At 45.1% G+C, this 72,089-nt stretch overlaps 3 protein-coding genes across 4 annotated transcripts; 2 read left to right on the top strand and 1 right to left on the bottom strand.

Annotated features, from left to right (window-relative positions):
- Window positions 1-15,652: 15,652 nt before the first annotated feature.
- Window positions 15,653-17,059, top strand: kcnj12a (potassium inwardly rectifying channel subfamily J member 12a; the record flags this gene model as incomplete). The annotated part of the gene is made up of 1 exon (XM_083687052.1): window positions 15,653-17,059. The coding sequence occupies one exon, from the start codon at window positions 15,653-15,655 to the stop codon at window positions 17,057-17,059; it is 1,407 nt and encodes a 468-aa protein (XP_083543178.1).
- An 11,628-nt stretch (window positions 17,060-28,687) lies between these two features.
- Window positions 28,688-44,041, top strand: med24 (mediator complex subunit 24). 2 transcript variants are annotated; one of them, XM_083687761.1, is made up of 26 exons: window positions 28,688-28,774; window positions 29,419-29,550; window positions 29,853-29,935; window positions 30,261-30,299; window positions 30,446-30,519; window positions 30,859-31,082; window positions 31,253-31,364; window positions 31,856-32,006; window positions 32,355-32,468; window positions 32,791-32,850; window positions 32,994-33,076; window positions 33,526-33,612; window positions 33,931-34,030; window positions 34,238-34,380; window positions 34,666-34,703; window positions 35,165-35,247; window positions 35,683-35,861; window positions 35,961-36,060; window positions 36,474-36,649; window positions 37,213-37,477; window positions 37,641-37,822; window positions 38,804-38,897; window positions 39,106-39,205; window positions 42,655-42,735; window positions 43,005-43,153; window positions 43,566-44,041. In XM_083687761.1, the coding sequence occupies exons 2-26, from the start codon at window positions 29,421-29,423 to the stop codon at window positions 43,680-43,682; spliced, it is 2,964 nt and encodes a 987-aa protein (XP_083543887.1). In that variant the 5' UTR covers window positions 28,688-28,774; window positions 29,419-29,420; the 3' UTR covers window positions 43,683-44,041. The 2 variants fall into 2 exon arrangements, with proteins under 2 accessions (XP_083543887.1, XP_083543888.1); XM_083687762.1 differs by having other exon boundaries at window positions 28,695-28,774; window positions 29,416-29,550.
- Window positions 44,042-44,751: 710 nt separating this feature from the next.
- csf3a (colony stimulating factor 3 (granulocyte) a) lies at window positions 44,752-47,006 on the bottom strand. The gene is made up of 4 exons (XM_083687076.1): window positions 46,694-47,006; window positions 45,911-46,021; window positions 45,639-45,779; window positions 44,752-45,460 (listed from the first exon to the last, which is right to left on the bottom strand). The coding sequence occupies exons 1-4, from the start codon at window positions 46,856-46,858 to the stop codon at window positions 45,254-45,256; spliced, it is 624 nt and encodes a 207-aa protein (XP_083543202.1). The 5' UTR covers window positions 46,859-47,006; the 3' UTR covers window positions 44,752-45,253.
- Window positions 47,007-72,089: the final 25,083 nt, after the last annotated feature.

The raw sequence follows: 72,089 nt of genomic DNA, 5'->3' as shown, positions 1-72,089 counted from the left end.
CAGCAGTCGCGCTACTCGGTCACGGCTTTTCACTGTCCTGGAGCCCCGCTGGTGGAACAAGCTTCCCACTGCTGTCAGGACTGCAGAGTCACTACCTCTCTTCCGCCGTAGATTGAAGACCCACCCACCTCTTCAGGCTACATCTTAACTGTCCCTCCTAAAGACCTCTTCATCCCCACTACCCCCCTGTTCAGTTTCTCTACTGTAAATAAATTAATTAAAAAAAAGGGAAAAAAAGAAAAAAAGGTATAGATAGATTAAGCATAGATTACTTTATTTTATGATGACTGATGGATAGATGATTCACTTACTTAGACAAATGTATTTGTTGTAAGTCGCTTTGGATAAAGGCGTCTGCTAAATGCCAAAAATGTAATGTCAATGTAATTATATATAGTATATATAGATACTGATATCATTGTGACAAACTCATTTCCTTCATAAAATGAAGCTGGTGTGTGTTTAGCAACACTGTATTCTCTGTGTAAAGGCATTTCAAGAACACAACTAAAGTTGAGTATCCAGTTCTTGCTGGACACTCGTGTTTTTTGTTTCAAGTTTGAGCCTATGAAAGGGCCCGAGGTGAACCTCGCCCCCACGTGTCCCCGTGCCTCCCCTGTGTTCGAGCCGAGGCCTAGCGCTGGCCTGACATCACTGGACCGTGAAAGTGCTGCTTTATCCTGTTTAATAGAATAGTGTTCAGTCCAGTACTCCCTGTGCCTGTTTAAACCCCATTGATCACACTGCAGCAGCGATCCACTACTTACCACCAGCCAGCCCTAATGAGCCTCTAACAACTTCCCTAGTGCCGCTTACATAACCGTGGAGGCAATAGGTTGTGTGATTCTGCCCCAACGGACAATCATAAATTATTACAATTCCCTCACATCACACTAGGCTAGCATATAGACAGACTGGTACACAGGGATGCGCGGGTGATTGATCGCGAGTTCATCGTAGGAACACGCAAGGCTTTTTTCTCACATAACGACTTTCGTCTCATATCCGCGTTTCGCCTGGCTGCTCAGTAGCCACACACATTAACATTAACATTACCATTACCAACAATACCATCACCGCATTAGCCGTGATAAAGTTACTTTGAGAGAAGGAGTGATGCCCTTATGCAACACAGGAGCACAGAAGCACAGAAGCACGGACGAGGGTCGCGTCCCCGCAGGACTAACGTTTGATACTAAAAGTAAACAACTTTAAGAATTATAGTTAACTATTGCGCCTTTACCTATATTTAGAGGTTGTTTCCAAACTGAGGATTTCTTGTCACCCTCTTTGGTAACACTTTATAAAAACATTTATTTATAAACCATTCATAAATGATCAATTCATAAATGATTTACACGAACATTTCTAAACGTTATTAAATTCTTAGTAAATGATTATTATAAATGGCTTATCAATTAAGGTCATTATGAAGTGTTACCCAGTCCTTTGCTTGATGAGGCTACAGTACACAGCACCATAGGTAGTGTTGAATGTATAGAGGCAGTTTTAGCTAAAGTGCAAAATTCAGCCAGAAATACAGAACTAAATCCATAAATAGTCTAGCGGTCTCAGTCCATACTGTAGCCTGCTCTCCCTTGAGGCACAATTTAACCCTTAAACCAATGTATTTTCTAGCTTTTCTACAGTACATCAATTAAGACAGCTTTCCTGCCTCATATTGGATGTTACTAAAAACCCAATCAATTGACTGTTTCTTTTCATGCAGTAACACATTCAATACATTTTAGACCATCGAACAGCATTCATCAGTGAGTTGTAGCCTACTATTGCCCATTCTTTATGACTGAAGATCAGTGCTCATCTATAACTGATGCTAAGAGAACTACACACACACACACACACACACACACACACACACACACACACACACACACACACACACACACATCAACTCAACCACCAGCCATCATGATCTAACTCCTCCCTTTTCTCTATTGATTTCTAGACAAAAATAGCCTATTTTTAGCTGTTACATTCAGAAACCGTGTTACGCGAGGAGCTGTCATATAGATTCCCATGTCATAATGAAGAGGAAGAACTCTGGTGATGGGAGAGAGGGTCTGCTGTGTCTGTCCTGAGCAGGCCAGAGACCAGGGTTAATGGAGTTGACGAAGCGAGATAATATCTTTGAGACTTAATTCAGAGTTGGCTGGGGGATAAGTTATACGTAAGAGGGACAGTTGATATCAATCGCACGTATAAGCGAAGGGCGGTGTGTGTGTGTGTGTGTGGTGTGTGTGTGTGTGTGTGTGTGTGTGTGAAGGGGCTAGTTATATCAGATAAATGACCATCAGATCAAACCTTCATCATTATCCACTTTCTTGTGTGTGTGTGTGTGTGTGTGTGTGTGTGTGTGTGTGTGTGTGTGCGTGTGTGTGTGCGTGTGTGTGTGTGTGTGTGTGTGTGTGTGCGTGTATGAGCGTGTGTGTGTGTGTGTATGAACGAAAAGACTCAGATGAAAATTAAGTGAGTACTGTAGGAATGGCCCCCAAGCCTGAAATAGACTTGTCAGACAGAGGAGAGAGGGAGGCAGAGGCAGAGGAAAGGCACAGGGAGTAATGTAATTGGGGTGCTCAGTGACAGCCCAGGCCCGCAAAGGAGAAGGAGCAGGGGAGGGTGGAGGGTGGAGGGTGGAGGAAAGGAGGGAGGAGGAGAGGAGAGGAAAAGGAGGGGAGGGGAGGGTGGAGGAGAGGAGGGGAAGGTGGAGGAGAGGAGGGGAGGAGGAGGAGGAGGAGGGGGGAGGGGGAAAGTTCAGAGATCTCCTGGGTTTTCACACAATAGAGCTGCTCTATCTGTGGAGGAAGAGAGGAGACAATCTGTTCTTTTCTACCACCTCTCTTCGTCACTGCTTCACCACCACCACCGGCGGTACTGTAGCTAGGAGGGGAGGTGAGGGGGCACAGAGAGGTATGCTACAAGTTCAGCGGAAGTGCTGCCAAGAGAAAGAGAGAGAGAGAGAGAGGTGTGTGTGTGTGTGTGTGTGTGTGTGTGTGTGTGTGTGTGTGTGTGTGTGTGTGTGTGTGTGTGTGCGTGTGTGTGTGTGAGTATGGATTACCCTATTGGGTCAAAGAGTGGGGGATTTCTGATTGCTTCCGCTCTGCTATGCTCTCAGTAGACGCCAGAGACTTTGATCTGTTTAGGAGAGATTCCTCACCTTGGCTTGGATGGACACCCCTTGGGACTCAGTAGTGCTGATGCATACTGTTATGCTCTTAAGTTGTTATTGAATCATAAGAAATGTCAATCATAATGCACTCAATATGCTGCTGTCTCTATACCTGCCAATTTACACCACAAGACAAGCCAGCCTCCTGCACCACAGAATGGACAGACAAATTAAATCTCTCCAGTGGAGTCTTGACTCAATTATGCATCAAAGGACTGAAGCTGGCATATTTCCTATATAAATTCCACTGTCTGTGTCAAAGGGCCTGAATGAGATTCTGTGACTCTGATGAAGTGGGATTGAACCATCAGTCATAATACATCGATAAGCCTGTTGCTGACAGACAGTTTGGACAATATGAATATGAATCGGTCACTGGGAAGAATGGCATCATGTCACAATCACTACCATCATCGTTATGATCAGTTTATTCACAGGACACACAGCTGGCAGCTCTCTCTCTCTCTCTCTCTCTCTCTCTCTCTCTGTCCTCTATCCATCTCTCTCTCCCTCTCCTTCTCTCTCTCAGTGTCTGTCCCTCTCTTTCCCCACCCTTCCCCTCAACCTCCGGAGTCGCACCAGTTAGAGCCTGCTGATACGTGTGGTATTGGTAGCCATGGGAGCCATGTCTCACTTAGCCCCCCTTCACACTCCTACCCTCCCACCCACCCGCCCACCCCCCCCCCCCTCCCCCTCGAGAGACCAAACACCTTCTTGTTCTTGATGTAGCTGCATGTGGATCTACTGTACAACCTGTGACTGCAGTTAGGCTGCACAGCAGGCGTCACATGCAGAGTGTTTGTTCTTCTACCTCCTCACCCTTTACATGGTACTAAGGCACTGAAGCAGTAGCCTGCACTGCTTCAACTATCTATCTCTAATGCACACACACACACACACACACACACACACACACACACACACACACACACACACACACACACACACACACAGACACAGTCAAACACCTCAACCTTGTTGACAGCAGTAGCTGAATACAATGACTAATAAGAATCACATTGAATAATAAAGAGGCTGAGCTTGAGAAAGCAAAAAAAAAAAGAGAGATAAAATGGGTTCCTACAGCGCTGATGATTCATAAGTGATGGAGATGGTCCAGCGCCAGAGTCAGCCAAGCTGCTTTTAGAATCTTCTCACTCTCTCCTCCCCTGAGGAGTTGTCATCTCTCTTAGCGTTTGACTGATGACTTGCTCTCTGAAGAGAAAGAAAAAGGAGAGAAAAGGAGAGAGAGGGAGAGAGAGAGAGAGAGAGAGAAAAGGAAAGAAAGGGAGAGAAAAAGAGAGAGCGGGGGAAAAAAGGAAAGAAACTGAGTGAAAAAGAGAGTGAGAAAAGGTGAGAGAAGGAGAGAGGGAAAAGGTGAGAGAAGGAGAGAGGGAAAAGGTGAGAGAAGGAGAGAGAGAAAGAGAGAAAAAAAGGAAAGAAGTGCAACAGGGGCCTTGAAGATAATGTCAGCATTTGGAGTCGCCAAGGGGAAAGGTAAAATATTCCACATACGCACAACACAAGAGCCACAAGTTGAAATGATTCTTAAACCCTTTGAGATAAAACAATCAGCTTCTCTATATTCAGCTTCATAATAAGAATGGAGAGGATTGCTATTGAGACAGAGTGACGTAGTGGTGCTGCAACATGCTGTAACAGTTAAACAGAGTGATGTCACAGAGGAACTGAAACGCCACACACACACACACATACACACACACACACACGCACACACACATGTGCCCGCACACACACACGCACACACACATGTGCCCGCACACACACGGTCGCACAGACACGCCCGCACATATGCCCACACACACACGCCCGCACACACGCCTGCACACACACACACACACACACACACACACACACACACACACACACACACACACACACACACACACACACACACACACATACACACACACACACACACACCTGCACACACACACACACACACACACACACACACACACACACATACACACACACACACACACATACCCAGGGTCAATACTGATTACATGCTGGACAAGTGTGAAGGGCGTCTCTCCACACCCGGCAGCATGGTCTATCAATACACCGTACACTCCATCGTCACGGCGACGCACAAACACCCACAGACCACCCAATAATGCATGGGATGGATCTACGAAAGGCATGTCGCTACGGTAACACCCATCATTCTCACCATTGGATGATTAGGCCAGTGACCTAGCACTACAGGTGCTGTTTCATAACAGATGAGACCTACACACACACACACAGTACGCACACAGTACACACACACACACACACACACACACAGACACACACACACACACACACACACACACACACACACACAGCAATGATACACACATGCATGCAAGCACACACGCACACACATATACTGTACACACACAATTACACAACAGTGACAGAAAAAAAATAGAAGGTCGCAGAAAACTCTAATTACACGACGAACTGCTGGATTTGATAAGAATGAATGTTGTTTTTGTGGATTTGTGTTTATCTGGTAAATAAACTGTGACATTGGGCATGGAAAGGATAGACCGGAGAATACTACTAGTACTGTACGTATAGAGCAGCAGGGTGACAACAATGATACACACACACACACACACACACACACACACACACACACACACACACACACACACACACACAGAATGGATCATGGTTTAAAATGATACGTCTGTGCATCAATTTACTGTCCACTGACTGTGCCATGTCGTAGGAGGGACAGAGAGAGAGAGAGAGAGAGAGAGAAAGAGAGAGAGAGAGAGAGAGAGAGAGAGAGCGGGAGGGAGGGAGGGAGGGAGGGACTGAGAGAGGGAGGGGAAAGAGAGGGAGGGGAGAGAGGGAGGGAGGTTGAGAGCCCACAGTGGCTGCAAATGGCAGCGTCTGTGACACAATGAGAGAGAGAGGGAGTGGGAGAGAGGCAGGGAGGGAGGGAGAGAGTGAGTGAGCAAGAAAGATAGGGAGAGAGAGAAAGAGAGAGAGAGAGAGAGAGAGAGAGAGAGAGAGAGAGAAAACTGCAGCAGAAACTAGATCAGATTGCAAAGATTGATAGAGAGGGCTGTTGAGTTAATAAGCGGAGGTAATTCTCCAGTTTATGGAAAATGTGACCAATGAATGGACTTGTTCTTCATGTGACGAACAGATGAACAGAAGTGAGGATGGAGTTCAGAAGATGGACATACAACACATTGTTACACCTTGGGAAATTCTCTGATCTCTTTTTTACTTCCAACTGTTGAGGACGGACAGAGGAGGAGAGACTCAGTCAAAGAAAGAAAGAAAGAAATATATTTCTTTCATCCTTTTTTTTTTTGAGAAAGGGGGGACAAAGTGACAGCAAGTATATTTCATATATGTGCGATGTACCTGTACATGTATGTTGGAGGAGCTCTCTGACCCCTCAGAGAGGAGGAATAAAAAGGAGAGAATGATAAAGAGATAAAGACCAAGGATGAAGAGATTCAAGGGGTTTCTGTGTTTGTGGCTGAAGAGGATGGAGTGGTTTTATCCGTAGGTACGGTCGGCTTCTGTCTGTAGCACAGAGACACCAGCTGTGGGGGGCTCACACACACACACACACACACACACACACACACACACACACACACACACACACACACACACACACACACACGGACGATGCTCCTGTCTGTCTGCCTAGCTGGGGGAAACTGAGACAGGATTCTGCTGCTCTGCTCTAGAGTGGAAGACCAAGGTGGATATACACAGCACTGTCTAAGGTAAGAAATGAACTTTATACTTTTAACTTTCACCCACTCTCTTATCAAACGCTTTTCCTTCTTGTATTGGAGAGCATGGTTGGAGAGCAGGTTGGTTGGGATAGGACAGCAATTACAGTATGTAACGTGATACACTGTAAAACACAGTTCCTCCATATCGTGTGACAAATCTCAATTCCTCTGCTACAGCACAGGTGTATTGGTTGTTGTGTGAGAAAGCAGTCACATGTCCTGGTCCAGACACAGAAGGGACACCTTCACTAGTCATGTGCAGGACAGTGTAGGGGCTGATGGTGAGCAACACATCTAAATGCCTCCTGTTAAGGTATATTGTTATACTATGAATTGTGAATTGGCCTTGTCAGAGAGAGAGGGCTACAGTATACTAGTCATTATCAGGAGAGGCTGGTGGAGGCAGGAATCAGAGGACGGGGCTCATTGAAATGCATGGAATGGAATGAGGAATAGCATGAAACATGCATGTTTTATGCCATTCCTCATTCCATTCCATGCATTACAATGAGCCTGTCTTCCGATTTACATTTACATTTAAGGCATTTAGCAGACGCCTTTATCCAAAGCGACTTAGTAAGTGAATCATCTATCCATCAGTCATCATAAGAAAAAGTAATCTATGCTAGGACCAGGGGCTATTAGCAATCACAATGCTAGAAGAAGGAAGAATTACTTTTTTTAAATTATTATTATTATTATTATTTTTTACTAATTTATTTACAGTAGAGAAACTTGTACAGGAGGGTAGTGGGGATGAAGAGGTCTTTAGGAGGGACATTTCTACCTCCGATTTCTACCTCCGCCAGCCTCCCCTGTTGACAGTACATATAGGTTGTGTGTAGCCTGACACTTGGTAATCAGCTGACACCTCCTGTCAAAGACATGGCTGTGACGCTCACATTGAACCTGCTCTCACAGACAGTGTTGGATGATGACATAGAGCAGTGTCTCATATAATCCAACCACAGAATTATAAAACGCAATCTTAATTGTCAATATAAAGAAATAAGAATAACCTGTCATCTGTTGACTCAATCAATACACATTTCTCTCAGGTTTAATCCATCAAATTTGCTCTAGATAACACTCAACTGAACAGATCATACATTCATTATGGACCACTAGTTGCGTTTGAAAGGTATTTAGTTGGGAACACTGTGCACCTTTCTTCTGCCTGAGACAACTGAAAAAAAGTCAGATACAATAGAACTGTAGGTGGCTCAAAACATAGACATTCTGTAATGTGTATAATTGAGTGTAAAATTACCATCTTTTAAACCGAGAATTCACAGTAGAGACGGATAATTCACGGTGCCCTGGATTCTGTGTGGATCTTAGTCAAGCTGTTATGTTAGCCTTGACAGGTTGGCGTTTTCTGAGTACATACTGTACTTATTGTAAAGTAAGACCAAAGAGTCTAGATTACAGCTAAATACTAAGAGGGTTCAAGATGATCTCGTTCTGTGTGTCTCTTAGCTGAATCAATGACCACATCCTGTGTGTCTGCCATCTCAACAGCACACCAATGCACCACACACCTCAGGGTTAGGTGACATAGATACGGATGGAGGTGCTATTAGATCATCTTGAATTAACTGTCCTGTGCCACAATGCATGGGAAAATAGATTTGAAATATGTCTATTGTATGTGTTTGAACATAAAGCCTTTACTTTTGTCCAAATCCCCAAAAAGGGCTATTCAAGACCTTTCAATACAACAGGAAATGTCTGTTACTAAGAAAGTAGTTTTAGTGCCAAAAAATAGGATCTGACCATGATGCTTAACAACCATAACCCTAAAAAAAATTGGTTCAGTTCTCCCAGATCATTGATGGTCCGATACAAAGTAAGCAATGTTCACTTGGTTAGCGTGCTGGCGTCACAGGAAAAGAAGTGATCAGTCAGGTGAATTAACCATGTGAGTAGCATGTGGTACATCCTACCCCCTTGGGATGCCCCCTAGTGGCAGGGGCCTGTCATCACGTCATTGATCAAAGAAACACAAGTAGGCCTGTTGGAGAGGTAGGATAAGGGGCTGTACCCACTACAGGGCCAACCCTAACCCTAACCCTAACCATAACCATGCTGTGCTGGCTCAGGTATTTACTTTTCACTGTTACAGCAACTATGGTGGATGCGTGACCAGGCCAGCTCAGCTCTTCTCAGCTCAGCTCAGCGCGGCTCAGTGTGGCTCAGCGCGGCTCAGTGTGGCTCTGTAGTGTGATTAGGGAATACTGTAACTGACTTCAGTGATATGTTCAACAATTCCTGAAAGAATTCGTTACCAGAGAAGTCAGCTAGATGATGATAAAAAAGTAGTGGTTTTCCTAAGGTGTCTCAGTTGTGAATAGGTACACAATTCGAATCACAGGGGGGGTTCAGGGGGGCTGAGCCCCCTCATGTATAATTCATGGCCCCCCATAATAATTAATATTTCAATGTGGGCCGTCCCCAAAAATGTCAAAATGATCTATGTTGCCCCCCCAAGAGGTTAAGCCCCCCCCAAGAGTTCATGAGTAATTCGAACCCTGAATAGGTAGGCTACTTCTTCCAGCTGAAAGAGAACCTTAGATAACATCCTAAACTGAAAGAGAACCTTAGATAACATCCTAAACTGTAGAGGAAACCAACACGTTTTGGCCAGTAGCCTCCATCAGGGTTTCAGGCTACTGGCCGAAACGTGTTGGTTTTTAACATTAAATAGACATTTTTATCGAGTTCAATTGTCCTCATTTGGCTCCTCAACTCATGCACCTTGGCTGGAGAGCGACGTTTCGGCAGTTCTTTCCCCATAACTAAACTAGAAGTAGGCTCCCTGCCCCTGAGGTGGTGGAGACACTCACAAGTCTCTCTGTTATCACAAGTGACAGGAGAGTTTTTATATTTTTCCTGTGAAATAAATTGTTCATCTTACATAAATGCCACCACTACTATTGTACTGCTTGGGTGAAAACACATACAAATAGGTTAGAAGGAGCTCTTTGGATGGGTTTCAGTGATTCTCATCTTATATAATACAGTAATTGTCCATGGTAGGTTTAAGAAGGTGCGTTCCCAGGCAGCCTGTGTCTCCCTATGGTTAAGTGGTGATGAGGTCTCCTATAGGAACATACCTGTGGAGTCACCTGAGCCTGGCTGAGTTACTAAGGGGTGAGCTATAGGAAAATACACACAGACACCTGATCCCCAGCTCTCCCTCCACAATAGACAGGGAGGGTTGGCTTCGCTGGGCTCCATGTCCTGTTTTCCTTGAGATGAAGTGCCCCTCCCCCCCCCACAATGACCCCCTCCCCCCCCCCCACACACACACACACACACACACACACACAGCCTGTGGCACACAACCCCCCCCTGTTCCCTCCCTATTGCTCCCCTGTGACATTATAGCACGTCACCTACCCCCAGTACTGCTCTGTGCCAGCATCTAAAAAGAGCATTTCACCTCCCCTGCAACCTTGTTTCACTCCTACCTGTCGGAGGACCATTCTTTATTCCATTCCATGCATTACAATGAGCCCGTCCTCCGATTTCTACCTCAACCAGCATCCCCTGGTGTGTGTGTGTGTGTGTGTGTGTGTGTGTGTGTGTGTGTGTGTGTGTGTGTGTGCATGCGTGCGTGTGTGTGTGCGCGCGTGTGTTGCTCACTGCTCCTGCAATGTCACCTTAATATTTCTACAAAGTAAATTCTCTCACTGGAACTGCCTGCATGTGAGTAATACCAAGTCATTATTTCATAGCCACCCTTGTGAGTCAAAAAGGTGTTTTGAGCTGTTGCAGAGCTCAACAAAGCCCCGTCCTTACGGCAGGGTACGTGAAGTGACAGATTAAGATGCAGAGGAACGACTCACAGGAATAGAAAAGCAACAATGTGTGGCGGTGCCACCTCTACGTGTGACTTCCGTCAAGACATCAATGCCAGGAGTATTCTTAGCCTCCCTCTCTCTCTTTCTCTCTCTCTCTCTCTTTTTCTCTCTCTATCTCTCTCTCTCTCTCGGCAGACCTGTCATTTCCTAGTAGACACACTGGCTGCAGAGTGGGGAGGGAGGTGTGCTGTAATCGTTCCCTCCTTGAGAGAGTATTTTATTAGTAGTATTATGACGATAGAATGATCAATATCTATCCATGTGTGCTGATGGACAGAATAACAGGTAGACATACTTTTTATTCTCTCTTTTTTATGTATCTATTCCACATCTAGTGGAGGCTGGTGGAGGTAGAAATCGGAGGACGGGTTCATTTTAATGCATGGAATGGAATGAGGAATGGTATCAAAGTTTGATATCATTCATCAAACCATTCACTGTATTACAATGAGCCCGTCCTCCGATTTCTACCTCCACCAGCCTCCCTTGTAAGTAACCAGGGGTCAAGCAGAGCTTTAGGCAGACTTGTCTGTGTCTCAGAGTACCGAGTGACCACACTGGCTGCAGAGAAGCAGGTATGCTGTGAATTGTGACAGAATTCTCTGCCAGAGAGAATACTATACTTACTTATATCATAATACTTAATACTATACTTAATTATATCATAATCAATCACATCGAGTACAGATGGACATAATAAAAGACTGACAGATTATTGTATTAAATCTATGCAATTCATCAGCTGTCAAACCGAAGTGTAGGCAGACCTTTATCAACATGTTTTAATATGTCTATCATACATGTACTGTACTGTTATCAAATATACAAATAGGATTTCTTTACATCTTACGGTTGTATTCAAAGTAGTCCACCACCCCAGACAGTTTTTACGTGCATTGATTGTAGATTATCTCAATATCTGTCTGTATATAAATTGCCATATAATTATTTTTTTTAAAACACTCTTAAAGTCAACTCGGTGATGTAAAATGTGTCCATTTTAGTTTCCAGATAAAATGTTCTGTTCTGTTTTAAACGTACTCAATACGCTGTTGACACTAACCGGTCCAGAGGGTTGCCTCTGGCGCGCAGCGCCGTCAGAGAGAAACCAAAACTTGCCTTTTGAATTGGAACTTCTTGATGCTCAAAAGTGGATTTATAAATAACATTGGCAGTTATTGGCATAACATATCCTTGATTTGAATGTTTGGAGTGTGTTTAAAATTATTACATAAAAAACACTTGAGGTAGGTGACTATATCAAATCCAAGTGTGAAACAACTATAAGATGTAAATAGAGTGGAACATCCCTTTAATTATTCTTTATTTTAGAAATGCAGCCAAAGTCCCTCACTTTCAATGTCATGAAGCCTGGATATTCAAACACAAGAACACATCCAGTACAGAACATTTACTAACACTTCCAAAGAGACACTCAAAATCAAGCACAGTACAGTACATCATATGTATTACCTGTAAACCTTATCATATAACATGTCGCTAGATGCTCTCGTGAGCTGAGGCTCTGAGACAGGTATGTAATGACTCTGATCGTGTACTGTATGTAGGGAAGGGTTTTACATTCAGGGGAACAATTCATGGAACACCTGATACCTGATCTGCAGCTCCTCAGTAGGATAGGGAGAACCTGCTCCCATACAGGCCCAGTCAGGTCAGACATGCATGTGCTGCTCTGTACTAGAGAATAGGATACACACAGGACAGGGGAGGCTGGCGGAGAGTCTTCATGGCTAGGTTTGTTGACACCAGGGGAGGCTGGTGGAGGGAGAAATCGGAGGACGGGCTCATTGTAATGCATGGAATGAAATGAGGACTGGCTAAACCACCTCTGAATTCATAGCAAATGTACCACACATGTTTAGCCTAGTCAATAAAGAACAAGCTGGATACTGTGTATACTGTGCTGTGTAGCAGCACAGTATCCATCTATTCTTTCTGTTTGATGATTCTACATTAGAGCCTGCTTTAAAACGAATTGCCTCTTTGAGGACATTAAAGTGACTTTATAGCTGATAGTTGGAGGGAGGGAGGGTGGGGGTGGGGTTGGGGGGGACGGACTATAGGTGTCGGTGTATCTGAGGGGGTGTAGTGAGTGATTGGAGTGAGAGGTGACGTTAGACAGACAGTAGTGCCCCAGGGACGCGAGAGTGCACATCAATGGACCATCTTGATGTCTTGTGGTGAGGGGGACAGACAGGACAGCACAAGACAGGACAGGAGCAAGTGTGTGTGTGTGTGTGTGTGTGTGTGTGTGTGTGTGTGCGTGTGCGTGTGTGTGTGTGTGTGCATGTGTGTGCGTGTGTGTGTGTGTGTGTGTGTGTGAAAGAGAGAGGCAGAGTGAGAGAGAGGAGCATGGATGTGACCATGCAGGCGATAAAAGCCGCCTGTCCCCCAAAGGAGCCTCCCCCCTCCCCCCTCCCCCCTCCCCCCTCCCCCCTCTCCCCTCCTCCCTCCCTCCCCCCACACATCTCACCTCCCGAGACCCTCCCAGGGGAAGAACACTCTGACCCGCACTGCTGGTCACCCTAGAGACTCCCTGCGTCCCTCCCAGGTCAGAGCACGTCTGTGGTGTTATAACAGACGTCTGTCCCCTCCCCTCATCTACTGTGTGTGTGTGTGTGTGTATCTGTGTGTGTGTGTGTGTCGAGATGGTCCTGCTATGGTAGTCATATGCTAATCAATTCCCAGGTTCACAGAGCTATCTATGTAGGCTACTGTGTGTATTGTGTGTGTGTTAGTGTGCATGCGTGCGTGCGTGCGTGTGTGACCGTGCACACCGTGTTTGAGTGATAATATATTCGATCACACATTCCTGGTGTGTGTACTCTATATGTTAAAGTTTACACCCCTGCAGTTGGCCATGTCTATATCGGGCATACACACGCACAAGGGAGAAGCAGGCAGTTTACCCTACCTGTGCTGGGCACTATGGGAGAATGCTATAAATCTCACACCATTGTCATAGCTCATAGCTCATAGTGTGATTAATAATAATGCAAATTGTATAGAATGAGGTCAAGTAAATAGAGCTTGAAACCTGGCTAAATAGTGACAGAAATGCTTGTTTTTTAGGCCAAGTGATTCTCTCTCCCTCTCGCTCCCTCTCGCTCCCTCTCCCTCTCTCTCTCTCCCTCCTGTCCCGTCCCTGTGCGAAGCATCTGGGATAGTGCACCCATGGAAACTGTGGCACGCACACAAGGTCCCCTGGGTGCTGGATTATACACACACACACACACACACACAAGCTGATACACATACACACACACACACACACACACACACACACACACACACACACACACGCCCTCCCTCCCTCCTCTCTAAATTTTATTTGAGTATGATGCTGACACTACTAGAATCTCAGGACACAGTGAATAGCGAATCACAGAGATTTGACAGAACGTTGACCTTGTCTGGAGAATATAGCTGCCATGTTTCAGCACTGTATCCACTGCTATTGATGTAACTGAGATCTGATATGTGTGTGTGTGTGTGTGTGTGTGTGTGTGTGTGTGTGTGTGTGTGTGTGTGTGTGTGTGTGTGTGTGTGTGTGTGTGTGTGCGTGTGTGTGTGTGTGTGTGTGTGTGTGTGTGTATGGATGACTGCTGAGATCTATAATGCATATAACTAAACTAGGCTTGAGCAACCATTGCTTTGTCAAATGATAGCATTGAAAATGATACACACCTTAACACACACAACTGTTAGTCAAGCAGTCTTAGCACAAGTCTCTCCTGAGAAATACATCTCATTTCCAGTCTCAATGAGATCACCTGTACATCTAAAGGATGTATAGAATGACCGGTACATATACCAACTCATCAGTGCCAATATAATCTACGTACTGTAGATGAAAAGGATAAAAGCACAGGACATATGAAGCGTGTGTGTGTGTGTGTGTGTGTGTGTGTGTGTGTGTGTGTGTGTGTGTGTGTGTGTGTGTGTGTGTGTGTGTGTGTGTGTGTGTGTGTGTGGCTAGCTCCTCTTCACTTGCCCAGCTGAGAACACTCCAGTGAGGGAGCCAGTTGGAGTGAGTGTGTTGAGTCGTGATGTTTGAGGCTGAAGAGCAGGACGTAAAGGGGGATGGAGACGGAGGATGGGGGGATGAAGAGACAGTGTCATACAAAACATTTGAGAAATCCTGTATGACATCAACATTCATAATTCACTCATTCAATTGATGTCAACGGATTATGCACAGGTGAGGCTGGTGGAGGACATCTAACCCTCGACTAACCCTCCAATTTCTGCCTCCACCAGCTTACTGTATGCTATGCCTGCCCTATATCATGTCCAATATAATTTCTAATATCATGTGCAATTGCACAATGTGAGTCATGCAACACACGTGTGTTATACAATTCCCTAGGCTTAATGGCTGCAGGGGAGGCTGGTGACGGTAGAAATCGGAGGACAGGCTCATTGTAATGCATGGAATGCAATGAGGAACACACTCATTCGTCCTACAATTTCTACCTCCACCAGCCTCCCCTGATTTACACATGCTGCTGCTATGCTGTGATATGACCATCCCATCATGGACTGACACCTGTATTTCTCTCCTCTCTCCCCCAGGGACTGGTTGGATCAGAGCACACTGCCCCCCCAGTCCCACCCCTCCTCATCCCCCCCACCCCACCTTCTACCTGGCTAGGATGGGGCTGGGTCACTGATACCTCCGTGGTGAAGGGGCCTCCTCCCTCTTTACACACATTGGGACTCCGTGCCCCCCCACCCCCCCCCACCCCCGCCCTCTGACTCCTCCTACCCTGGACTACGCTGCTGGGACTACGATGAGCGTGGGGCGCATCAACCGCTACAGCATCGTGTCGTCCGAGGAGGAGGGGCTCCGCCTCACCGCCATGCATGGGTTGGGCGGCGGCCTAGGCGGCGTGGTGGGTGGAGTCGGAGGAGTCGGAGGAGGAGGAGGAGGGATGAACGGCTTCGGCAATGGCAAGATCCACACGGCGCGGCGGAAGGTCCGCAACCGCTTCGTGAAGAAGAATGGCCAGTGCAACGTGCAATTCTCCAACATGGACCAGAAGTCGCAGCGGTACCTGGCTGACATGTTCACCACGTGCGTTGACATCCGCTGGCGCTGGATGCTGGTGGTGTTTACCCTGGTGTTCGTGCTCTCCTGGCTGGCCTTTGGGTTGGCCTTCTGGGTCATCGCCCTGCTCCATGGGGACCTAGAGAACCCAGCCGGCGACGACAACTTCACACCCTGCGTCCTGCAAGTCAACGGCTTCGTGGCAGCATTCCTCTTCTCCATCGAGACGCAGTCAACCATCGGCTACGGCTACCGCTGCGTGACGGAGGAGTGCCCCGTGGCGGTCTTCATGGTGGTGTTCCAGAGTATTGTGGGCTGCATCATCGACTGCTTCATGATCGGTGCCATCATGGCCAAGATGGCGCGGCCTAAGAAGCGAGCACAGACGCTGTTGTTCAGCCACAACGCTGTCATCGCCATGCGGGACGGGAAGCTCTGCCTCATGTGGCGGGTGGGGAACCTCCGGAAGAGCCACATCGTAGAAGCCCACGTCCGTGCACAGCTCATCAAACCCCGGATCACGGATGAAGGGGAGTACATCCCCCTGGACCAGATAGACATCAATGTAGGCTTTGATAAAGGCCTTGACCGCATCTTCTTGGTCTCCCCAATCACGATCCTTCACGAGATAGACGAGGAGAGCCCTCTGTTCGGCATCGGGAAGCAGGACCTCGAAACAGCAGACTTCGAGATTGTGGTCATCCTGGAGGGTATGGTGGAGGCCACGGCCATGACCACCCAGGCCCGCAGTTCTTACCTGGCCACCGAGGTGCTCTGGGGCCACCGGTTCGAGCCGGTGCTGTTTGAAGAGAAGAACGTGTACAAGGTGGATTACTCTCACTTCCACAAGACCTATGAGGTGCCGTCCACCCCACGTTGCAGTGCCAAGGACATGCTAGAGAACAAGTTCCTGGTGCCTGGCTCCAACTCCTTCTGCTACGAGAACGAACTGGCCTTCCTCAGCCGAGACGAGGAGGAGGAGGAGGAGGTGGGGGTGGTGGGGGTGGGGATGGGGGGCGGTGGCGGTGGTAGCAGAGTACCGCTGTCCAGCATGAGTCCCGATCGGAACAGTCGGCACAACTTTGATAGGCTACAGGTTACGACCAGGGGACTGGACCAAAGGTCTTACAGGAGGGAGTCAGAGATATGACCTCAAACCTTTGACCTTTGACGGGGTCAAACTTTTGATAATGTGTTTTTTCTTTCCAAGGGTAAAAATGCAGAACAATGCAAAGTGCCATAGGAAAAGCTGACTACTGTGACAGAGGAGAGGAACTAGGAGAAGAGGACAGAGAAAGGGAAAGATGGATACTGTTGGAAAGAGGAGAGGAGTGAAAAGCAGAAGTACTCACAGCTCACTAAACTGTGGTAAAGAATGTCCACTACACCAGGAAAAGGCCAGAAAGGGACCTTCTTCCTTCATGGAAACTTGAATTTTTTTTTTTTTCATTAAATGGTCATCTGAGTTGAGAGTGCATCGAACAGCTATAATGACGAGACCTAATAATCAAATCTTAGGTGTAAATATACTGCTTAGATAAGTTATGTTTCGTGTGGAGTATAATTTTTCTCAAAAAAACAACATCTTTAAAAAAAATGTTTTTTTTCTGTTGCTATTTCAGCTTTGATCTCTGGGGCACAAATGATAGTGTAACAGAATAGAAGCTTCCTATAAGCTCCCCACAATGCTGGAATTTGTAGTCGCTGGAGCCGAGTTAAAATGAATGACACATGAAAATTCCTTTAGAAGTGCACTGCAACATTCAGGGGCAATGAGCCGTACTAAAACATCACACCATGAGCCATTCAACCTGGATTTAATATCAATGTGATGATACATCAAATCCATTCTTTTGTAAACAGTTGTGATAAAACACTTGCACTAATAAGAGAGTAATCTTGAGAGTAATCTTGATAAGGTAAATGCTAAATGGAATCCTTGGGAAGGCCCGACTCTGACGTCCCTCCACTGGGTTAAGGGTAGTGTCATCCCAAGGTTCCCACCTAGCATCTACCATCTTGATCTTGATACCCCTTGCTTATAACATCACCATATAAATTATTTGGTTGGGGACAATGTCACTACAGCAGACCTGGGTCAAATAGTATTTGAATCCTTTCAAAATACTTTAAGCATTTGCTTGAGCTTGCCTGGAATGCCAGATGGGCGGGATTAGAACTTTTGGGACTATACCATTCGTTCAATTGCACCAGGCAAACACAATAAAGCACAGACACCTATTTTAAATGATTTCCAATAGTATTTGAAGCTAGGTCTGCACTATAGCCCATCTAGTCTCATTATTTGTTATTCTCTTTAAAACAAATCTATGCACATTGTTAATGTTATCTTATCAGGGGACAGAAGCTCAGTGGAGTTCTGTGGAGGACGTGATGGCGTAATCATGAATTATCGTCATGATTGCGTAATTCTATAAAGTAACCAGGTTTTGTAACAGCCTGAATTGAAAGTGCTGTGTGAATTGAGGGCCTTCATTTATACTGTATATTCACTATGTATAAAAGGTTCCCCTTCGATAAAGAGAACATTTATTGTAGTTATTAAATCTATTTTGATAGAAAATGAAAACCACATTTATATCAATGACTTATCAGTTATTTTGCAAAGTATAGTATACAACAGTATGAGATGCATGCAGACAGAACGGGACTTTAGTTTTACCAGCTAAATGAATATGTGTTATGCGAGATTAAGTTTTGTTTTGTTCAGAAGCTGTCATCAACCCTTTCGTAATAGCTATTAGCGTCTAGCCAGGATATGCATGTGGGACAGTACAACAATACAGAAGCTCATCAGCTCCTCTCTTTTAGAGGGAGGTATTCAACATATCTTGGTTTTTCAAAGAAATATGGCCAAGCAATTAAAATCACATCACTATCACATAACTACCTACACTCTGTAAGGGAACATTTGAACCCTTGGGTTCCATTTAGAAACCTCTGTGGAAAGGGTAAATTATTTATTTATCTATTTATTTAGCACACAAACAGGTTGGTTAAATCAAAATGCTACATTTGTACAAAAATGAGTGTGGGTGAGGTGGGAAACCTGAGAGGGCTTATATAGAAAGTGTAAAAAAAGGGTTCTCCAAAATTTGGAACCCAAAGGGGTTATTCAAATGGTTCTCCCACAGGGACAGCCAAGAACCCTTTATGGTTCTAGGGAGCACCTTTTTTTCTAAGAGTGTATGGCATGCTAAAAAGGCCCCCCACTCTTAGAAGCAATAGCCCCACTGTGCAGAACTAGGTGGACAGCCAGCATTTAAAACAGGGTTGTTGGGGTCAATTCCATTTCAATTCAGTCAGTTCAGGAAGTGATTTGAAATAACAATTAAAAAACAGAAAAAAACGATGATGAGTATTAGTACTATTTTTTCAGTTTATTGACAAATAAATGACTATTTGCGATCATTGTAGTTTTATCTTACTTCCTGAATTGATTGAATTGAAATTGAACTGACCCCAACCCTGATCTAAGCAATAAATACTAATGAAAAGCACCTTCCAATGATAAACTAAACTTAACCGATGTTTAGGGAGAATGCAAGGCTAAGATATATTGAATCTATGGAACATCTATGGAACACATTATGGTACCAAAAGCTATAGGTTACTATTGTTTTCCAAGTCAAGGGGAGGTTGGTGGAGGTAGAAACCGGAGGACAGGCTCATTGTAATGCATGGAACAGAATGTGGAATGGTACCATTCCTCATTCCATTCCATGTATTACAATGAGGCCGTCCTCTGATTTCTGCCTCCCCCAGCATCCCCTGAAGTCAAGGTAAACAAACAATCCTCCTAAATTCTAAACCAAATGAATCGTCATATTTTGCAGTATCTGAAGAGATTATTTTATGTTCGTTACAATAGATTAACTACTTAGTTATTAGGTATCTACTTAGGTGAAGCGCATGACAAACAAATCTTAAACTTTGGCATGACTAATTGTAGCATATTCTGAAAATCTATACCTTGAACTTATGCCTTCCCATAAATCATTGCTCTATGAAAAAGCACACAATGTATATGCTGTGTCATGACATATATGAGTAGGAATCTTCTACTTTCTTAATGGAAATGTTGGAGTTGATGTCCCCTAAGAAATGACTTTTTTCCTCTCGTACCAAAATCACTGCCCTTATTTATAAGACCAGGGGAGGAATTCTCTGTGAAGTCTCTGTGAGGTGTCGAACTAAAAGACAGCACAAGAAAACAGAGCAGGACCATGTAATGGTGTTTCAGCTGGCTACAATGACTGATGCTCTCCTTGTGGTCCTTCTATTCCAGGGGTATGCTTTGCTCTAAATTATTCTAGATAATGTGTTGCTTTTTTTTTTTCTTTTTTTTTTTACTTTTAGGATAAACATACATCAGGGCAGGCTGGTGGAGGTAGAAAACTCATTGTAATGGATTGAATGAAATGAGGAATGGTATCAAACTCGTGTTTGATACCATTCCTCATTCCATTCCATGCATTACAGTATAGCCACCAGCCTCCCCTAACATACATACATTACAGAGATTTTTGGATTATTATGAATGAAGCCTATTTTGTCCCAATCCTGAACTTTGTTATGCTCATTGCCTTCTGCGAAGGCTCTGGTATCCCAGTGTATGAAACCTTTGTACCTATATTTACAACGTTTCGGTGGTTACCATGGTAAAAGCATCATCAGCTTCTATGCTGCATCATCGGAATGCATAGCTCCGCCCAGAGCCCTACAGTATGTATACATGAATTAGAATGAGTTCTAATGAATTTGAATTCTAATGATTGAATTCTAATTCTAATGAATGAATTCTAATGAATGACTTCTGATTCTAATTCTATGTATCCATCTCTACTTCAGTACTTGTGGCTCTGGATTCATCATGCCTTCTTGTTTTTATGTTTTATTTCAAATTAAACACTATTTCAGTTTTGATGTTACCCAACCTGACCCCCATAGAAACAGGTAATGCACTAGCTACTGTAAACACACGTACCAAAGGTACGCAAAGAAGTAGACAATATATATATATATAAGGTAAATGCTAAATATATACACAAATCAACACACATCTATTTTTATATTAAGTTCTTTTTAATATTTCAGTTTTTCCTTGAGATACAGTAGAACAACAAAAATAATCAATATTTATCCATTTTTGTACCAGCAAAAAAATTAAATCTGAAGAAATCACAAACAGGAGGCAAAAATGTAATTCTTGTCTCAGTTTCATTATCATATGATTTGATTTGTTGTTTTATTTTAGCACAGAAGCTTATGATTAAACAGATATTTCTCTTAAAGGGATGATCGAATCACCTTTGACCTCTGTAGAAGTCTTCCTACGCTCAGATAAGGACATGTCTACTGGGCCTTTTATTTCAATGGATAATGCAAAGTCAATTAAATTATTCAATTAAAACATAATTGTAAAATAAATCTGTTTTGGGACCTACTTTGTTCATTTTGTTTACTTGTTGCTATCTGAGAACATGATTGAACCGTGTTATGAATTATAGGCCTACCGAGTCTTATCCAAATACTAGTGATCTATGAATTAATGTCGCATCAACCATTCTGTTGTCCCCTACAATTCTGCAGTCCTTAAACCTTCTTATAAATGTCCCCACCAGCAATAACACACGAGAGGCTTTATCATGAAAAGTCATAGGTCAGGGGCGTTGTTAGACTTGAGTTCCTTATTGCTTTGATGCAACAGTTATTGTGAAAGGAAAACAATGCCATAAGTATTTACTTGGTGATAGATTGTGGTCGTTTCTGCTAGTCCTCAAACTGTTGTGTAATCCTCAATCAATCAATGTATCATGATGAATGTGATTGATCAGCTGGGGATAACAGCGGGAAGACTGTCCCTGGTCTCCATCCAATTACTCAGAGAAGCTTATCAATAAATCAGAGTGACACACACACTAGCAGCAGGGCTAGGAGCCGCCCAGGGGGCCCTCAGACCCCGGGAGACCAGGACTAGAGGGCCAGAGACAGACGTACAGAGATCAATGGAGGAGAGAGACACACACACACACACACACACACACACACACACACACACACACACGCACACATGCACACATGCACACCAACACACAGAAAAACAGAGAGACATAGAGATAGATAGAGAGAGACAAACACAGAGAGAGAGAGAGAGAGAGAGAGAGAGAGAGAGAGAGAGAGAATCATCAGTAGTAGTCTAGATAGTCATAGTCTACATCCTAAAAATTGGGAAAATATTGTTTCTGTTAGTGTAAAACAATATAGGCATGATTTTAGATTATATTACCCCACCCTTGTCGTACATGGCACACTGTGGAGTCCTGGCCAGACGTGAGTCAGGTTAACATGACAACCATGCTGAGTCGCCAGCTACTATGATGTCACTGGTGTCATTAAACACGTTTTTGTCCAGCGATGAATAATCCTCTACTCTTGCAGGAGAAGCTCACTGGATATCAGATCTTGTAAATAATTGAGTTGGTAGCGATTAAGTCAACCTCAGGGTGAGTGACAGATGCAGGATTAGTGTGTGTGTGTGTGTGTGTGCGTGCGTGCGTGCGTGTGTGTGTGTGTGTGTGTGCGTGCGTGCATGCGTGCGTGTGTGTGTGCCCGCAAGTGTGTGTGTGTGTGTGCGTGTGTGTGTGACAGAGTAACACTGGGATCACAGAGACTAGACAGCAGAATCCTCTCATCTTCTCAGTGTTGCATAATGGGGCTGGGTGGGTGGTGTCTTCAGTATAGTAGGCTTACTTTAAGGGTCACACGTAGGGTCAAAGCTGCTCTAGGATTACTAGTGCTGGACAGTTAATGAGTACGCATACGGTGCAGACTCAGAGTGCTAGTTGCATGAGGAGAGGCCTGTAGTCAGTGAGGCCAAGTGCAATAGGAGCTCCCACAGAGCCAAAATGGCCCCCATTATAGTCAATAATAAGTGACTAGGCAGACTAGGTGATTGATGACAGTTTTTTCAATAGTTCAATTTCAATTTTTCAATATCAATGTCCCATAAAGTAGGTTCAAAGTTCAGAATTCAGAGTTGAGGGGGGGTGTGATGCTATAACATGGATTAACAAGTGTATTTGTGAAGAGGGTACAGTGGTGTGAGATAGCTACAAGATAATCTGTTCTGCAACTGAGAAGATACACTTTAATCTTGTAGGCATGAGGTCAGAGACACATGCCACTGGCCACCACTCGTAAAGATAGAATGGATAGAATAGAATAGAATTAAACAGATTAACAGTGGTTTACAGAGTGGAGGCTGGTGGAGGTAGAAATCAGAGGACTGGCTCATTGTAGTTCGAAACCATTCCTCATTCCGTTCCATGCATTATAATGAGCCTGTCCTCTGATTTCTACCTCCACCAACCTCCTCTGATTTCACACTATGACTGGGTCGCATCTAATAGAAGGTTGATTAAACAGATTCATCATTGCATGAGTGAATACAGCACAGAAGGGTTAGATGTTAAAACTAGAACAAGGAGGTTCAGAGGAACTATACCCCTGTTTCAACTCTGTTACTCTATGAACTCTGTCCATTCTACTTGTACAGTACACGCACGCACGCACGCACGCACGCACGCACGCACGCACGCACGCACCCACGCACCCACGCACGCACGCACGCACACACATTGAGTACAATATACAAAGCACAAACTCAATATAGCAGAATATTACAAGGGGGAACAAGGTTGTACCTGTAGGTGTTTTGTGTTTTCAGTGTTTGACAACAAAGTAAGTGAAAAAGTGAAACACATAAAAATGTGTGAAAGGTACAGTATCATTTCCTTCTGGTACCAGCAGTTTCCTACCTACCCCTTACCCCTCTGGCAAAACACACTGAAATTCAATAATAGTCTATTAGCAGCAGTCTGAGGCCCCTGGGGTGTGTGTGTGCGTGTGCATGTGCGTGTGTGTGGCCTTTCCCTTCACACCCACGCCACACTCCATCCCTGTAACTCAAACCTATTAATTAGACTATCCAAAAGCCTGCCCCCCCCCCCCCCCCCCTCCAACACCACCACCACACCGAGGCTGCTCTGACCCTCCCCCACCATATGGAGGCTGCTCTGACCCTCAGTGCTGCATTGGCCAGGGAGAAATAGTCCACAGCTGGGGAACCAACCACACATAAACACTACGCTAACACAACACAGAGGCTGGCATCACAGTCTGCTACGAGCCAACACACTGCATACTAAATAATTGCAAACTACATAGTATGCACTTCACATTTCACATCCCAGACACAGGGACAAGTTCACCTTCATGTGTGCCTGTCCATGGCATACCTCATTTATATTGATATCTTACCCCCTATTTTTTAGAGTCAGTTTTAGTCTTTTTTGGGTGGGAATTTCTCCTTTCACACAATTTTGGTTATTGTCTGTCTCAGAGCATCTTGACATTCCGCTCAGTTTGAGAGAGAGTGACGATGACACTCGGGGTCTCTCGGGAGCGCCCCCTTCTGTGACTCTCGTCAGCATGATCACCCGACATCCCCCATCCAGCTGGGGGCTGTGACTCACATGCTATCAAACAACAAACACACACTATGGCATCTGTTCAAAAACACACATACACTATCTGTTCAGAAACAACCTCTAGACCCTACGCCCTAGGCACTAGCCCCTACACCCTAGACACTAGCCCCTACACCCTTGACACTGGCCCCTTCACCCTAGACACTAGCCCTAGACACTATTCCCTACACCCTAGACACTACACCCTAGACACTACCCCCTACACCCTAGACACTACAACCTAGACACTAGCCCCTATATCCGAGACACTACACCCTAGACCCTACACACTAGACCCTACACTTTAGACAGTAGGCACTACAACCTACCCCCTAGCCCCGAGCCCCTAGCCCATACAACCTACACCCCCAGACTCTTGTGTAGATCTGTAGAAAATGGATTGGGACAACAGAAATTCCACCTAGCCTATCAGAGGGAATGGTGGAACCAACCATCTTTCTTATACTTTTCAAATCCTTTCAAACCCTAAAAAGTGTCTAGGGTGTAGGGGCTAGGGAGTAGGGTGTAGGGTGTAGGGTGTAGGGGCTAGGGAGTAGGGTGTAGGGTGTAGGGTGTTGGTTGTAGGATGTAGGGGCTAGGTCTAGTTTCTGGACACAGGGCCACACCTAGAGAAGCTGCTGCGTATTGGAATGAAAGGGTGTCCAGTATGGATGAACAGGTCTACCTGGTACAGGAGATATGTTTCATATCAATGGGATTTATCAGTAGAAATGAAGGAAAGATCAATGAAAAAGAGCCTGTAGTCCAGCCATGCCACCAGTGAGCCAGCCAGTGTAACACCTACAGTGTTACAGTTTTTGTGTGTGTTTTGGGGAATGACATAAGGGTATGGGTTTGGTGCTACAGGAACTAGTTTTTGTGTTAAAGCAATCGAGAAAAACTGTAATGAGAGGACCTACAGCAGACTCCCTGTGGCAGTGGCATTCACTGACAGTAAAACGATGGCCAGTCGTGTTGAAGGGGCTATAATAAGCACTGCAGCATCAAGCTGAGCTGCCCTCTCTCCCTCTCTCTCCTCCCCCCTTCCCCTCCCTCTCTCTCTATCTCTTTCTCTTTCTTCTACTCTCTCTCCCTCCCTGGCCCCCTCTCTCTCCCTCCCTCTCCCTCCCCTCTCCCTTTATCTCTTTTTTTTTCTCTTTCTTCCACTCTCTCTCCCTCCCTGGCCCCCTCTCTCTCTCTCCCTCCCTCTCTCCCTCCCTCTCTCCCTCCCTCTCTCTCCTTCTCCCTCATTTTCTCTCTCTCTCCCTGTCTCTCTCTACTCTGTATTAGTTACACTGATAATGGCCCTCAGTGATCGAGACTTTTGACTCTGAAGTCATTGAGGTTAAATCAGGCTAGTTCTGTTCTGAGGGGAGGACGGCAAATTCCTTTACAGCAAATCCAGCACCTTTTAGGTCACAAGGCAATGGAGATTATAATCAATACAGGCCACAGACGTACTGCATTGTATACAGGTTATTTTATCTCTTGACATTCATACTGTAACATCAACAAGTTGTACATACAGTAAGCCTGCATCCATGATGGATATTTGGTGATGTTATACCAAAAGAGCCAATCACCTCACTCTACTAACCCTCTATCCAGCCCTGATGCCACATCAGGGAGGCTGGTGGAGGTAGAAATCGGAGGATGGTCTCATTGGCCTCATGGACATGTGTTTGATACCATTCCTCATTCAATTCCATGCATTGCAATGAGCCCGTCCTTTGATTTCTACCTCCACAAGCCTCCCCTGCTCCATGCTCCACACCACCCTCTCCCTCCCTCCCTCCCTCCCTTTAACACCATACCACGCTCTATCTCTTCCTCTCAGCCTGGACCTCCTGGAGCTGTAGTGAACGTCTTCCTGATTCATGACACAACAATGAGGAAGGTGGAGCCCAGGACGACCTGAGGGGACGCGAGAGAGCCGCATTCATTTCCCTTGCTCTCTACCCTGGATAATTACCTCACTGCACCCCACGGGCTGGGCTGTGTGTGTGTGTGTGTGTGTGTGTGTGTGTGTGTGTGTGTATGGTGTGTGTGTGTGCGTGTATGAATGAGAGAGAGAGAGAGAGAGAGAGAGAGAGAGATGGGGGGGGGGAGGGAGAGAGAGCTGTCTATGCCTGCCAGTGTGTGTCTGAGAGATAGAGAGAAAAGAAAAGAGAAGGCGTGGAGCTTGGCACTGTAAGAAACCCAGACCTCGCACTATCAGTTGCAAGGTTTTCTGTGTCCTGTGTCCTGATGAATGGCTATTATCTACTGTAGCCTGTCCCAGGTCTTCATGAATAAACGTGTATATTGTACATTATCTATCTAGAGGTTCATGTTTGTGTTGCTGTTTTTTTAAGCATGGTGACTTCATCCGTTTCTCCTCAAGTTGGAAGTGTTAGCCAGCTGGATCACAGTAGGACACAGTATCAATGGTCTCAGCTCAGTGAAGTCTAGTTCATGGTGAAGTCATGAGAACAGACCTGCAGCTCTTTCTAAAGGATTTTATAAGCTCTTTCTTTGGTCAGTCTGTCTGGGATTGTTCTGAAATCCATCAGCACTCTCTCCTGATGGACCTCGCCTCGCTGTGATGGTAGAGAGAGAGAGAGAGAGAAAGAGAAAGACAGAGAGAGAGAGAGAGAGAGGGAGAGAGAGAGAGAGAGAGAGAGAGGGAGAGAGAGAGAGAGAGGGAGAGGGAGAGGGAGAGAGGATGGGATCGCTCTCCCTCCATCTCCCCTTCCATCTCTCCCTCCATCCCTCTACCTCCAGGCCAGCAGGATTACGGCCTATCTCTCTATCCCTGACATCACCATGCCCCCCTCCCTGCCGCCCCCCCCTACCCCTCTCCCACCCAGACAGAGTCTCCTATGTCAGGGAGAATGGGGGACATTGTTGAGAGGGTCTTGGAACAGGACGATCACACACAAAGGCAGGCTGGCTGAAGGAGGCGTGTGGTGGTGGTGGTGGTGGCGGTGGTGGGAGACGGTGACAGCACCTCTGCTAGGACACAACAAACCCAGGGAGGTCGCATCACACAGGACACCTACTGGAGGGGAGGCTGGTGGAGGTCGATGTCGGAGGACAGGCTCATTGTAATGCATGGAATGATAAGATTGTGTGTGTTTGATACCATTCCTCATTCCATTCCATACATTACAATGAGCCCGTCTGCTGATTTCTACCTCCCCTGCATTACACAGCCCACCTCAGTTGGATGGGAAGGTCCTTTTTCAAAACAGACAGTTTGAGGGAGTCATGATGGGGACTTGCAGAGCAACAGTGAAAGACAGTTGATAGGAAGTATGTGTATATTGTACATTATTTATCTAGAGGTTCATGTTTGTGTTGTTGTTATAAGACTTATTAGTAGACTTATTGGTTGGCTGAAATAAGAAAAATAGTAGGTTCTACTGTGTAGTTTGAGAGTATTCTATTACAACAACAACAACAACAACAACACTACCTACAGTACACTCTACCTACACTGAAATGTTTTCTACAGTCAGTCACCTAGGCCACTAAAGGGACTAGAGTCACATTGAGAGAGCACCCTGGCGTCTAGGACTCTGGGACCATGGGAGGACATCTCGACTGGCAGCCAGGGCAGGTGAAACTGGAGAAGCCCACTGACAGGGCGCCGCATCTCTGCAGACAAGGACCTCACTGAGAACCCCTAAAAACTAAATGGCGACAGGTTACATAAGCATCCCATTCTCTCCCACGTGTCATTCACTACCAGGGGAGTGGAGGTAGAAATCGGAGGATGGGCTCAATGTAATTCATGGAACGGAATAGTAAACGGTATCAAACACATGTGCAATGCTACAGTCCAGTGGAGGCTGGTGGAGGTAGAAAGAGAATGCACTGTATCATTGTGTTTGTTTTGACAGCATCAAACACTGTGTTTTAGGTATTTTCACAATGAGTTTCCATAAACGATACCAACATCACATACTTTTCTCACTGTCAACCAACCATATGTTTTTTTTTTAAATATGTAATTTCATAAATTCCCTACCTTGGGCGAGGTTTTGGAGAGAGGACCTTATTCACAACAAGCCCTCAGATAATGTTGAGAAAGGGACGCCAATGAATAATTAAGTATGCAGGTAGCGACATCTAGTGGCAAGAGCGATGACATACACACAATCGGACACGGAACCCACCAATGGACGTGATATACACTGAGTCCTGTCTTTTGTCCAATCAACGGTTACGAAGTTCAAAACAAAGATGGCGATCTAATGTCTTGCTCATCTGGATACTGAAGATTAGGCTAAAATTATCTTTTTAATTCTAAAGATCTGTAGATATTTCAGGTTGGTAATTGTTTTGCTAATCCGTTTTATAGCAGGGTAACAACTGTTAGCGTGTGCATTCATGAGAATGAGGGCGATAGCCAGAGCTCAAGTTGTAAACCCCCATCACTCACTCTCTTTCTGACACCGATTAGCCACATTAGCTAACTTGCTGGGGAAGGCTGCTAGCTAGCATGTCCATTCATCCATCAGCCATTACATATTGTGCATTAAGAGACAAGTAGCTGCATCAATGTGAATTAGTGATTGTTGCATTCGGTGTATAAAATGCTTTGAGAAAGTCGTATGAGGCGCGCTCGTATGCAGGTGTTGTTGTGTTCTGTGTAGTCTACGTGTTGTCAACACCAAGTGTGTGTGTGTGTGTGTGTGTGTGTGTGTGTGTGTGTGTGTGTGTGTGTGTGTGTGTGTGTGTGTGTGTGTGTGTGTGTGTGTGTGTGTGTGTGTGTGTTAGCTAATCTAGATAGTCTCTTGCCACTCTGGTTTTCTACAGCCTTGTTGTCGAACTTCAGGGTTCCCCAAGCTTATGCCAGAGAGGATGGAAACCTTATATTCAGTCTCTTTGCTTATACACTCCTTCTCCAATGTAACTCCTCTGTCAACGAGGCTTAGCTAACGTTACTCTGCTTAATTTCTCTTGTCAGCAGCTATGAAGGTGGTCAATCTGAAACAAGCCATCTTGCAGGCCTGGAAGGAGCGCTGGAGTGACTACCAGTGGGCCATCAACATCAAGAAGAATTTCTCCAAGGAGGCCACATGGGACTACCCCAACCTAGCAGGTCAGTGACGACAAACTGACAGTTAAGATAGGGACCAGGGGAGGCTGTTGGAGGTAGAAATCAGAAGATGGGCTCATTGCAATGCCTGGAATGGAATGAAGAATAGTATCAAACCTATGAACAATACATACAAATGCATACAGTTATGTTCAGTTGATGACAGGACTGCAATGCTGATGACAGTGCATTATTTGAATGTGTGGAAATGGGCTCTTGCCGTTAAGCTAATCTTAACACATGAATGCATATGATATCAGGGTGATTAGACACGTTGGACTGTGTGTGTGTTTCTCTTATTGTAGAGGCTCTTATGGAGCAAGCAATGATCGGCCCTTCTCCCAACCCACTGCTCTTGTCCTACCTGAAGTATGCTATCAGCTCCCAGGTAAATAACTAACCTTAATCTGTTACACACACACACACACACACACACACACACACACACACACACACACACACACACACACACACAACAGGGGAGGCTGGTGGAGGTAGAAATCTGAGGATGGGCTCATTGTAATGCATGGAATGGAATGATGAATTGTATCAAATGCATACTATTCCTCATTCCATTCCATGCATTACAATGAGCCCATCTTCCGATTTCTACCTCCACCAGCCTCCTTTGATACACAACCCTTAAATGTTTGCCGCTGGATACACATGTTGTACAGTATCGTTATTAATGACATTCATTGTATCCCCCTCAGATGGTGTCATACTCCAGTGTACTCACAGCCATCAGCAAGGTGAGGATGACATCATTGTTGTATCACTCTTGCCAATCATCGCATGATGTAAAAGAATAGTATTTTACAACCTACTTGACATGTGAATCTTCAGCAGATGAAAGGCTGTCTGGTAAATGTTACAAACGTGTGTGTTTGTCCCTCAGTTTGATGACTTCTCCAGGGAGCTCTGTGTCAAGTCTCTGTTGGAGATCATGGACATGTTCACCCATCGTCTCAGGTACGGGCTGCACGTGTGCGTTGTCCTGGCCAAGCCCAGAATGTCTTGTCTTCCGTTCTTTAAACCAGCTAGTCGGTGTGGAACTGTACCCTTCTTGCTGATAAAGATGACACGTCTTTATGAAGATGATGATTGTTCCCTCTTTTTGTTATTTGTCCTGAAATATGGTAGCTACAAATTGGAAGAGTTTTCTGACTAAAGCCTTTAAGATTGTCAGAGAAAAAGAGAGAGAGAGAGAGAGATACATTTTTAGAGGTTCAATTACCCATAACAATGAACAAATGTCACTGTCTTGACTAACTCTAAAACCCTGTCCCCCCCACCCTCTCCCCTCTGCAGCTGCCATGGGAAGACGGAGGAGTGCATCGGGCTGTGCCGGGCCCTGCAGGGGGTGGTAGTGTGGCTGCTGCAGGGCTGTGCCAGCTACTGTGAGCGCTTGAGGGAGCTGGGGCCGTCACCAGGCTCAGAGGGCAGTCTGAGGGCCTGTCAGGACAGGCTGCACGGCCTCATGACCAGCACCAAGAACAGAGCACTGGTCCACATTGCACGCCTGGAGGAAATAGGTGGGTGGGGTGTGTGTGTGTGTGTGTGTGTGTGTGTGTGTGTGTGTGTGTGGTGTGTGTGGTGTGTGTGGTGTGTGTGTGGTGTGTGTGTGTGTGTGTGTGTGTGTGTGTGTGGTGTGTGTGTTGTCAATTCACCCTGAGTCTCTGTTTCTCCTGTTTTATGTCACAAGGCTCCTGGACCAATGTGGAGCAAGCGTTGCTCAAACTGACAGAGAACCTCAGCAGCCTGACCAATCAGACGCTTAGGAGCCAGCTGGAGGAGTGTGTCTCATTGGTGAAGGGGTGAGAATGGCCATATATATATATGTATTACCTTTATTTATCTAAGTAGTTTTTTTTTAGAAGTATTTAACAACATAGCCTTGGTCAAGATGGTGTAATGTAATAAGAATGTGGTCATGTTTGGCTCAGTTGGTGGAGCACGGCGTTAGTAACGCTTAGATTGTGGGTTTGATTCCTGCTGGGAGCATGAAATGTATTCGCTCACTGTACTGTAAGTCCCTTTTTATATGCCATATATTTAAACAGTACAACAGAAGCAGACACGTATAATAAGCTTAGCTTAGCATAGATAAAAGGATTGTTTCCATTGACACAAACATATGGCTGGAGCTGTGGAGGTAGAAATCAGACAGGCTGTTTGATACCATTCCTCATTCTGTTTCATGCGGTACAATGAGCCCGTCCTCCAATTTCTGCCTCCGCTGGGCTGTAAGTGAAACGTACACCATCTAGTTGAGATGTTCCTCTGCCTCCCTCCCTCCCTCCTTCAGTATTCCTCTGATGCTGTCAGTCCAGAGTGACCCCCCCCTCCACACAGCCTTCCCTTCTGTCCATGCCTTCATCATGCTAGAGGGCACCATGAACCTCACAGGGGAGACACAGCCATTGGTCGAGCAGCTCATGATGATCAAGAGGATGCAGGTGAGCCATTGGTTAATAAGCAGAGTGTTGTGACAGCTACTCCAAGCTTTTAGTTGTATGTCGCTTATGTAACGATTTTGAACCGGGGACCTCTTGCATGGGTGCCACAGACAGAAACTATGACACCAGGAGGACATCCTCGTGGTACGAGGGCTATATCTCGGCTTAGAAGTCGCAGACAGGGCTACCTCATCACGAGAGCGTGACTCCAAATCACCTCTGCTACGATTATATTATCCAACATTTTACTACCTCAAGCATGTTGACTGCTGTGTGTTTCAGTTTCTCTATCCCCTTAATTACTTCCTTACTTCTTTTGATCCTCTCTGTCTCCCTCCTCCTCTGTAGCGTATCCCTGCGCCTCTCTTTGTGCTGGAGATCTGGAAGGCCTGTTTCACGGGTCTCATCGAGTCTCCAGAGGGGACAGAGGAACTCAAGTGGACCGCCTTCACCTTCCTAAAGGTTTGTCTCAGACTCACAGAAATGTCAAACGCCCTGCATACAGTAACTTCACTTCCTTATGCACCTTTTTGCACTTTTTTCATCATGTCCTTTTGCATTCCTCCATTTTGTCCATGTTTCTGACAGTGTGCGGCTATCTATCCTTCTATATACAGGAACTGAAGTCAGGCTTTTGTTATCTGATCAGCCGCCGTATTGCTTCCTCCCTCTTCCCCGTCTTAGATCTTCCAAGTTCAACATCTAACTCTTTCTCCTCTCCTCTCCTCTCTCCCTCTCTCCTCTCCTCTCTCCCTCTCTCCTCTCCTCTCTCTCGCTCTCCTAGATCCCTCAGGTTCTCCTCAGGCTGAAGAAGTACCCACAGTCACAGGGAGAGAAGATACAGGTACTAGACTGTTCTCTCTCTCATCTTCTAAACTGTTCTTCAACTACGTGTTTTGGTGACACACAGTGATGTCACAGTAGGATGGTAAAGACTGCTGGGTTTATTGTCTGACTGTATCAAACATGGTGAATCTCCCTCGTCAGGACTTCACGGAGGACGTGAACATTGCCTTTGAGTTCCTGCTGAAGCTCACTCCTCTACTGGACAAGGCTGATCAGAGATGCAAGTAAGTGATATCAGAACAGACAGACTGATGAAGCGTGTTTATAAAGCTCTTATGACAGGTCATACAGTATGTCTCAAGGATTTAACAGGTACGGTTTCCCAGACCTAGATAAAGCCTAGACCTAGACTAAAGACCATGTTTAAGTCAATGGAGTCTCTGCGTTGAAGATACATTTGAGTTGAGGGTTAGGTTGTTAGGCGTCTGGGACATTATGGGCTCATTTCCTTGACAGAGATTAAGCCTAATTGTAGACTAAAATGGAGACATTGTTTTTTAATTGAAAATGTTATTTAGTCTAGGACCAGGCTTAATCTGTGTCCAGGAAATCCGGCCCTGAAAATACAGTTTAGTCGTCAAGAATTAGGGCTTCATCTGTGTCCGATACACCAGCTCACAGTATCTTAACACACTTCTCTCTCGCTGTCCCTGTGTGTCCTGTCCTGTCCTAGTTGTGACTGTCTGAGCATGCTCCTGCAGGAGTGTAACAAGCTGGGTCTGCTCTCAGACCCCAACACTGCCAACCTCACCTCCAAACGGTACGGTCCTCCACACACACACACACACACACACACACACACACACACACACACACACACCCTGGCCCCTCCCACATGTGACATCACAGGAAGTGAAACAAACATGACATCACCGCTCCTCAACACTGGCACTAATACCCGTCATTCTGTCTCTTCTTCTCTACCTCTTTGGTTTCACCTACTCTCTCCTTCACTACGGGTTCAATCCCATCCTATTCTCTTGCTCCTTTCCTCTCTCTCTTTTTCTCTCTTCTCCGTCTTTCTCTCTCTCTCCCTCCATCTCTCTCTCCCACCATCTCTCTCTATCGGTGAGTATAGGGAGTACGCCCCACGGCTGAAGACCGCAGAGAACGCCAACATCCAGCCTAACCCAGGCCTCATACTGAGAGCAGAGCCTACTGTCACTAATATCCTCAAGGTACCCCCCTACCGACACACACACACACACACACACACACACACACACACACACACACACACACACACACGACACATACACACCTCGATCTGTCTCGCCATGGCCTGCTCTTATCATGCTGTATCTTGCCTTTCCCACTCTCTCTCCCTCTCTCTCTCCCGTGTTCTCCCCCCCGTCTCTCCTTCTCCCTCTCCTACTCTGTGTCAGACGGTGGATGCAGACCACTCCAAGTCTCCCGAGGGGCTGCTGGGGGTCCTGGGTCACATGTTGTCTGGGAAGAGCCTGGATCTGCTCCTGGCAGCAGCAGCCGCCACGGGGAAACTCAAATCCTTCGCCCGGAAGTTCATCAAGTGAGTCACGAGGGAGAGAGGGAGGTCATCAGTACACTTCTAATACACGATGACAGACTCATGCCACGTGGGAGGGGGGCACACACACACACACACACACACACAGCCCACTGACATACAGATGACAGCCCATTAGCAGAGTTCAATGTATCTACACGACGGACCCAAACTGCATCACTGTGAAGACTCCATTGAGAAGCAGTGGGAAACTCCTTGTGATGTAAGCCGTGGTGTAACATCTGAATGAGATGATTGAACGATGTCTTCCTGTCTTGTCTATTCCAGACTGAACGAGTTTCCCAAGCACATCAGTGGAGAGGGATGTGAGTACATGAGCAGATGAATGACAAGCTGCGCTGTTCTCTTTCTCTCTCGCTCTCTCTCTCTCTCTCTCTCTCTACATCTCTCTCTTTCTCTCTCCCTCTTTCTGTCTCCCTCTCTCCTTCGCTCTCTTTCTACCTCCCCCCCTCTCTCTCTCTCTCTTGCTCTTTCTCTCTCTTTCTACCTCCCTCTATCTCTCTCTCTCCCTCTTCCTCTACCTCTCCCCTCTCTCTCCCTCGTTCTCTCTCTCTCCCTCTTTTTATCCCTCTCTTTCTCTCTCTTTCTACCTCCCTCTCTATCTGAAAATATCTTGTTGCAGCAGTATTGTTGACTGTGGGACTTTTTTAGCATTAGATTGATATTAATGTTGTGGGCTTTTTGGATTAGATTGATATTAATGTGGTGGACTTTTTGGATTAGATTGATATTGATGAGGTTTTTGGACTTTCCTCCCATGTTGTAGCCAAGTCGGCGTCTGTGCGAGCCCTGCTCTTCGACATCTCCTTCCTTATGCTCTGTCACGTGGTGCAGACCTACGGATCTGAGGTTAGTGACACACACACACACACACACACACACACACCACTCGCACATACCACACACACACCACTCGCACATACCACACACACACCACTCACACATACCACACACACACCACTCTCACATACCACACACACACACACACACACACACACACACACACACACACACACACACAGGGTGTCAGTGTTGTTTTACTGTAGAATAGACTTATCTGTTCCTTGCTTGTTAGCTCCATTCATAGCTTGGTTTGATTGAAGTTCCACTGAAGATTTTGCACCATTGTCCTGCTCTTACAGAACTCAACCACTAGGTGTCCAAATACCCACACTGTTCTAAGTGTACAGTACTAGTGAAAACAACTTAGTCTTTTAACATTACATTGCGACTTGCATCTTGTAGAAATTGCAACCTTGTTCTGACCCCCCCCACCCTCCCCAGGTGATCTTGTCGGACCCCAGCCCCTCCGGGGAGACCCCATTCTTTGAGACGTGGCTGCAGACGTGCATGCCGGAGGAGGGGAAGACCCTGAACCCAGACCACCCCTGCTTCAGACCGGAGTCTGGCAAGGTGGAGAGTCTGGTGGCTCTACTAAATAACAACTCGGAGATGAAGCTAGTGTGAGTTTACACACACACACACACACACACACACACACACACACACACACACACACACACAGTAGCCATATTGATTGTTGTTTTGGTTGTCTCTGTTAGTCAGATGAAGTGGCATGAGATCTGCCTCAGCACACCGGCGGCCATCTTGGAAGTGCTGAACGCCTGGGAGAATGGAGTGTTGTCTGTAGAGGCAGTACAGGTGAGTCCATCACTCAGCTTGTGTGTGTGTGTGCGTGTGTGTGTGTGTGTGTGTGTGTGTGTGTGTGTGTGTGTGTGTGTGTGTGTGTGTGAAAGTGAAAGTGAAAGTGAGAGCGAGAGCGTGTGTGTGTGAGGTGAGTCAGCATGTGCGTGTTTGTGAGTGCATTGCGTGTGTGTGTGTGTGTGTGTGGAACAAATAACTCAAGTGAACTTGAGAAGATGATGTGGGAGTTTATATTGAGTCTCTTGCTTCTTCCTCATTCTGCTTCCTTTGTAAAGTCACGGTATGAGTGACCTCAATGAGGTCAGAGTATCAAAGCAGTTCAGACTCTTTCCTAACACCTGGAGCTTGCTTCACATCTGGCTCTTTCTTCACCCCCCCCCCCTCCACCCCTCCACCCCTCCCGAGTGCAGAAGATAACAGACAACATCAAGGGGAAGGTGTGCAGCATGGCTATCTGTGCCGTGGCGTGGCTGGTAGCTCATGTCAGGATGCTGGGTCTGGACGAGAGGGAGAAACCCCAGACCATGATACGACAGCTCATGACCCCGCTGTACGCCGAGAACACACTGCAGTTCTACAACGAACGGTACGACACACACACACACACACACACACACACACACACACACACACACGCACGCACCAGTTCTTCTTGTCTAGAAATTAAATAGGATCAAGTCACTCTCAGCAGGTACGCACGCACACACACACACACAGATACTGAATACTTCATAGAGCTTCTGAGCAAGTGTTTTAACAACCCACTAGTTCTCCTTGCTTGCTTGTGGAGGCAGTATAGGTGGGTCCACCACTCAGCCTGTGTGTGTGTGTGTGTGTTTGTGTGTGTGTGTGTGTGTTTGTGTGTGTTTGTGTGTGTGTGTGTGTGTGTGTGTGTGTGTGTATGAGCATGTGTGTTTGTGAGTGCATTACGTGCTTGTGTGTGTCAATGTGGAACAAATCACTCAAGTGAACTTGGTGAACTTAGACAGGTCATTATAGGGTGCAGGTCTTTAAAGATGTTGTGTGACATCATGGAGCATGTGTCTTAACAACCCACTAGTTCCCCTTGCTTAAAATGGCCATCTAACACAGACACATCCCTCTCACTCCCCCTCCCCCCCCCCCCCTCCCCCCCTCCCCCCCTCCCAGGGTGGTGATCATGAGTTCCATACTAGAGCACATGTGTGCTGACGTGTTCCAGCAGACGGGCCTGGCCCTACGACCCCCCATGGAGGGCCAGGAACCCATTCCCTACCGGAACCTTCTCCCGGCCCGCGAGCCCATCCACGACAGCCTCAGTAAGCAGTTCCGGACGGTCCTGTGGAAGGGCTGGGTGGACAGCCGGGCCCTGCACCTCTTCGAGAGCCTGCTCCACATGGGAGGAGTCTTCTGGTTCACCAACAACCTGGTCAAGGTAAAGTATTGTGGAGACATCATTCTAACCCTACCTCTTCTCTGTGGAACTAGTTTTTAAACGTATAGGCTACATATAGGCTGGTTAGGGGTAGTTTTCTTTCTGGGACAGTTCATCCCTGTGTGTGTGTATCGACCTCTCCACTTCCTGTGTGTCTGTCCAGGAGCTGCTAAAGGAGACTCGTCAGGAGTGGGCCAATCGGGTGGTGGAGCTGCTCTACAGTATATTCTGCCTGGATACCCAGCAGATCACCCTCACCCTTTTGGGTCACATCCTGCCCAACCTGTTGACTGACTCCGCCCACTGGCACAGCCTGGCAGACCCACCTGGCAAGGCCCTGGCCAAGTAAGAACCCTCCTCCATTCCAGACCTAGGTCAAATACAGGACACATGTAATTGGGGGTGTTCTTGATTTTTCTGGGAGTTAGAACTTTTGGGACTGTTTCATCCATTCTATGCTCTGTTAAAGTGGAACGTCACTGGAGACACCAAAAACAAGCGCACAGCGCTGTGGCACTGACGTGATAATGCAGGTATTTGGCTGTCAAACTTGATCCCACCGTAATCAAATTGATTAGTGTTCATTATTTGACATTCCCCATCATCCCAGAATTGGAGACAGTGTGAAAAACTACAGAGGTTAAAAAATGTATTTGAGTTTTTCAGCTATATTAGCGGCGTGTCACATTAGCCATGTGACCTGTACCAGTACACACGTCTCCAATATGAAATACTAATATTTTATTGCGCTCAAATAGCTTTATTTACTAGTCTCTTATGGAGCTTCCAATTGTGATTGGTTGTGGTGCGGTTCCATGACGGAGGTGTGATCTGTGTTGTCCTGTCTGATTGGTTGTGGTTAGGTTCCATGACAGAGGTGTGATCTGTGTTGTCCTGTGATTGGTTGTGGTGAGGTTCCATGACGGAGGTGTGATCTGTGTGGTCCTGTCTGATTGGTTGTGGTGAGGTTCCATGACAGAGGTGTGATCTGTGTTGTCCTGTGATTGGTTGTGGTGAGGTTCCATGACGGAGGTGTGATCTGTGTGGTCCTGTCTGATTGGTTGTGGTGAGGTTCCATGACGGAGGTGTGATCTGTGTTGTCCTGTGATTGGTTGTGGTGAGGTTCCATGACGGAGGTGTGATCTGTGTGGTCCTGTCTGATTGGTTGTGGTGAGGTTCCATGACGGAGGTGTGATCTGTGTTGTCCTGTCTGATTGGTTGTGGTGAGGTTCCATGACGGAGGTGTGATCTGTGTTGTCCTGTCTGATTGGTTGTGGTGAGGTTCCATGATGGAGGTGTGATCTGTGTGGTCCTGTCTGTCTCCAGGCTGTCGGTGTGGTGTGCTCTCAGCTCCTACTCCTCACACCACAAGGGACAGGCGTCCGCTAGGCAACGCAAGAGACAGCGCGAAGACATCGAGGTAACACACACTCACTCATGTACACACCCACACGCAGACATACACACACACACACAAACAGTAATTCTCCCTCATGCACACACACACAAACACACACACAGTAATACACACACACGCACTCCCAATCTCTTTCACTCTACCTCAAACACAAAGTATTGTAGAGGTCCATGGGTATTGTAGTCTCTAAAGCCCCTCTCGTTGCCTACAGGACTACAGCAGCTTGTTCCCCCTGGATGACTCCCAGCCCTCGAAGCTAATGCGTCTGCTGAGCTCCAACGAGGACGAACCTGTGGTCCTCTCCAGTCCAGGTAGCTCCAACACCAATGATGTATACCTTCATTATGTATATATGGGAATTATGCATCAGGGGAGGCTAGTGGAAGTAGAAATCGGAGGACGGGCTCATTGGTAATGCATGGAACGGAATTAGGAATGGTAGCATTGCATGTTTGATACCATTCCTCATTCCGTTCCATGCATTACCAATGAGCCCGTCCTACTACCTTCTGTTAAATGATGTGTCTAAAGCCCTGTCAGACGTGTTTGATACTGTTCCTCTGAGTTCTACCTCCACCAGCCTCTGCTGTACAACATGTTTATGTTTACCCCCAGGGGTTCATATCTCTGTGGAGGAAAACCCTCCTACATTTGAGGTTTTTTTTTTGGTTAGTCACAATCTAGCATACTACATAGTCTGTAATCAAGAAACCAAAGTTAATTAAGAGCTAATTTTATTATGCCAAGTTGACAGAAACTTTTCAATACACTGAAATCATATGCACAGAGAGATACTCTACACACGACTCAGAGCAGAGAAAAATTCCAAGATCTCCTCTGTAGGCAGCCCTTTTAATCCCCAAATGACCTCTTTGTTCCCAGCTTTTCCCCTCTATCTTCAAACCAGTAATATTTCACCTCTCCACATACAAATCAGAGGTGACCTTTCACCTCTCTGTACGCTCAGGAATGTGCTATTGCAAGAACTGTAGCCAGAAAAAAATCCCTAGTCAAAAGTTCACTATACATATGTATGTATAAAGGTTAAATGTTCAGCATCCAATATATCATATTATGAATTGAAAGTATGAATATAGCATTAATAATCAGTTGATCAATTATCACAATCTTCCACATCTCCCTTCCAGATTCCATGAAGGTTTCTTACACATATCTTATGTCTGCATCTCTCTGTCTGTAACAAGTCCACACTTGCCACCTCTCGCTCTGCACCTGGTCCCAGACCAGCATAAGCTAGAGAATGAAGAACGACTCATCTTTGTGAGAAACTCCTGATTCACTAAGCGTCCTGCACCTAGGGCGAACATCACCTGTATTTCCAATCGGGAATCTTTCTCTTATCCTTTTATTTCACCTTTCGATTCTCTCTTCTATGTGTAATTCTCTTAGGAAACAACAGCAGCACTTTGTGGTTAAGGCCCATTGTGTTTAGGAATGGCTGTGTTGTTGTTACTTACTCGCTAAGCTTGCATGGTTCATCAAGTCATGGTTCATCAATGTTTTCCTCAAACAGCCCAGTGCTCAGGAATAGGACGTTTTCTGTTTTTGATATCGAGGGTAAAATAAATGTTCTATAGCGACAGGGCACAGGTGTAAGGGTCTACTGTAAAAACATGACTAGCCCTAAATGTTACTGTGTGACTTTACTGAGCGCGTAGTTGCCTTGTCTTGATTTATAGCTTCCTCTCTTCACGGACTTGGGCAAAGCTGCCGTAATAGAACTTTGAATACTGTGTTTCATTTGAGCAATCCCGGCCATTTTGACCCCCTTGGAAACATAAATTCCCCAGGGAGGACGTTGCGTTATTTTGGAAAGGCATTACTAGCTCTTCTGTTTAATTACACATATACACACACACACACACACACACACACACACTTTCTCTCACACACACACAGAGACACACACACAAATACCTACTTAGTAATTAGTGGAACCTGGAAGATTGATAGAAAGAAAAGACTCTTCTGATGAATTGTCATGTCCTTCTACTCTAGAAGTGCAAGGTGGTAGTTCATTTTGTTCTAAAAGAAATGTTAATATAGAAAGTGAAAACATTTAATTGGAAAACACATTGTTAGTAACTTTAACATTGTGTAAGTAAGGAGCAGTGATGTCAAACCCCTAGGTGTTCCTTTCTACTCATCCTCAAGGTTTGGGTGAGAACGCAATGCACAGGTAGAACATGTTGCATTATTCTGCAGAGTCATTATTAGCTTCTGTTAAATGATGTCTCAAGCCCTGTTCTGACAGGATTAGTTTTACAAGGGGAGGCAGAGCAATGTGGAACCATTATCAGCATTCCGTCATGCAAATCGGTCACCAGATCTTCATAATTGACACTGAAGTCACCCTGCACATATATTTTATGTCTGACATCACTGTATCAAGTGTCCATGGAGATATTATTTGTTCTAAATGAAGGTTTGTCGAAGGACATTGCGCTAATAAATTTAACATCCCAATATACACTCATTGAACACTTTATTAGGAACACCTGTACACCTTCTCATGAACTTGACAATGACTTCAGTGGCCTTCCCAGTCACCGGATCTGGATCCAGTAGAACACCTTTGGGATGTGGTAGAACGGGAGATTCACAGCTTGAAAATGCACCTGAAAAATCTGCAGGAATTGCGTGATGCAGTCATGTCATCATGGACCAGAATCTAAAAGGAAGTTTTCCAACATCTTGTGGAATCAATGCCACGAAGAATTGAGGCTGTTTTGAGAGCAAAGGGAGGCACTACCCAGTATTAGTATAGTGTTCCTAATAAAGTGTTCAGTGAGTGTATATCTCAACCTAATTATACAGATACTTATATTGAAGTTCACGTAATTTCTTTTTTCTCCCACCTGATATTCATTTGTGCTATCCCAACTTGAAACACCACCTACTTCTCACCTTACATCTGGGTTGCCACTAATGGGCAATTAGGATGGGATTTTTTTTTTATTAAAGGGGTTTGTTGGGTAAAACTCCAATGCGAATCATCTTCTGGAAAAACACCAATGGCAGTAGAGCTTTAGTAATTAGTGGAAACTGGAACATTGAAACTTGTGGAAGAAGGGAAAGTATGCTGAACATATGATAGAAAGGCAACACACTTTCATGTTTTCAGTAGAGGTCAAACATCATAGAGAAACTCATCTTCCTTAGAAGTGCAATGTTTTTCATGTAATTCTCTGAACAATTTAAACATTGAAAGTGAAAGTTGACAAGAAGAATTTGTTGTTAATGTATGATGATTTTTGAGTAAAGAGAACCACATTGTGAAGGAAGAAAGTTTCATTTCAACATCAGAATTGTATAAGTAAGGAACCGTAGATACTGTCCCTAAACTGGCCTTCAAGATTTGGGAGCCAACGTTGTCACAATACACTGGAATAACCTACACACTGGCTACTCAGAACTTCTGCTTTTATATGTTAACACACGTGATAAACTACCCTGTAACCCCCACTACCTGCACACACACCAGACACAACCCCTTATCCTCTTGACTATAATGACTAGTTATATATAGTATAACTAGAGAACTAACTTGTTACATACTTAAATACTTTTGTCCATATATGTTGTGTTATGTTCATTGCTGTGTATGTATGTCTAGTGAAATCTAATTTATATCAATAAATCGGCATTAAATGAATCAATAAACTATGATTAATAATGTACTTATCTTATTTTATTCCTAATGCCCTTTGACCTTTCTGTTGTTGTTGTTGTTGTCTAGGTGACAGGTCCATGAGCAGCTCTCTCTCTGCCTCTCAACTCCACACTGTCAACATGAGAGACCCTCTCAACCGTGTCCTAGGTTAGTTAGTTAGTGTGTGTGTGTACACACACACACACACGCCCACAAACACATCTTCTCACTCAACTCTGTCTCTGACTGTCTGTCTGTCTGTCTCTCTCTCTCTCGTCATCTGGAATTTGGTCTCCGATATGACCCGTGTATAATGTTACCCTCTCCTCTTCTCCCCTCTCCTCCCTCCTCCATCCTTCCCTCTCCCCCCCTCCTCCACCCTTCCCTCTCCCCCCCTCCTCCACCCTTCCCTCTCCCCCCTCCACCCTTCCCTCCAGCCAACCTGTTCCTCCTCATCTCGTCCATCCTGAGCTCTAAGACGGCAGGGCCACACACCCAGTTTGTGCAGAGCTTCATGGAGGAGTGTGTCGAGTGTCTGGAACAGGGCAACCGCGGCAGCATCCTGCAGTTCATGCCTTTCACCATGGTGAGAGTGTGTGTCTGTGGGTGTGCATGATTTATTTTGCCTTGCCATGCTGAGTTTATAGTTTAGGGGTTATACCTTTAACACACTGAATATTTCAAAATTGACCTGCTGGGGTATTTGACTAAGATTTCCAGAAAGCTGGTGATGCATGAGTACTGTAAAAGGGAGGATGTCAGATGCAAACCTCTCTCCCTCCCTGACTAGCACGTCAGACATCATTAATGTACTGGAGGTAGCTAATGTTATCTTTTAAGTTAGGTGTTTACTCAATGGGTTCTGAGAAAATCATACTCCAGCCTTGTTAAGATTTCAACATTTTCAAAAATGTTGAGAATGCCAGTTAGTAACCTCTCTTCATCTCTCTCTCTGTCTCTCCCTCTATCTTTCTCCCTCCCTCCCCCTCCTCCCCCAGGTGTCGGAGCTGGTGAAGCTCCCTGCTCTAGCCAAGCCTAAGGTGGTCCTGGCCATCACAGACCTGACTCTGCCCCTGGGAAGGAGGGTAGCAGCCAAGGCCATCTCAGCCCTATAGAGCTATGAGCCACGGCCTTCTCAGCCTTGTATACTGCCTTCACAGCGCACACCGAGCTAGGAAACTGACATTTCCGACTTGGAAACAAATATGACACCCAAGGTTCTCACAACCTCTCCCTCTGTGTAGATGACTAAGTCCTTCTCTGTGATGAAACCCCGGTTGCATCATTCATTTGAAGGAGTTGTTTCTTTCTTTCTTTTACTTTTGATAAAGTCTGTCTTGTCAGTGTGTGTGTGTGCGTGTGCATGTGTAAACAGTTTTTTTTCTATGCTGTTTTGTATTACTCTTGTTGCATCAGCATCCAATAAAAATGTACATACTTGTCTTTGTTATAATAAAGCCATCATGAGAAATAATGTGTGATTTTTGTTCCAATTCATTCAGCTTTATCCTGTTCAGAATTGTTACACCAATCATACACTTTTAAAAGTGAACAATATTTTTTCTTTTTAATATTTGTTTTGTTAAAAGGGAAAAGGATGAAGAATTTGGAAGCAGGATATCAGCGTCTTCTGGGACATCATCAGACGCGTGGTAGATTTGCTGTGTCAATAGTTTCCTGAAAAAACCCTGAGAGTCCAGTGAAGTACCATATTCATCCTGCATGCCGTGCTGTCACGCTGCTATGATGATGTCATCTGCCATCATCACATGAAGGTGTTAGTCACCCTATTACATGACTTCCTGTCTGCAATCTGCCTGAATTTAACTAGGGGATACATCTAAAAAAGCCTTTCCTTGATTCTTTGCATCCTTCCTCACCTCCTTTTTAAAGGACAGATTCACCCATGGCTAGTAGTATTTCAAGTACCTAATTTTGAAATATCCTGAATTGCTTCTGTTTTGGGGTGAGGACTTCCTCTCTATAGACCAGACTTTTAAGGATGTAGGGAAGTAGCACTTTCAATAGAAATAGCTTCTATTAATTGAGTGTACACACAAATCTCTTACAATCTGCTCCCATAACTTAACTCAAACTAAAGTCAAGAGAGACACATTTGTAAAGTAGATTCATTTTATCTTTATTCAATGTTACTATAGTCATGAAATGCAAATAGCTGTGGCACTAAGAAAGGAAATAAAAAAGAAAAAAATCATTTCAGATGATTCCAATCAAAATATAGTATTCAAGTTTGTTTACAAAAATAAATAAGAGTAAAAACCATTTACAATGTAAAGTAATGTACAAATACCCATGCACGAATAGACAAATTGTGTTTCATTCTATTCTAGGTATTATAACAATGATTTCCGTAAAGAAATTCTGAATGTGAAGGTGATGGTAACAGCTTATAAAGCCTACATAGGTTGCTTATTATCGAACGGGACAATAAGCCAGTAATGTATAAATATCAACATTGTATCACATCCAATAATAAATAGATTGATAAATATATCTGACAAATACTGTTCAATAAATATATAAATACTTGTGCTCCATAAAAAATAAATTAACTTGAAGTAAAGTTTGGGATAAAAACCAAACGTCATGACAATCTTCTTTCTTCATTGGCCACAGCTATATCCCTGTAATTACTCATTAGCTACAGCTACATCACATTGACTCCTCATTGGACAGGGCTAGATTCCGTTGCCTGCTCATCGGCCAGATGGGCCATGTTCCTCAGGCTGCGGGCCACATCTCGACCAAAGGTTTGGAGCTGCACAAGGGTGAGGTGAGTGGCCACCTGGACCTCGTAGTCCCCACTCAGACGCAGAGCCACAGTGGTGGCGGTGGGCAGAACATGCTTTGCCCCTTGGACCTTCTTCAGCATCTGAGATGAACAATAACATTTTAAATCAGCATTAGAATAACAGAACAATGTTGCCGTAATAGTAGACAGATCATGAGGCCACACTATCAACTACAACAAGTTTCTATAGGGTCATCATATGTGCTATAGGGTTCTCATTGTTCCGAGACTTTTATACATCATAGAAATAGAACTTTACATGGTGGATCTGAACCAGAAGGTCTCTGATGTCGTGCTTCAGTTCAGTCAGCATCTCTGCGTTGGTCAGACGTGGTTCCACCGCCCCCAGAAGGGCCCGGTGCAGCTGGAGTCCCTCCGATATGCGCTTCAGACTGGCCTCCTAACAGGGACAAAACAGCAAATTCAACCGATGGGGTTCGAACCTGGGTCTTCCACACGCCACATATACCATTAGACTATAAGGTCCTCTTCTACAAGTCTCAAGGAGACTACGCAGAGTGTGATGCTCACCATGGTGAAGTCCTCAGACAAGGGTTTCAGTGTGGGAGCGGAGGGGATTCCGAGGGTGGTTGCCATGTGTTGCAGTTTCATGTTCTCACTGGCAGAGTGCAGGATCAGGGTCTGTCAGCAGCAACAAGGAACATATAAACTATAAATGACATGAATACAGTACAACCTGAAATTAATGCATGCCCATAAGATACTGTAGGGTTAGTTATACAGAGTTAGCTAGAGTTTATACAGTATGTGCTATATAACTTTATACTTCTTCTATTTTTATTAAATGTTTATTTAATATTAACATATATTGTTGTATAATTGGAAATTAAATTAATGCATGTCCATGAAACAGTTTACTGTATATTTATGCCTATTTCTGATAAGACAAATATTCCACATTTTGTATCTTCACATTGCACATGCACCGGGGTGTAGCCCAGTGTAGTTTTTGTGAATTTCTTAACAACAAGGTACATTTTAAGAGGTCGGAAAAAGTGTAAAACATAAAAATTACGATTTGCTACAGCTCACTTGTACATTTGAATGTTGTATATGCTTTACTGTGCCAACAGTAGATGTCTGCTGCAACACAGCCTTGTAGGCCTAGACAAGACGCAAGCTACGCAGCTGGTCAAATATAAAGTCACAACTGTTGATCAGCAGATTTGCACCATAACGTGATAACCGCTATCCGTCTTTTTCACATTAAGAAAATTTACGGCAGCTCAGGTAACATAAAAACTGAGGATGAAAATATGTCGTGTTAAGCCTACCGCACCGCACGACACTTACCTCTGTGTGTATGCAGGACTTGTGGGTTTCGTTGATAGCAAACAACACCTTATTGATCAACATCTGGCATCTTTCTACAACCAGGTAGAATTCGGGATCGCTAACAGGTTGCCCGCTGGCACTGGTGTCCTCCAGAAGGGGTGCGCTATGGACCGACATAGCCATGAAGGAGCAGAGGACGGCGACAACTGCAGAACAAAACGGTGTCAGTCAACAAGAATGCTGCAACAATATCAATTCATCACATGATAGCAACCAAGGAGCACACCATCAGCTGGTCGATGTGAATCATTTCCTTCATGAAAAACCTTTGAAGCGCCATGGGAGCTACTTGTCCATTGCCAAATACATTTCCACAAGTAGCCAAGCCAAGCAGAGTTAAAAATAGTAACTGCGTAATTTGAAACCAAAGTGCCTAAAGTTAGGCTAAACATTTTTTTCTTTTTAAATATTGATGGGTTAGCAGAATGTAATATTGTAATACAATGAATAACTATTTTAATTACATTGATTATTTTTGTCTGGTCAGAATCCCTTGTATTCTAAATTCACAATGTAGAATTCATATGATTATTTTCTTTAAAAAAATGTGTTAGATCTACATAAAACATCTTGCACACAAACCACTTGCCATATAACATTAAGGTTATTAAGACCATAGCAATTTTAACATTAACCTTGTTCATCTAACAAACCCATCCATCCAATAAATGGTTTTACAAATGGAAATTATCCTCCCAAACATTTGTACAGCCCTAAGAAGCCCTACAAGCAGGACTACCTGAATCTATCACCCTCTTACCTTCCCCCAGTGACTGAGTAGACTATGCAGCAGGGAGCAAGACAAGACAACCCTCATTCCTTTACTCACCAATCAGCATGTTCATTGCCTTTGGGTTGACGGATCACTTGAAGGAAGGAGCTGATGACTACTATTGAACTCAAGTGAGCAAGATTCTTCATTGATAAGGCTTACACTGTTACCAGCTTATATAGTAAACTGAGATTCTGGAAATTCCCTGTATATAGCCCAAACCCACTATCACTCACACCATCCTCTTCTGCAACAGTGAAAGTCAGAGTCATTGGCATTGTGTAGTATCGATCTGACCACTATTTTCCTCTTGGACTAACCCCAGAAATTCTCAGAATCTCCTGGTCAAAAGAGAACTGTAATGGCAGGAGTACTCAGGCAAAGGACTCAAACGCACGACTCGGGAGACAAAAACTTAAATTCAATAGAATAGTCCTTACTTTCAAAAAGGTTCAGTAGACAGGTCAATGGGTCAAGTCAATGGGTAGGCAGATAATCCAGGAAGGGGTAGGCAAAAAGGCAAAGTCAAAAACACACTGGGAGATAAAAAACCAGGAATACTTTTCGCAAGGAAATGCCAGGACCTATGACATGAAGGTACAAAGATGAATTAGCACAGAGACTGGGGAACACACAGACTAAATACATAGGGATGGGTAGTGAGGACCAGGTGAAGCCAATCAGGGCGAGGTAGACAATCACACAGGGAGGAAACACACAAAGGCAGGCGGTGAAGTGTCTGAAACGAGAGACAAGGTGAGGAACACAAAAATAAACAGGAAACAATAAATGAAATAACATGAAACAAAGACAAATATAAACTAAGAAACAGCACGAGACGTTACAAGAACTTCAAGTCTGAAGTGTCCAGGGATTTGAATAGGTAGGTATTGGGAAAAGGTATTGAATACTAATACTGGGTAGTTCTACTAATAAACTGTGAGATAATGGTTTTGATAGATAAATGGCTTGTTCTGGTATGACGTTGAGAGATGGGGCTGGAAAGATGTGACCACACTCAAATTCCTAGACAGAGCTCTGGATGCAAGGACTAAGAGCATATTTGATTGAAATAAAAATGTTAATCATGATTTTCAATAAATACATTGTTTGTTTACAAAGACATTGTTTAAGAAAATGAAGTAAAACAGCCTTATATCTTATATTTATTATAAGGTAAGACAGTTATACAATGCTCATTTGGCCTTTATTCTTCTTCTTCAAGAATAAATGGGTTTATATATCATGAATTGAAATAGAATTGAACAGCAGAACAAGTCCCAGATTGTGGCTTTAAAATGTGTTAGCTAAGAAGGGATTCGTTTTAAGTGTTTGCCCTCATTACAGCAACATAAATTGCCCTTAGCCCTTGGTCTTAAGAATTCTATATAGATTTATTGATTTTCATGCAAATTGTCAAAATACATAACACTATATTTTACAACTACTATATGTCTCCTCAAGAGGTTCTGTAATGGCAGGGATGTGCATGTCCTGTAGAGTCCTGTGCCTGTCCCAGGGCAATGGTATCAAAAGGATTTCCTGAACTGAGGAAGCAATTATGCCCCCAGTTTTGCAATTTGGATTTGTCTGCAAAGGTTACGTTTGGAAGACCCAGTGACATCAGAACCATCATCCAGTAAGATTTAGGGGCATCTGAGAAGAGGGTTCGACTGTATTTCACTTTCACTCTCTCTCTCTCTCTCTCTCCCTCCCCCCATCTCTCAAGAATGAAAATACTTAGTTGAAGTAATGTGTCACAAAACTTGTTTTAACACTTAACACATGTGAAAGGTCCTGACATAATGACCTCATGTCGCATTCATAACCTCTGCATAGTACATTACATTTTAATTAAACAAATAATTAATTAAATGTAATTATTTTCATTTAATGAAAGCTCTTCAAATAAAGTGTTACCCAAAATGTTTACAGTTTTTTTAAATTTCCTTTTACATTTCTTAGATATGGGTGGAGGAGTGGAGGGCTGAAGGAGTTACTGGGAGAATTACAGGAATATGAGTCAGCTCTAGAGAAACAAGAGAGCATGAGAAAAGAAGACAAGGCTTTACTTGCTTTTTTTCCCCATTTTTTAAAATCCTTCATTTTTTGAAATATGTCCGATTCCAAGTGAACCCCTGCCTAGGTTATTGTATACAGGCATCTGTGAATAGATTGAATGATGGAAGGTGATGGAAGACTAATCAAATACAATCAAATCAAAGCTGATCTAAAGTATCTAGGGTGTAGGGGCTAGTGTTTGATTTGGGATTAGTAGGTCACTCAGAATGGGGGGTCTCAAGGAGGATTCTCTAGAGTGGGGTACCCTGGGTCCCAATTCAACCCCTACCCCCTAGACACTAGTGTAGATCTGCACCGATTGGATAGACACAAGACAGCGAACATTTCACCTGGCCTGTCAGAGGCCAAGGTGGAGCTGTAACAAGATTGCTCACTCCTATGTCTTATCCAATCCTCTTAAATCTGTCCAAAAATACTACTTTACACTACAGAGCTGAACTGCGCTGAGCTGAGCTGAGCTGTACAGGGCTGGCCTGGTTACACATCAAATAAGTAAATGCATCCACCACAGTTGCTGAAACAGCAAACATCCAGCCAGCACAGTATGGTTTGGGTCGGCCCTGCCATGGGGAAGAACCTCAAGTGTTGAGGGGTTAATGACTGGTTGGTTAATTTCGGATTCAGAGACCAGCAACTGTGGGATTGGTGAATGCTAACTGGGATGCTTTGGGCAGCCCGGCTCTGACGTCACCCCATTGAAGTTGAGATTTAAAACGGTTAAGGTAAGGGTTAAGGTTAGAGCTAGGGTTAGGTAAGGGTTATGGTTACGTTTAGGGTAAGGGTTTAGGTTAGGGTTAGGGTTTAGGGTAGGGTCTTCCCAAGAATCCCATTTAGCAACTACCCTGTGGGATCGGGCTCTGCTTTGCTCCATACAAGACTGCCATCTTGTGGCCTCTCGCGTCAGTTTCTGATTTTCTCAACAGAAGCTACAGTAACATGTCAACAAATGTGTGGTTGATACCATTCTTCATTCCACTCCATGCATTACAATGAGCCAGTCCTCCAGGATGTCTGTCTCCACCAGCCTCCCCTGATGATTAGCTGTATGCTATTGCTTTTCATTACTACATAACTTGTAAATCTTGTATACTCACTGGTCCTTGTTCCTCTCTTCATGCTCTGATAGTGAGACGAGCCCAGCCCCAGATCAAGCTAAGTGGGCTTGTTAGTTGTGTGTGTGTGTGTGTGTGTGTGTGTGTGTGTGTGTGTGTGTGTGTGTGTGTGTGTGTGTGTGTGTGTGTGTGTGTGTGTGTGTGTGTGTGTGTGTGTGTGTGTTTGTGGGGGGCGGGCAGAGAAATTATTATATATAGTTTTTTTTATGTCCCATGCACCATGCACCAACCTCACCAAGTACATTTCCTGTATGTGCAAATATACTTGGCCAAATAAAAGAATTCTGATTCTGATTCTGAGGGAGAGACAGTGAGGGAGAGAGACTGCAGAGGGAGAGAGAACTCTCAGAAGTGGAGCCACCAAATCTGATCCCTGAAATCCACACTGGCCCTTTATCTACCATCAAACCTCAACATGAAAGGAAGTCATTGTTCAATGTTGAGGCTGTGGCATGGCATGGCTCCATGCCAGCGTTAGTGTGCAGCCTGCCCTGGAGAGGTTGGCATTATCCATATATGCAGCTTGATGTGCCAGTTATCATAAGGCCTATGTGTCAGGGGAGGCTGGTGGAGGCAGACATTGGAGAACGAGCTCATTGTAATGCATGGAATGGTAATGAGGAATGGTATCACACACGTGTGTCATGAAACAATTTTTGTATACGGAATGAAGCCTTTAATGGACCCATTCAGTATACTAAAATACAGTATACCAATTAATGTTTCTTGGCTATCCGAATCCAGGATTAAATCACACTTTTAATGCAGGCTCTCCTTTCAAAAATGCTTTTTGGGTCTGGGACAGTGGAGGTAGAAATTGGAGGACGGGCTCATTGTAATGCATGGAATGGTATGAAACACTTGTTGGTATCAAACATGTATTAATTAATTTATCAAATCATCACAATTTTAGTCAATTTTGAATGCAGTAGGACCTACTTCAGTTCCTCACATTACCTAACTCTGACCTAACCTACACTTTTATGATAAGGCTATGCTAGATGGGATTGACAGTGAAGTTGCTGGATGATGATGAAATAACATAAAATATTGTGGCCTTATTGAAACAAATCACTTGGTATTTTTATAACAACTAAGAAGATTAAGAGTTTCTCATTCAAAAATACTAATAAAAGGATTTGCACAGAATCTGAATAAATTATACTACGGGTATCCCAATAGAGCAATGATTAAACTACCTTAGAACAAAATAAATAAATAATAAATAGATAAATAATTATGATGTAGGCTACCCGTTAAAGTTACTGCAGTTTATCTATATGTGCTTTAGCCTTGGTTGGAAAGCTGACTTCTATAGCGATTATTGTTTTATCATCTGAATAATGTCCTGTGTTTGTATTGCTCTGTTGCTGGCACTGGTTGCTGGCTGATGGCTGGGGCACGTACCATGTGCTTCTGATGTTGGTAACCCAGTGCGCATGCTCGAGTGGCAGAGACCTGCCCAGGGGCTGCCTTCGACTCATGGTTCATCTGGCGTTGTTCTCGACGACGGCGAATACTGAGCATGTTCTGTGGGCGGACACAGCAAAATGGCGAGGAGGAAGTACGTATTTCATTGGTGGATTAGTGACAAGAGTTACTACCACTGAAATTAATCGGGTGTTAAACTTCAATGTGTTCATTATTTTACAGTCCGTTTGCTCCAAACATGACTATCCCCAGTGACACTCTATAAATTAAAATGATAACACAAGTCAATTAACATAATAATTCATTATCCGTACCACCTTTTGTTCAACTTGAGGGTAAATAATGTTTATTCATAAATGGTTCATTTTGGTATATCATAGTGCAATAAAATTGTAGGCTACAACAATACCGTTTTTTTTCTCATTACGGTTAACGGGTAACGTTACACCGAGTTAACCCGAGTTGTAGGGAAATCAATAAAATCTTCAAACGATGTATGTTTCTGTAATTAATTAATGTTGATTTTAATTAATGTAATTGCGCTGGTAATGATTGTCTGTGACAGACCCACATCGTCGCTATGACACAGCTGCATTTTTCCTGTTGCCAAAAAGCGCAAGTATTGCAAAAGACCTTCCCGTAGAAGTGACACAAATTATGGCATTCCTATACAACCGGTATAAGAAACTCTGCGTTATCAAATATTTGTAAAACATTTCTCCTATCCCGAAATTTGCGTGCACCGTGCGTGCAGCCATCTATCGGTAACTCATAGCCTACTCATAACGAGTTAGTCCAACTCTTGAGGACTCCTAAATACTATACTATTAGCGAGTATAATAACTTTCTTTTATATGCGTAAAAGTAGGACGAAATGTGCGTCACTCTGAATTTCCGTGCTCTTGTGAGCCGTTTCCTACTCTGAGAGGCTTGATAACTATCGGCTCAGAAGATACATGTAGGGCAACGTGTACTGAGTAGACATCTGTTCCCGAAAGCTTTGTGGCATGAAGATAATCTCAACTCTATTGTCGGCTAAGGATAAAAGATGATCTAAGTGCTACAAAGCTTTTGGATAAAGCATACCAGGAAAATAATACAGGCTCCCTAAAATAGGAGATAGCAGGTCAAGGTTCTGTCTGATGGCATAGTGGTAACCATCTGCTCAGGCCTGCTGGAAAGATAATGAATCCTCCCTTCTCTCCCCATCTTCCTGCCAAAGCCATGATCAGATGCATGTTTCCCTTTAATATCGTGACTACATGCATTCGTAACTGTATGTATGTATATTATTTGGTGTTTGACCTTGCTTGGTCGTGGTTCTAGGATTTTGGTAATTTCACTCTGCCCGACACTTACACATTCACAAGGGCAGGGGAGCTGTGTTCCACAAAAAGAGGAGGAGCGAGAAAGATCTGAAAGAAGTTTGTTCTGAGAGAGAGAGAGAGAGAGAGAGACACTCGCCATTGATGAATCCAACGAAAGTATTTCATGAAAGTATTAGTATTTCATGAAAATACTTTTAGAAGCACACTGAATTTGCATGTAAAGCACACCAAATTGCATTTTATGTATGAATTGTGCTGTATAGATTAAAATTTAACTTGACTTTAAGCATTTGCCTCCAGATCAAAGTAGGTAGATGAAGGAGAGTGGACAAGGAGAATATTGCGATGTGTGTAACAGAGGTGATGAGGTAGCCCTGCCCTGAGACATGTGAACGCCCACGAATCTCAAGGATGTTTCCTTGGTTTAATGGACGCTTGGACCTCTCCATGCGGGAGGCCCAGGTTTGAAGCCCGTCTGTAACAGATTCATCCACCCACCCGGCTCCTCTGCCTATCATCAGCAGTCTTCTTCACCTCTGTCAGAAAGGAAGAGGGAACTGCCTTGTCTGTCCATCCACCCAGCCCCCTGTGGCTCTCGCTGAGAAACCCCATGTGATCACCACCAGCCTCTACTGCTGCTGGAAACATTTTAATCTGCAACCCAATGCCATGTGGGGCTGCGCTGGGCCGTATTGGTTGTGTCACCCTATCCCCTACTTTGTGTCCCATTACCCTGCAGTTGTAACCATCACACCAGGGTAGCGTATCAGGGGTGGCGGGCGGAGCAAGGTGAGCCGGCCTGAAATTTAAATTAACCCCAGCAACAGCTATGTGGCTAGGGAACAGCAGTGTTACATTACACCAAAGTGTGTCACACATGCAAGTGCACATTTGAACACACACACACACACACACACACTCTTTCTCTCTTTCTCACAAACACACACACTCACTCTCTCTCTCTCTTTTTCTTTACGCACACACACACACATCGGTCTTTTTGTGTGTGTCTACTCTACCACTGAGCCTCCTGGATGGAGGGGGGGGTAGAGAGAGGGAGGGGTAGAGAGGGAGAGAGAGAGAGAGGGAGTGTGTGTGTGGCAGGAAATATCTGGGAGGGAGGCTCATCATGCATATTTCAGTAGCGTTGGGCCTGCTGCTCCACACAGGAGGGGAGGCTGTATTTGGGCAAAGTTAAGATTAGCTCTGTCAAGATCAATAATGTTGTCAAGATCAATAACGCTGTCAAGATCAATAATGCTGTCAAGATCAATAACGCCGGCCTGTCAAGCAGACTCAGGATGTAGTGAGGTACAGTGGAGAACTGTGAGCAGTGGAGTAGACCTGCAGCAGTGGAGGCTGGTGGAGGTAGAAATCTGAGGTTTGATACCATTCCTCATTCATTATAATGAGCCCGTCCTCCGATTTCTGCCTCCACCAGCCTCCCCTGAGAATAGACAAGTCCACTAGAGAAGTATGTAGTCCCTCATACACATTAATGAAATTAGGGTTAGGGTCCGAATTTCATTTCACTTATAGTAAAGAAGTACAATTCTATTGGAATTAAATTTCAAGAATTGAAAATGGTTTTCAATGAGGATTGTTCTAGTGGCGTAGGCCTGTGGAGAACAGTCCACTCCTCGCTGAGCAAGACAATGCAAGCCCACACACAGTACCTATCACAGCAAACAGGGTTGGAAATACATTCAAACTCAATTCACAAGTCCAAAAAAAATGTCATGAGGATTTTATAGTTCATGATTTGTATTTTAATTCACTTCTTGAATTTAATCTTGAATTCAAATTAATTAATTCACCACCACTAAGGCTAAGCAGCCTTGAGCCTGTCCTCTCTCATCTAGCCAGCTAAGGACAGGAGGAACGACAGACATGAACAGATTTAGAGAGAGGAGGGGAACGGAGGACAACCCTCTTAAAGCTCAGGGGTGTTTCCTTGGGGACAGAGAGAGAGAGAAAGGGAGAGAGAGTGTGAGGAAGGAGGAAGAAAAGGGATGTGACAAGACAACATTAACGGCAGCCATTTTGTTCTTGACCCCCAGATCCTCCAGCTCAAGGGCACTTGGAGAGAGCTGTACCCAGCCAGGAAACCCCTCGGCCAGGCAGCAGGGAGAGGGGCAGGTGGGTCCCCCATGGCCCTGTCCTCCTCCATCAGAACTGGGTCACACATGTTGATGGATCCCTTCCCAGACTTCTTCTCTTCCTCCTCCAGTATTTTTCTAGCTGTCATACATAGTTTATTGGCATGTTCGTTCTTGAGAGGCAGCTGGTGTATGTGTGTGTGTGTGTATGTGTGTGTGTGTGTGTGTGTGTGTGTGTGTGTGTGTGTGTGTGTGTGTGTGTGTGTGTGTCTCTACGCAGGCTGAGGGCAGTGCAAGGACACCCTTGCTGACAAACCCTGGGCTTGGAAAATACCTTTCCAACATCAGATTTCATTATGGTGTTTGCAGAATCTTACCAGGTCATCTTACCAAGACACCTTTACACCTTCACTTCCTCCCATAAGTCTTTGTGTCCTTTATAGATAAACACTAAGGACTCTATTTTAACAGCGTAAAAAACTGTTTTAGCACAAATGCGAGGGCGCTTAGGGGGTGTGTCTGAAATATGGCTATTCTCAAGGCCATTTTTCAGCACACATGATGGCACTTGACCTGCTGATTGTGATGAACACGCCTCTATTTACCGCGACTCCACCCACATGAGCGCACAAGACTACGCTACAGTGCAGTGGTTCACCTGTTACCGCCGACATTAATTCACGTTTGGATTTGCATTCGTTTTGCGCTGAAAATAGAGCCCTAACAGCCCTAAATTTGAAAATAGCACTAATACACCCATTAACACTTTATTAGGAACACCTGTACACCTTCTCATGGTGGAGGTGGTGTAATGGTGTGGGGAATGTTTTCTTGGCACACTTTGGCCCTTTTGTTAATACCAATCAATCATCGCTTGAATGCCACAGCCTATTTGAGTATTGTTGCTGACCATGTGCATCCCTCATGGCCACAATTTACCCATCTTCTAATGGTTACTTCCAGCGTGATAATGCACCATGTCACAAAGCAAAAGTTGTCTCAAACTGGTTTCATGAACATGACAATGAGTTCAGTGTTCTTCAGTGGCCTTCCCAGTCACCGGATCTGAATCCAATAGAACACCTTTGGGATGTTGTAGAACGGGAGATTTACAGCTTGAAAGTGCACCTGAAAAATCTCCAAGAATTGCGTAATGCAATCATCTCATCATGGACCAGAATCTCAAAGGAATGTTTCCAACATCTTGTGGAATCAAAGCCACGAAGAATTGAGGCTGTTTTGAGAGCAAAGGGAGGCCCTACCCAGTATTAGTACAGTGTTCCGAATAAAGTGTTCGGTAAGTGTATAGCCGTAAACAGCCTGCATGTGATCATTAAGGCAATATACATTGGATCTTCTACTCTATTTCCTCGTTCAATAGTTTTATGATCCACTCAACTACACTCTCCCCTCTGTCCTCCATCCTCTTTCCTCTCCTCCTCTCTCCTCTCTCCTCTCCTAATACAACATTAAACAGTAAACAGATAATGGAGATGCATTCCCTGTGCTTCCCTGAGTCTACTGTAAGTTTAAATCTACAGCAGCGAATGGACTGGCAGATCATCAACCCTGTAATGCAGTTTGGGAAACCCCAGGGAATGCCCTCTTCAGACAGCATGACTACCAGTCTGACCCCCAGGCTCTCAGAGATAGGCTGCATTCCAACAGTCTTACATTAGATAGCTTCCTTTCCTCGTCTCCTTTCCTTCAATACCCCACCCAGGCTCTTGGAGACTTGACAGAGAGAGATAAAGCTTGCATCCCAATAGTCTCCCATTAGATAGCTTCCTTTGCTTGTCTCCTTTCCTTAATGACAGGAGTGAGGAGTGTTTCCTGACCATGTGACCTCTCATGGCCCTTTTCATGATCACACCGATCTGTAAAAGTCAGTAAATGCAACATGGTGAAAGCCGATCCAGCTTATTGGCCAATCCAGTACTGGGGCGTTGGCCAACGATTACAAGCACCAGTGTTGGCTGAGGGGTAAGTCCAGAGGGTAGTTCTGGTTTCAGGTGTAAGCAGTGATGGAAAAGGCTTCTGTATGAAGTTAGTCTATTTCAGCCAGAGGAGGCTGGTGGAGGTAGAAATCAGAGGACGAGCTCTTTGTAATGCATGGAATGGGATGAGGAATGGTTTTAAACACAATGTGCCACAGATTAGAATACCAGTGGTAGCATTTGCTGAGGGTTTATTCCAGAGGCTGTTTCTGTTTCTGGTATCAGGTATAAGCAGTAGCGCTGAGTAGCAGCAAAGGCTACGTTAGACTGCCAGTGCCCGGACAGCATCACCGCAACCTTCACCCCCAGGCTCTCAGGTATTAGTTTGACACTTATTAAGTAATGACAAGTACGTCAGACACAGTTTCCCTAGCTTGCTGAGAACATCAGGCATACAGCATCCCAACACCTTCAGTCTCACATGGCAGGCCAGTCTACCAATCGTCTGGCCTGCTGATACTACAGTGACCTTCACCCCTGAGGTAATAATGATACGCCAGACACAATGTTTCCCTGGCTGGTCCTGAGAACATCGAGGCATACGTCACAACACAAGTTCTGAAGCGAAGGATGATATTGTATCCAAGAGTCTATTTCAGCTATCAGGTAGACGGAACAGGACAGTGTTTCCCCCCTTGCTGCTGTGAACGTGTCAATAAACCAATCAGTGTTCTGTAGAGGGTTGGGACACAGCCAACAGGTTAGAATACCAGCACTCAGCATTGGCTGAGGGGGTCATTCCACAGCAGCGGAGGCTGGTGCAGGTAGAAATGGGAGGCTCATCGTAATGCATGGAATGGAATGAGGAATGGTATCACACGTGTTTAATGCATTACAATGAGGCCTTCCTCCGATTCCTACCTCCACCAGCCTCAGCTGGTCGGCAGTAGTGTTAAAGGCCATGTTTGACTAGACAGGATCGCAGCGACCTTAAAGGTAATAATGACACATACACCAGACACCATGTTTCCCTGGCTGCTAAGAAAACCAGGCATCCGTTTCTCCACCTCTGCATACAGTAGATTTAAATGGAAATGGATTGGTGTAACTGCCCATGCTTAGACCAATCCTATGCTTATTAATTGATGTGGGGAAAGTGCACAAGCGCATACTTCAGGAGAAGGATGGAGAAAATGGAATGCAGCGGTGTTTCCCTTGAAGCTGAAAATACCAAACTGCTTCATGACACCAGTGATGAATGCCAGGGTTCTCCCCTGCATTTTTGAACAAGGAGGTGCTGGATTGCATTATTAATATAATGTATTCCTAATTCTTTAAAAAAAAATACTGATAAAAACGCTTTTTGTTTAATTTGGTCTCAAATGTATACATCGTGGCGGAGCCAAGTCAACACGGTGGCGCAGCGCCCCTCGTAAATTTTTTGGGGAGAACCCTGATAATGCTCTGTAACTCTCCGGGCAACAATGAGGTATTTACACAGCATGAAATGGGACAGTCGAAGGAACACTTAGGGGTTATTTATGTTTGAAGGATCATTGTGACTCCGTGTGTACAATACTAGGGACTAGAAAGGGAGGTTCTGTTCTCACAGGGTAAACTTCCTCCTTGCGTGCGCAAGGGAAAGACCCTTTTAGGGGCAAAAATGATGCAGCAATGCATACTTGCAGAGACCATGTAGCAGCCTTTTGTCTTGGTGAGAGAATTCAGGCCCTTGTTACAGAATGTGAGGAGGACTGTTCTCACACGATAGACTTGATGAGGGAACTCAGCCCTGCCTTGGTATACAGTAGTACAGCTAGGAGGGGTTTCCTGCCCTTGTCCAGTCTGCCACTGTACACAATCAGCAATGCAGCATATATACTGTATACAGTGTGTGTGTGTGTGTGTGTGTGTGTGTGTGTGTCCTGAGGTGTGTACATATGTATGTGTTTGCATCATCGATTGTGTGTGTGTGTGTGTGTGTCTACAGAGTGGTGCACATCATTCAGATCAATCGGCCCGTCACAGTGCTTCATTGATTGTGTGCATCATTATCCTAGTACAGTAACCTGGATAGCTTATGGCAGTGGAGGTAGAAATCAGAAGACGAGCTCATTGTAATGCATGGAACGGACACCAGAAACTGAAACAGCCTCTGGAATAAAACTGCAAAGCAAATGCTAGCGCTGGTATTCTAATCTGTGGCACATGTGTTTGATACCATTCCTCATTCCATTCCATACATTAAATGAGTCCGTCCTCCGATTTCTACCTCCACCAGCCTCCTCTGGATTATGGGTGGACTCAACTGATGACCCAACTCAAACATGCACGACGGCAACATTTGAAAAAAATGCCCCAGGAAAACATCAATAATTCCAAAAGAAACCCATAAAATACATTTTTAATTGAAAAGAACAACATTTTTCACTGTTCATATACTGTTGTTGTTGGATACTGTATGGATGTTGTATGGAGAAACAGTTTTAGCCTATACATGGAAGGGTGTGTGTGTGTGTGTGTGTGTGTGTGTGTGTGTGTGTGTGTGTGTGTGTGTGTGTGTGTGTGTGTGTGTGTGTGTGTGTGTGTGTGTGAGACAGAGTTGCTAACAGAGTGCAACCTGCGAGCTGAGTTGAGTTCTCTCCAGCTGCTGTTAGTATTGCTGTTTGAAGTGGCCAAATAAAGGACCCTTCATTCGCAAGCCCCCTGAGTGATCTCCCCGGACACAAGTGCATCACGGTACCTACATGCCCCAGTGAATAATTCCCATTTAAAATCCCCAAAAATGCCAAGGCTGCATTTAATCCCAGAGTGCGTCCAGACTAGACCAGATCAGTCCACTCAGCCAACACACACGTAGGCTACGCTCCTAATGGGCTCCACTCTTGGATGAATTATTCATCTGGGTTAGATTGCTCTGGCCTGGACTTACTTCATGATTGGGCAAAAATTGCTACTCCCACAGAGAAAGAAAGGCATTAGAAATGTCCTGGGCTGGCAATGCAATGGGTGGTGTAGGTAACAACCCACCCATGCAGCCGTATCCCCCTGCTTCTGCCATACAACATATCCAGCAAAGTTGACCATACAACCTGTAACACCCCTCCATGCCCCTCAGACCTGGGTCGAAAAGTATTCGAAACACTTCCAAATACGTCGAGGAGCATTTGCTTGAGCCTGCCTGGCTACCTCCAGTAGCCAGACAAACTCAATCAAGCACAGCTAAGTATTTAAAAGGATTGCAGGTACTTTTTGAACCCAGGTCTGAGCCCTATACCACAGTGCTGATGGTGGAGGCCTCCTCAGACCTGGTCTGCTTGATGGGGAGGGACTTGAGGTAATCCAGGTGTCTCCTGGCATCTTCGGTGTTGTGTCTCACGTAGTACACCAGGTAGGAGATCACCATGGTGAACCAGCCGAACATGGTTACCAGCATGGCCACGTCGGTGGTCTTCTTCATCACCACACACAGGTCAAGGTCTTTGGCCAGGAGAAAGGGCACGCCCTCCGCCCCCACGTCGGGTGGCTCCGAGGTCTGACACACGATGCCCGTCAGCGACAGGGGCTCCAAGTCCACGTGGGGCATGGCCATCTGGAGGTTGCAGTCGCAGTGCCAGGGGTTGTTGGTCAGGTTGGCGCGTGCCTTTAAACCCTCGAACGCCTCGGGGTCGAAGGTCACTAGCTTGTTGGAGGACAGGTCCAGGAACTGGAGCGTGTCGCCCAGGCCTCGGAACGCCCCGGGCTCCAGCTGGGTGAGCTCGTTGTGGGACAGGTCCAGCTCGGTGAGGAGTGGGAGGTCCGAGAAGGCCCCGGCTGGCACCGCCGTCAGGAGGTTGTAATCCAGGTAGATACGGCGCGTGTCGTTGGGGAGGTCCTGGGGGATCTCTGTCAGCTGCAGGTTGCTACAGCGGACCGTCTTGCCACCACCACCGCCGCCACCACCATCATCACCACCATCGGCCCCTTCCCCTTCGGAGGGGTCGCTGTCGGAGCAGTAGCAAGAGCTGGAGCAGCTGGTGGCGGCGTGATGGAAGCAGAAGGTCATCAGGACCAGACTGTGGAGGAGCAGACACATGACCACGGAGTGACGAAGCAGCCACCCCGAGCCCTCCAGCAGAGGAGCCATGGTGCGGGGGCGATGGGCATGCTCCAGAGGAGGAGGGGGGGAGGCACCTGGGTGGAGGTGGAGGGGGGACGAGGGGGGGGACGGGACGTCAACCTCCCCAGTAGCTGTCAAGCCTACAGAGAGAAACAGGAATTAGGATTTTATGTATTTATATTGTATCAGTGGAGGCTGGTGGAGGCAGAAATCAGAGGACGGGCTCATTGTAATGAGGCATCACTCACCATTCCTTATTCCATTCCATGTATTACAATGAGCCCGTCCTCTGATTTCTACCTCCACCATCCTCCCCTGTTTTGTATCTATCACAGATTAAAATGTCACCCAAAAAGGGTAAGAACTTTGAAAATGTGTTTCCTTCTTTTACAAACATGAAAAAAAGGCATTTTAAGAATTAAAAAAAGAATAATTCTAAATTCAAACAGGAACAGAAAGCAGTAGCGATGGAGAGAAAACATCAACAACAACAACAACATCCCAGACCAATCCCATTGATTGGATGGAGAGGAGAGTTGCAAATGACATTGTCGGAGATCTGCAAGTCTTCACCGCAAGAAAACCGCCGCTGATTGACAGGGGATGTGCTGGAGAAGCCACAGTGTGTTATTCTATACATGGATGGAGAGAGTAACTAGTCTAATTGTGGTGAGGACGCCGTGGGGACCTGGTGCCCCTGGGGGGTCTTGTTTCAGCACAGTAGGGACGACTACAACTGGGTTTGTACAGCTTTAGGATAAGTCAAAAAGATCAAAACATCCCCTTCTTCACATGGAGCGACAAAAAACAAGCAAAGACAGCTGGTGTCACAATAAACTCTGTGTGTGTCGGTGTTTTATAATTGACATCCCTGCAGTGTTGGCCTATTTCAGTACAGAGCGGCTCCCATTAGCATAATCCATGTCTGCCCCACTCTGACGGAGAGAGGAGCTAAATGTTTTGATCCTCAGACACATTAGAGTGAAAAAACCAGAGGCCTATTTATATCAGACACAATGCTGCACTGCTTGTTATGCTGAACTGATGTTTCAGAACTTTATTTCTGTCCTGCTTTCATTGGTGTTTAGCTGACAGTTAGGAAGACATTGGCACAATAGGCACTTTCTATGAATACCAAAGACAAACAAACGGGTAGTTCATATCAGTGGAGGCCGGTGGAGGTAGAAATCAGGCTCATTGTAATGCAAATGATACCATTCCTCACTCCGCTCCATGCATTACAATGAGCCCATCCTCCGACGACTACCAATCAATCAATCAATCAATCAATCAATCAAGCTTTATTTATATAGCGCCTTTCATACAAAATTGCAATACAAGGTGCTTAACAGTAAAATTGAAAATACATAAGTACAGAACATACAAGCATACATACATATATACAAAGAGAATAGAATAGAAATAATAATGGATTAAGAGTAAATAATGGTAAATAAAAAGAAAACAAAAATAGGAGTGCAAATGGATTAAGAGAAAGCTAAGCTAAAAAGGTTTGTCTTGAGGTTTCTTTTAAAAGTGTTTATGGATTGTGACACCCTAAGCTCATGAGGTAGGTTATTCCAGAGGCGAGGACCATAGACACTAAAAGCTGCCTCCCCGTATTTCTTTGTCCTCGCCCTGGGTATGACTAAAAGACCAGTGTCAAAGGACCTGAGAGGTCTCGATGGACTGTAAAACTGAAAGCAATATCTGAGGTATTCAGGCGCTAGACCATTTAGTGATTTGAATACCAGTAAAAGGATCTTGAAATCAATTCTAAAACTAACAGGCAGCCAATGAAGAGACTTTAAGACAGGAGAGATGTGTGCTCTTCGTCTGGTCTTGGTCAATACACGTGCTGCTGCATTCTGAATGATCTGTGGCTTGTTTATATTTTTTTTAGGTAGACCAGAGAAGAGAGCATTGCAGTAATCTAACCTGTTAGTGATAAATGCATGCATAAGTCTCTCAGTATATGCCTGGGAGAGAAATGGTTGCACTTTGGCAATATTTCTAAGGTGATAAAAAGCATTTTTAGTGATATTACTGATGTGATTCAAAATTCAAGTCAGGGTCTAGAAGTACTTTAACTTATTATTAAAATTGTTGACTAGATCATCACAAGAGGACGGAAGGATCTGTGGGGGTATGTTATTAAAATGATTAACAAAAGTTTCAGCAACTTCCGGGGTAAGATAGTGTTTTGTAACAATCTGCTCAGTAGTAAAGCTACATGATGTTAATAATGTAGTGAAAAAGATACAGTAATGGTCTGAGAGTGCCAAGTCAATTACAGAGGATACATCAACCCTTAGGCCATGAGTAATAATTAGATCTATCATGTGACCGTGGTTGTGTGTCGGCTCATTAACATGTTGAATGAAGTCCATAGAATTCAACATTTTTAGGAACCCAGCAGCTCTAGAGTCGGCCACGTTATCCACATGTAGATTAAAATCACCCAATAGCATAATGTTGTCATCATTTGTACTGACAATGGACAACAATTCAGAGAATTCATCCAGGAAGATAGGACACTGTTTGGGGGGTCTATATATGGTTATAACAAGTACAGGAGGTTGGGATCTTAACAGTATAGCATGATGTTCAAAGGAGGTGAAATCACCAATAGGGATATTTCTACTGTTCAGGGCATCAGCAAATATAGAGCCAGTCCCACTACCTTTTTTACCATTCCTAGTAGAGTGTTCAAAACTATAGCATTGAGGGGACGTTTCAATAAGAACAGCAGGTCCGTCGCTATTTAACCAGGTTTCTGTTAAAAACATGCAGTCAAGTTTATGTTCAGAGATGAGCTCATTGATAACAAAGGACTTATTGCTGTGGTGATTGAACATTGAGAAGTGCCATGTCCATTTTTTCCCCATACAGGCTTTCTTAGTGCAGGGGATGGAGCATTTAATGGGATGGTGATCAGATTATTTTTAGTTATACCACGGGTAGTACATTTTAACATGTTGCCTGTTGCCAATAGTAACTGGGATGGTATTAGAATGAAAACAAACTCTACTGTGGAAAATTAATGAGCATTTGTTAAGTAGTCCAGGACCCTTGTGTTGACCATGACAGGCTGTAGTAATCACACAAGGTAACTGATTTGATTGACTTTGTTTTGTTGGAATGGGTGATCTCGTTACCCTGTGGGGGCCTCAGACAGCTGTGTCAGTGTGTTGGATGGCAAAGTCCATGTTAGCAGAGAGACAGTGTGCACCAGTGCGGTTGGGGTGGAGTCCCTCACCCTTATAGTACTCACTGCGGTTCCAGAAGAGATCGAAGTTGTCAATGAAGTGGATGAGATGGATTCCGAGGGTTGTGCACTCTGCCTTGAGCCAGTTGTGGAGAGAGAGTAGCCTGGTGAAACGGCCATAGCCAAGCCCAAGAGTAGGAATTGGACCGGAGATCAGGATCCTTTTCCCAGTGGACAGTAGTGCAGCCAGGAGATGTCTGAAGTCGTCTTTTAACATTTCTGACTTCCGTTTCCTGGTGTCGTTCGACCCAACGTGCACAATGATCCTGGTGCACTCTGGGTGGTGTTGTAGTGCAGTGGGTAGCTGTTCCAGGATGTCTGACACACAGGCTCCAGGGAAACAGTAGGTGTGCCCCCCCCTGACTCTGATGTCTCTTACGATGGAGCTCCCTAGGACTATGGTTGATGGGGGAGGGTGGTCAGGCTTAGATGTGCCAGGTGGGTTGCAGGGTCTGTAGGATCTCCTGGAGTGTGGGCGTTGGGATCTGGTTGTGTATGGCCTGGATGCAGCTGTAGCAGCAGACACAGGAACAGTAGACACTGGGACAGGAGCAGGGATGACAGGGGCCGCAGTAGTGGGGCTGGGCGCTGGGGCAGCTGAGGCATCAGGAGGACCAGGAGGAGGTGCAGGCTCAGTGGGCTGGGATGTATGTAGCCGCTCTAGGGCATGGAATCTGTTGCTGAGACGAGGGACCTCTACAGGTGCGCGAGGCGGTGTCTGTCTGCCTTTCCTCTGTCCTCCTGAGGTGGTGTTCAAGGCCCCAGAGGAACGCCTCTTGTGATGCTTGCTTCCCCGAGCAGTAATCCAGGGTTCTGGCACAGAGGGTGTAGAGCAGTGCAGGTTCTTCGGTTTAGGCCCCAGTCTGGACCAGGAGTCTTCCAGGCCTGGTGCAGCTTTCATTATTACTGGCTCTCCGGTGGTGGTAGTGCCAAGCCAGGGGAGAGTGGTGTCATCTTCAGCTATCCTGGGTGTAGCCAGGACAACCATCGAGTCGATGTCCTGCTCTGGTGAAGAGTAGAAATTCGCCCCTCCAGCTCAGCAATCCTCTGGCTCAGGTGGAGGCAGCTGTTGCATCCAGATGGAGAGGAGAGCGGCGGCATGATCACGCTGCGGTGATGACTCGAATAGCAGGACCACGAAGGGCTCCGAGAATGGAATAGGGTTAGGGTTAGGGTTAGGGTTAGCCGAATAGGGGCCTCTAAGGAGGGAAAGACAGGTACTTACACGCGAGGGCTCCGAGAATGGAGCCCACTGCGGTGTTGAATCGAAGAATTTAGACCCTCAGAAGGCAGCAGGCAGGGTCGTGGAGACAGCCGATGTCTGTTTTTAGCCTCGGAGGCTAACGCAGCACGCCGTTGTTGTCATTCCATAGACAGCAATAACAGCTCTTTCGTAATCCATTCGGTTAGTAAAGAAAAAAGACAATACTAAATAAAGACAATCGAACCAATGGTCAACCCTACTAATGATCAAGAAATAAAGTTTTTCAGGATGAAAAGCGGCAATCAAAAAAGTTTGCTAGGGAGAAACCGGAAGTCCACCAGCCTCCCCTGATTCATATGTTATTAATGTGTATTTACCATTGTACAATGTCATGTCTATGTAAATAGGTCAAACAGGTCATTTATGTATCTCTATTGCAAATTAAAGTTCAACCTTACTATATCTGTCATCTGTCTAACTCATTATACCTTAATGAAATAGTTTCCAGTGTTCAGTAACAGTCAGGACTGTTTGGCTGAACGTCCGTCCGTCTGTGTTCACTGATACATAAATTGCTGACTCAGAAGAAGCTAGGTCATCAACCATGATCAGAAGTGCAAGTAACACCAAGGTAACAACTTGTTTGTGTGTTCTGTAATTTACACTTTTTTATTTTGCATGTAAAGCCTCTAAAAATAGCAGGCCTTCCTCCCACCCTAACACACTTCATTAATAGCTGATCATCCCTCCTGGCTATCTCGTTACTAATCCTCTTAGGGAAAAACTCCCTGAAGTCAATGAAGCAGCAGAGCTGTCCGCCACCCAATCCTATTGTAGACGCTAAATGCTAATGTTAAAAACATCACCAAGGACACCCAAAACAAAACAACACAGTTCATTCTATTGTCTTGTCTCCGGCTGAAGAAAAAACAATGGAGCAGTTTTGATAACAGACTTTTCTTCTTCTGCCATTTGTTCAAAATGGCTGGTGACCGCGAAGGTGAAGATCCACTTACCAAGATTAAAAATGAAATCAATCTCTAAGTACCTCTTAGTATCCAATGACGAGGGTAGGGGGGTAGGGGGTGTCTCTGCACTAAGGCACGGCTACTCCCAGACACTGATGTTTATTCCAAATCTTCATTAGAGCGAAAACAAAGAACCTCTGTATTTCAGACTGCACTTACTCACTGAGGGGATGTGTGTGTGTGTGTGTGTGTGTGTGTGTATGTGTGTATGTGTCAGTTTGCATGTCTGTGTGTGCCTGTGTGCATGTCTGTGTGTGCATGTGTGTCTGTGTGTGCCTGTGTGTGTGTGTGTGTGTGTCAGAGTGTGTGTCAGAGTGTGTGTCTGTGTGTGTGTGTGTGTGTGTGCGTGTGTGGTTTGTATGTGTATGTGTGTGTGTGTGTGTGTGTGTGTGTGTGTTTGTGTCAGAGTGTGCATGTGTGTTTGTGTCAGAGTGTGCGTGTTTGTGTGTGTGTGTGTGCCTGTATGTGTGTGTGTGTGTCAGAGTGTGTGTCTGTGTGCATGTGTGTGCGTGCGTGTGTGGTTTGTATGTGTATGTGTGTGTGTGTGTGTGTGTTTGTGTCAGAGTGTGCATGTGTGTCTGTGTGTGTCTGTGTGTGTGTGTGTGTGTGTGTGTGTGTGTGTGTGTGTGTGTGTGTGTGTGTGTGTGTGTGTTTTGGCGGGGTGGGGGGAGGGGGTGGCGTGTAAAACAACTGATAAAGGACAAACTGTCCAGGGATATAAAAAGGCCTGCTAAATTGAACAGCGGGTAACAATGTGTTCCTCCAATGCAAGCAGCAGGTTCCCCATCACACAGTATGTTGATCTCTGACATTTCACTGAGAGGGGGGGTGAACACATGAGGACAGAGCTGAGAAAGAGAGAGAGATGGGGGGGTGGAGGGTGGTAGAGAGTGAGAGAGTGAGGGAGGGAGGGAGGTAGAGAGAGAGAGGGAGGGATTGAGAGTGAGGGGGAGGGAGGTAAAGAGAGAGTGAGGGAGGGAAGTAGAGAGCAAGGGAGAGAGGGAGGGAGGGAGGGAGGGAGGGAGGGAGCTATCAGGAGGATCAGATAGAGGAGAAGGGGTAACATTACAATGACAGTGAAGGCGCTGTGGAATGAACACTCAGGCATATTAATGATGTGTCAATGAAAGGAGGAAATATTAGGATGTCACAGGGGAGGACAACAGCTGTAAATGAAAGCTGAAGAATGGGTGAGGAAGGGTGAAGAGGGGGAAGGGGGGTGTGGGTGAGATTGGTGACAAAGGTGACAAAGGAACACAGGAGTGGATGAGGCATGAAGCCAAACTTATACAGGACAACAAATGAAAGCTGAGAGAAAGGGGGAGGAAGGGGGGAGGGAGGTTAGGGTGAAATGTGGGTTAGGAAGGGGAGGGAGGGAAGGGGGAGATATGGGTTAGGAAAGGAGGCCAGCTGTAAATGAAAGCTGAAGAAAGTGTGAGGAAGAAGGGAAACAGGGGAGGTATGGTAGAGAGAGGAGAAGGGATGGAGAAGGGGGGGGGGGGGGACTGGGTGAGGCACAGAGCCAAACTTATATGGGACAACGTGAGGGGGGGAGGGTGAGGGAGGAGGAGGAGGAGGAGGAGGAGGAGGAGGGGGGCAGCAACAGCTTCAATAAATCAATATGGATCAAGTAAATCAGAAGGACCATTCTGTCTGCGGGCATAAAGCCATCACCTACCCAATGATGAATGTCCCCTCTGGTTTTAATTTACACCTGAAACACTGTGCTCAAAAGCCCTGAGGTCAGGTTTGAGCTTCATACATTTCCTGCCAGTCAATACGGTACTGTAGTAATATGTTGCTGCACGGCACCACACAACAGCAATAATTTAGATATCGCTCAAGATTGGCTTTTAGAATAGCTCACCCTCACCCCCGAGGCTTTGGGGTTACTGTGAATAATACGGGGTTCCCCCTTTTACACCATTACAATACAGTCCACCATAGTCTTGAAAAAGAAATCCCCAAAACTTTACACTTTGGTGCTTCAAGCTGTCTGTGGTTCGTTGTCTCTCTTTAATCTCTCTCTCTCTAATTTCTCACTCCCTCTCCCCCCTCTCTCTCTCTCTCTCTCTCTCTCTCTCTCTCTCTCTCTCTCTCTCTCTCTCTCTCTCTCTCTCTCTCTCTCTCCAGTGTTTCTGATTGTCAAAGATAGAATGTTGTTTATATAATTCAGTACCAGTTTGGTCTCTGTTGCTAGCTTACATGCCAATGAGTTCATATGTGTAAACCTCTCTGACTGGCCCACTGGTGTGTATAATACTGTAGGCCATTATCAGTTACAGAGTTCTTATAGAGAGAGAGGATGGAGATGAGAGAGAGAGAGAGAGAGAGAGAGAGAGAGAGAGAGAGAGAAAGAGAGAGAGATTAGAGAGATTAGAGACTGAGACCAGAGACAGACAGAGAGAGAGAGAGAGAGAGAGAGAGAGAGAGCAAGAGAGAGAGAGAGAGAGAGAGAGAGAGAGAAAGAAAGAGAGACAGACAGACAGGCAGACAGGCAGACAGACAGACAGAGGGGAGACTGAGGGGAGACCGAGGTAGAGAAAGAACAGATGTGAGTGGTGGTACATTTGAGAAGACTTCAGTTCGAGAAGATATCAGGACTCAGAGCCTTAAATGCAAGTGTAACCTTATTACCATGCTCTTACCCCCTAGCCCCCCCACCCCCATCCCCCCGCCCACCCGCCCACCCGCCCACCCACCTCCACCCCCGCAGCCCTCTGTCCTCACTGCCGTTTCTAGCCGCCTCAATTACAAGACAAATTGTGCCTGATCAGGACTTCACATTATTTTTGCCCTGATTTCCATTGGAAGAAAGAGTCCATGCATTCATTTACACAATCATCTAGACGAGTGCTTGCCAAGCCGTACGGGCCTATTATGACAACATGGAACACACGTTTTCATTAAAGCAGAACATTAAGATGGACAGGCAGTCGATATGACAATTTACGAATTTAGGTCATGAATTTGATTAATTATAAAAACAATTTCGACCGTTTTTCCATACACATTAAAATTAGGAATAAATTAAACTTTTTAGCAATAATTCAATGATTGATAATCAAGTTGACTTTTTTTTTAACTTTCGTTTAGATAATAGTCTTTAGATAGCCTATAAATCAATTATAGCAATAAATCAATAATAATAAATTGACTGCTAAATATGACCATTATTCTTATTGTTATCATCATGTATAATTGCTGCTGGGGTTTTTTAATTATTATTATTATTTAGAAAGAAAACATCGTTTGCCACTAAAATGTAAACAACAAGCTCGATGGGGAAAATAAACTCATTTTGAGTGCAGACGATATGCCTCGTTGGGAGTTGATACGCTCGTGAAGTTTATCTTTCATCTTGAGGAATAGGTTACTGATCGCATTTTTCACAAGCGTTTCCAAAAGAAAAAAACCTGCCGCTATAATATCCAGCATTTCCACAATAAGAACTTCTAATATGTGTATATACTACTGTATATAGACGCAGGTAGATGTAAATGTACGTGTAAATGTTGATCCATAACACCACGAAATAGAAACATTTTGATCAAAAGAAGCATGACGATCACTCACATCTTTACCGTTCTTCCTCTCCTTCTCATGACGAGTGCCACTGACGGGATCACTTCGGTATCAAAACGCCCTCTTCAGAATCTCCGAATACAGATCACGATTCCCTCCAAATGATGATTCGGTTAATATTTTGGTTCGCTTCCATGAGGTCCTCTAGTCTTGCGGCTCGCCTAACTTGTGCGTAGAGGCACACTGAGCACCACGTCGCGCCACTCTACAGTAGATAGACGCACCTTGACTTGAGTGCCGCTCCGCTCTATTCAATGCAGCCTTCTAGTTTCCACGCAACCAGAAAGCTAGGCAACATCGCCGGAGCCGTCGGAAATTGTCAGGGACACGACGCGAGGGGAAGCCTATTGATGGCTTCATCCCACTGTGTGATGCGGAGCAGTATGACCACTTATTGTAATGCAGCTCGCTCTAATTGGCGGACATGAAGCGCAATTACGCACACACAGGAAAGAGAGAATGGCCTAATATATATTATCACATTCAGGAACGATCTGATGTATTCCTTGTAAAGTGCATTAATGCACGTCACGTAATGGAAAATCCATTTGATTTGTGTAACCACATTCTGTGCCAGAGGAGCAGGGTTTTGAGGCTTGGTGCAGTGTGCCAACTGTGAACTTACAGAAGTCAGGCAAGATGTGGCCCTATGCTCTCCAACCTGAAATAACTTAACTGGACAGAGACAGACAGCCAGACAAACACACACACACACACAAACACACAGACACACACAGACGCATGCGCACGCACACACACACACGCGCACACACTCACACACACACACACACACACACACACACACACACACACACACACACACACACAGACAGACAGACAGACACACACACACACACACACAGACACACAGACACACACACACACACACAGGAAAAGCTCCTACGGGCCTTTGGAGGCGGAGCCTCTGAGAAGATCAAGGATACAAGGCCTCTGCATCACAAGGCCTACGTGTGTAAAACAGCTATTGGAGGTATGGACTGGACTCTATACATACACACACACACACACACACACACACACACACACACACACACACACACTCTAAGAAAGTGAAGTGAGTTTGAGCACTAATCCCGTTTGCACAGCTCCGTACGGTGTTCCTGCCCACCAGCGCTGCAGATCATTTGGCCGTCTCCCTTCCTCCTTCCTACTTCCTGCCTGCTGCCAAACGATAAGGGTGGCCAATCAGAGCGGCCGTGATAACAGACACGGGCACAGCCCTGTGAGTGCCTGCCAAGCTGGCCCAGCAGTCAAATAGAATTAATGGAATTAAAATCAATAAAGAGGAGAACTCCACCTATAACTCCATCGCTCAATATGTCCGTCCTACTCAGACCTGAGAATCAATGACAGGAAGTCAGCTCCGTGTCTGAAATATAAACCTACTT

The sequence above is a fragment of the Argentina silus genome (genome assembly GCF_951799395.1).
Source record: "Argentina silus genome assembly, chromosome: 16".
NCBI lineage: Eukaryota > Metazoa > Chordata > Actinopteri > Argentiniformes > Argentinidae > Argentina > Argentina silus.
The sequence above is the reverse complement of the archived record's forward strand: the minus strand, read 5'-3'. Positions and strand labels throughout refer to the sequence as shown.

Excerpts from the sequence above, each read along its gene's own strand:
- med24 (XM_083687761.1), top strand. The coding sequence starts at position 29,421 with ATGAAGGTGGTCAATCTGAAACAAGCCATCTTGCAGGCCTGGAAGGAG. Across the intron at positions 34,381-34,665 it reads TTCGCCCGGAAGTTCATCAA|ACTGAACGAGTTTCCCAAGC; the intron begins GTGAGTCACGAG and ends TGTCTATTCCAG. Across the intron at positions 38,898-39,105 it reads GACAGCGCGAAGACATCGAG|GACTACAGCAGCTTGTTCCC; the intron begins GTAACACACACT and ends CGTTGCCTACAG.
- csf3a (XM_083687076.1), bottom strand. The coding sequence starts at position 46,858 with ATGGCTATGTCGGTCCATAGCGCACCCCTTCTGGAGGACACCAGTGCC. Across the intron at positions 46,022-46,693 it reads AGTCCTGCATACACACAGAG|ACCCTGATCCTGCACTCTGC; the intron begins GTAAGTGTCGTG and ends TGCTGCTGACAG. Across the intron at positions 45,461-45,638 it reads TTCTGGTTCAGATCCACCAT|ATGCTGAAGAAGGTCCAAGG; the intron begins GTAAAGTTCTAT and ends TGTTCATCTCAG.